The sequence below is a fragment of the Notolepis coatsorum genome (genome assembly GCF_963971535.1).
Source record: "Notolepis coatsorum genome assembly, chromosome: 4".
Taxonomy (NCBI): Eukaryota; Metazoa; Chordata; class Actinopteri; order Aulopiformes; family Paralepididae; genus Notolepis; species Notolepis coatsorum.
Window position 1 is genome coordinate 140,658,266 of NC_140168.1, and position 72,089 is coordinate 140,730,354.

Genomic DNA, 72,089 nt, shown 5'->3' on the forward strand with positions numbered 1-72,089 from the left:
TTTGGACTTTTTTTTTACTGTATGAAGCACATTCTCAGGGGGCTCATATACAGAACCAGGCATTTCACCGTAATGTACACGTACTTTATACGTGACAAACAAAAAACAACTAAAAACAGAAACGCCCCAAATATGCACAGATGTCTTGTAGACATGCAGGAGAAGTAGGGTAATAATGACTATAGATTATGGACGGGGTCTTCTGGGAGCAGGTCGTTACTCAGACCTCCAGTGTTAACCTGAGCAGTGGTCTCTCCCCAGCTCGTCCCTATTTGACTGTGCTGTAAACATGCACCAAGTTGTCAGCAAGTATTTTTCCAGCCCCGCAGCCCCAGCCAAGCATATAGCCATGCACTCTTGAAGATCACCCTCTGGGGCCGGCGTTGACCTCACCCAACCACTATTTGGTCGCATATGTTTTTATAAAAGATGAGCCAAAAAATTTAATGATACTTTTTCTTATTTTTTATTTACGATAAATCGTGTCTCAAAATAGGAAAGTGGCGATCGATAAGCTATATTTGTAGTTGATGTAAAATGTAAAAGATCTATGGGAAATATTCCCCATGCTCATTTATTTTAAGATAAGATATTCCTTTATTGATCCCCTACCCTTGGGGGAAATTCGGGCATCATGGGGGGGGGGGGGGGGGGAGGGGTGACGGGATGGTAAAGGTATGGGCAGGGTAATAGTAGAAAAACATAAATATGGGCAATAAAATTTGATCTGAATATAAAGAATATGAGAAAAGATAAACGGTGTAAAACAATATAATTAACTCTGAATATGAGAAATGTCAACTGTGTAATCAAAGGTGCAGTTATATTATACCTTACAATAAATATGGGCAAGGGCGGCTAAGTGGCGCAGTGGGCAAGGCGCTCGCCACTAACGCAGGAGATGCTGGGTTCGAGCCCGGCTCTCGGCGTTGCTTCTGGCTTGGCTGGTCGTTCATACTAGTAATACAATTGGCAGTATTAGGGGTGGGAAAGCCGGATCGGACGTTGTGGACGGCGACTCCTACAAGTCGGTTGGGTGATGTCGGTACGGCGGAAACAGGAAGTATCGGGGGCAGCGTGAGCCTCCCATGCGTTACTCCTCGCCACTGAGAGATCGTGCTGTGCAGGTGAAAAGATGCGACGGCTGCCTCATCGTGTACCGGAGGGGACACGTGATGCAAGGCTTGGTCCACATTGCAGCCGACCAGTGGGAGGCATGGCCTAACAACATTCGAGACAGAGGAGGGAAGAATTGGATAATACGAAATTGGGATAAAAAAAAAAAAAAAAAAAAAAACGAGGAGAAAAAGCAGATAAAAAAAAACAATAAATATGGGCAATAAAGAATAAAAGTTGATCGACAGAAACATAAAATAATCTATGTGAAATATCCCCATGCTATTTTACACAAATATCTCACCATGAGGCACATCGGCAGAGAATGCCACTCATCCTCCACGGCCTTCCGACATGCAAGCCGTGTGAATTTATGGAAAGCGCCAGAGAAAAACCGTTGAAACCGTATCCGGTGGGTTACTTCGCCGTCGCCAGACGGCCCGATCCGGTTTCGGGAGTGTGAGAGTCTGGATTTGGCCTAGCGGGGCACATTAAAGACCCCCCCCCCCCCCCCCCCCCGGGGCCCTCTCCGAAAAGCATCCATCTATCAAAGTGGCTTGTAACGGGACTATGTTTAATTAACCATGTAATGTGACTAAGACAAGTGCAAATGGGAATGTTAAACAACCCTTTCTCCTTCCACCCATCCATGAGTATTCCCACCACTCCAATCATCATGCCTCATCCACAAGTACTCTCGATCTGGCAACGCCACCGTCAACCTCCTTTGTTCGAGGTGTATGATCAAACCGCCGTGACTGTAGTTGTGAGATCTCAACATTCTAATTGAGATCCAAAAAAAGAATTCCAAAATGGAACGCTGAGGAGTAGGGTTGGGCACCGAACTCTGTACTTCATCGGTACAGAGTATTCCCGCTAGATCAATTGGTACCAACTGTCGGTACCTTTACATGTTTAGTATAAAGTACAAGAGTGTAATATACTAGACAAGAGGGAGCCTTTTCCACAAATATATATATTTTACTGTCTCATCTCTTGGGTCTTTAGAAAGACCAGACGAGGTCAGAGGAGTTGGGTTTGTGTCTTCAAACGCCTTTGGGTTATTGAAAAGCGCGATATAAATAAAAGGAATTATTATTATTATTAGGTATTTACTGAGGTTGGGCAGATAATGTTGATATTTAAACATTTAAAAACATAATACATGATCATGCGATTTATTTTGTGTGGTGTGTTGCAACAATGAATAACAAAATGTTCTAAATAAATAACAATGTTGAAATTGAGAAGTTTGGACTTTTTATTAAAAAAAATGTACAACTGAAATTAAATCTTTTGTTATTTCAGAGAGAGTATCAAGTACCGAAAAAAATGCACCGTTGGGTACCGATACCGAATTCCAGGAACTGGTACTGGTATCGGTTCTAACGTGAACGGTATACCAACCCTGCTGAGGAGACAATTAACAATGCCCCTCCCCCCCGTAAGCGCTTGCTATCGCACACACGCTCCAGGCAAGACACACAGCATGAAACCGCGACAACTAATTAATCAGCCGGTCAATTAATGACGCCGGTGGTTTTTTAGCGGTGCGTTCAGGTTCCCCTTGGGGCATGTCTCGACATGTCTGGAATGCCCCGGGGAGAGTCACACCGGACCCCTGGCATGTGGCACGGTGGTACAGACCGTCAACATCAGACCGCTCGTCACCTAGAGCGAGAGACGTGGCGTTTCCAATGACAACGCCCCCCATAACAGATTATTACCCGATTATCCAAGTTCGGTAGTTACGAGCTATAGGTTAGGCTGATCGACGTTTTGCGGGGGGGCCCCCCCTGTCCAGGATTTGGCATTAATGTCTGGAGGCTGGAGAGCGGGCGGTTGGTTCCCAACGGGGATAAGGGGATATCACGGCCTCCCCGTAAGCCTCTCGGAGTGCCGTAGTCCTGAGGGAAGCCTCGAGTTTCGGCCCACGCCGGTCTAATTGAGCAAGATGACGAGGCCAGGGAGGCTCTCGGGGGGGCAGAGGCCCCCTATCCTCTCCTACGGGGTTGGTTTATACAGTCCTGCTGACTGCGCTGTCAGTGTCAAACGCTTGTTAGGACATCATCAATCTAGCAGCAGTTAAGAATAATTCCCAGGACAGAGTGAATGGGGACAGGTGTTGGATAGGGTAAAGAGAGAGAGAGGGGGGGGGTAAGAGTGACGTAAAACTTGAGAAAGACAGGAGGAAGGCTACTGTGAATGAGAAAATTACATCTGTAGTCGAAAGAGGGAAGGGGAGGGGGGGGGGGTGAGTGAAGGGTACATGTCTAGAAGGAGAAGTAAGTACATTAGAAGCGTTGGACCCTAATAATGGGTTTCTCATTATTTCTCATTTCTCATTTCTCACCTTGTGTATACCGTTTACCTTTACTCTTACTCATCATAGTACATTATTCAGATACAAATTCTTTATTGCCTATATTTATTGTAACGTAACCGATGGGGCATACAGACCCTGCATCTGCACCTGTGTTTATACTGTACAGTTTATTTTTCTCATATTTCTATATTCAGAGTTAATTATAATGTTTTTACGCCGTTTGTTTTTCTCATATGTCTATATTCAGAGTTAATAATATTGTTTACGCGGTTTCTTTTTATATTCAGATCAAATTTTATTGCCTATATTTATGTGTTTCTACTATTACCCTGCCCATACCCGTTCCTCCCCTCCCCCCTCCCCACTCCCCCATGCTGTTAATGGCGCCCGAAAGGAATATCTTATCTTATCTGCTCGGTGGGAACTTCTGCTGGACATGGCGTGAGGTTAAAAAACTGAGTAGTCGTACATCATGTTGTTAGAGAGAGTAGACGTTGTTTACTGCGTCCGCGGGCGCAAATTAACTAATCCTCCGGCGTCGCATATTAACAGAGGGATAAATCACAGGCGCCACCAGACATATAAAGGGGGAAGGGGTTTGTACAGTTCACACCACCAAAAAAACACAAGTCAGTGTTTGTCGTTGCCACGGAAGTTTCCGGACAGGGGCTCAAGCCGAACACGCATTTCTTGAGTTCTTCTATAAATCTTCTTTCTATAAATCTTTTCCTCCATCTTCAACTCTAAATCTCCTGAATCTTCTCCTCTCCTTCCGCCCCCCTCTCTCCCTCTCTTCCTCCTCTCTCGGTCTCTCTCCCTCTATCTATCTATCTTTCTTTCTCTCTCTCTCGCTCTCGCTCTCTCTCTCCCTCTCCCTTTATCTGTCTCTGTCTTTCTCTCTCCCTCTCTCTCTCCCGCTCCCTCTCTATCTCTTTTTCTTTCTCTCTCTTTCTCTCTCGCTCTCTCTCCCTCTCCCTTTATCTGTCTCTCTATCTTTCTCTCTCCCTCTCGTTCTCTCTCCATCTCCTTTTATCTCTCTCTCTCTCTTTATCTCTCGCCCTCTCTCTCTCTCACTCTCTTTATCTCTCGCCCTCTCTCTCTTTCTCTCTCCCTCTCCCTTTATCTGTCTCTGTCTTTATCCCTCTCCCTTTCTCTCTCTCTCTCTCTCTCTCTCTCTCTCTCTCTCTGCTCCACACATCTCCGGGCCTCGTCTTGCCCTGCATGCGCTCTGACCAGCGGTAAAGTGATTTGAAAAGGAGGGCCATAAACGTGATGGATGTGCTCCAGCTCACGGTCTTAGGCTCCAGCTGTCGGCCATGTTTTCCATCATTCCAGACAGACCCGCTGGGTTCTGTCCACTCTGATCCACACTCATCCACTCTTTTATAGATTCAGGCGAGTGTTAAGATAAATATGTTCCTTAAACGCTGTCGGGAGTGACCGGGGAGAACCGTGAAGAGTTGTAAATTACTTCTTTTACGTTATGTGAACTCTTTTCCTGATACCAGTATTTACTTAAAGCAATCAAGCAACAGCTGAGGAGATGCACTCAGCTGGTGTTTTTAATAAAGGCGCAGGTGGTCTCTCATGGATTTCTCCTCCTTTCAAAGTCATATAAAACCATCAATATTTTTTTATGATCCCACGGTTTTCTCTTTTAAATCACTTTTTCTTTTTCTCCCTTTTCCTCCACAGGCTCGGTGACATGATGTTCCCGTCCCTCTCCCCTCCCCCCTCCCCCCTTCTCCTCCCCGTCCTCCTCCTTCTCTCCCTCCTACTCCCCCCGTCCCTCCTCCTCTCCCCGGCCTTCTCCCACTCGCCGCTGAGCTGGACCTCGCCGCACGACCCCTGCTACCACCTGGACGGTCGGCCGCGCCACTGCCTGTCGGAGTTCGTCAACGCCGCCTACGGGATCCCCGTGAACACCGGCCACCCCCCTCCCTCCGACCACCGCGACACCAGCAACACCACCGCCCTCACCGACCTGCACAACCCCCACAACCTGACGTGCTGGACGGCCCGCAGCGGCGGAGGAGGCGGCCCGGACGCCGGGGACTGGGTCCTCACGCTCCCCCTCGGCCGGCGCTTCGAGATCACGTACATCAGCATGCAGTTCTGCCACCAGGGGGAGCCCTCGGACCCCGTCGCCGTCTCCGTCCTCAAGTCCATGGACCACGGGCGCACCTGGCGGCCCATGCAGCACTACTCCGGCGACTGCCCCAGGAGGTTCGGCATGCCCGCCCGGACGGTGGCCCAGACGAGGCACCAGGAGACGGAGCCGCTGTGCTCGGACCCGCGGCCCCTGCAGAGGCACCGCGGCGGCACGGTGCTGGCCTTCTCCACGCTGGACGGGCGGCCCTCCTCCCCCGACTTCGACTACAGCCCCACCCTCCAGGACTGGGTGACGGCCACGGACATCCGCCTGGTCTTCCACCGGGCGCCCGGGCGGCCCGCCGTGGAGGAGGAGGAGGAGGAGGCGGGCCGGGGCGACGCTCTGGGAACGGGCGGTGGCGCCGGGGTTCTGAGGTGGAGAGCGGGCTCCAAGGGGACCGCCGGGGATCAGGTGGACCGGGCGAAGGCGGACAACGCGTTGGCGATCCTGGAGAGAGGCGGTGGCAGAGGAGACAAGGCGGAGAAGCCCGGGAGGAAGGGTCACCACAAAGGCTCGGGTCAGGAGGAGGAAGGACACAATGTCACCAGGAAGGAGAGCGTGGGCGACTTCGGCCGAGACACGCCCACCTCCTCCTCGAAGAGAGGCGGGAAGGGCAAGGGGCGCGGCCGCAAAAAGGAGAGTCCCCGTTGGGAGCCTTGCACGAACGGAGGCTGCGACTGGAGGGTTGAAGGGCAGAGCAGGGGCAACAAGGGGCGGGAGCTCAGGAGGAGAAGAAACAACAGGCAGAACTTGAGACACGAGGGCGGACGTATGCGGCCGGCACCGCCCTCTCCCCTCATCGCCGCACCCCCGGTCCGGCCTCCCCTGGCCCTTTCCGACCTGCAGGTGGGCGGCAGGTGTAAGTGCAACGGACACGCCTCCCGGTGTCGCCGCGACGACGCCGGACGGGCGGCCTGCATGTGCGAGCACCACACGGCGGGGCCCGACTGCGACGTGTGTGAGGACTTCTACTTCGACAGGCCCTGGCATCGAGCCACTCCCACGCAGCCCAACCCCTGTGCCGGTGAGTCCCGCCCCCCTTCACTTAGCCACTCCCACGCAGCCCAACCCCTGTGTCTGTGAGTCCCGCCCCCCTTCACTTAGCCACTCCCACGCAGCCCAACCCCTGTGTCGGTGAGTCCCGCCCCCCCTTCACTTAGCCACTCCCACGCAGCCCAACCCCTGTGTCTGTGAGTCCCGTCCCCCTTCACTTAGCCACTCCCACGCAGCCCAACCCCTGTGTCGGTGAGTCCCGCCCCCCTTCACTTAGCCACTCCCACGCAGCCCAACCCCTGTGTCTGTGAGTCCCGTCCCCCTTCACTTAGCCACTCCCACGCAGCCCAACCCCTGTGCCGGTGAGTCCCGTCCCCCTTCACTTAGCCACTCCCACGCAGCCCAACCCCTGTGTCTGTGAGTCCCGCCCCCCTTCACTTAGCCACTCCCACGCAGCCCAACCCCTGTGTCGGTGAGTCCCGCCCCCCTTCACTTAGCCACTCCCACGCAGCCCAACCCCTGTGTCGGTGAGTCCCGCCCCCCTTCACTTAGCCACTCCCACGCAGCCCAACCCCTGTGTCGGTGAGTCCCGCCCCCCTTCACTTAGCCACTCCCACGCAGCCCAACCCCTGTGCCGGTGAGTCCCGCCCCCCTTCACTTAGCCACTCCCACGCAGCCCAACCCCTGTGTCTGTGAGTCCCGCCCCCCTTCACTTAGCCACTCCCACGCAGCCCAACCCCTGTGTCGGTGAGTCCCGCCCCCCTTCACTTAGCCACTCCCACGCAGCCCAACCCCTGTGTCTGTGATTCCCGCACCCCCTTCACTTAGCCACTCCCACGCAGCCCAACCCCTGTGCCGGTGAGTCCCGCCCCCCTTCACTTAGCCACTCCCACGCAGCCCAACCCCTGTGCCGGTGAGTCCCGCCCCCCTTCACTTAGCCACTCCCACGCAGCCCAACCCCTGTGCCGGTGAGTCCCGCCCCCCTTCACTTAGCCACTCCCACGCAGCCCAACCCCTGTAACTATTGCCTTAATTCAAGGGCATGAAAAGCTTAAGATCAGTTTGGTGTCAATTCCAGTTCTTCAGCCTAATAAATTGTAACTTGTAAAAAGTTACATCCATTACATACATTACGACCATCCAAGGTTAAGTGTCTTGCTCAAGGACATCGAACCGGGAACCTTCTGATTACCAGACGACCGCTCTACCTCTTGAGCCACTGTGTAACATGTTGCACCCCCAACTATATTGCCTGACGGCATGACGCTGTGGTTTGGTAGGAAGAAGAAGCTGGTTGTTTATTGAAATCACTTCAAGAATTGTTATTATTGCAGCCTCAGATATAATGAGATTGTAGCTGCCGTTTTGATCATTGTGTCACTTGAAGTGATACTGTAACATTTTGTATGAAGTTCATAATGTTAAATTAGGGTAATTGGTTTGGATTGGATTACTTCCTGGTTTCTCCACCAAAGAGGAGAAGACACTGCTGTCATATCCTGTGAGACATTAGGGTATAACATCGAAACAGTGGACAAGTTTGCACTAGGCCTAGGGTTGGGCAATTAATAACTTCCAATGATTATGAAGATTAAGATAATCAACTTTGAGCCAGCTGATGTTTTTAACCAGTTAACATGCAACTGCCCGTATTGATTGCCGTCAATGAGGAAATGGAATAATGGAGAACTTTTTTGTTGTACACAGTTTACCAAAATCGCTCTTAATCACCCATTTCTGAATGGACTTTTATGAAATTTTGACCTGTACTACATAAGACTTCAGGCTATAGACCCACAGTGTTTCCCAGCTTATAAAATCTTTTTGGGATATAATTATTTTGGATATTGCAACTACTACAGAAAAACGTAAGTACACAAGTACAACAGATTTTTCTTTATTGTGTAAGAAACTTCAGAATGTTATCTTTCAAAAGAGACCAGGCTTATGCATGTGCTATAAGTAGGCCTATAAAGATAAGCTTTGCAAAAAAAGTATGCAGTCCTCAAGTTCAAGTTAAAAAAAATTGCCCGCTTTTATTTTTTCATTTTTATATTTTTTTATCCTCTTTTTCTCCCCATCCCAATTTAGTCGTTATGCCAATTCCCCCCCTCCCCTACCTGGTTGTTGTGCGCATTTTCCTCCTACTGGTCGGTACAAGGAAACCCTGAAGTCTACCACACGCTTCCTCCGACACATGTGGAGACAGCCAGTGGCTCTTTTTTCACCTGGCAGCGACGCTGCCTTCACCATTTCCTGCCTTTCGCTGAGCATGCACCCAGACCTGACCTGTAGGAGTCGCTGTCCACAACGCCAGATTACCACCCACGACTTCCCTCCCCCTAACTCAGCCAAACGAGTTAGTATGACGACCGGCCCAAGCCGCAGGGCAATGCTGACTCCGGGAGTCGAGACCGCAGCCTCTTGCATTGGTGACGAGCGCAATCTCCGCTACGCCACCCGACCGCCTATAGCCAGGTCGTATTTTTAAGGAAGGTCATGTTTTTAAGCTAGGTCATGTTTTAAGCCAGGTCATGTTTTAAGCCAGGTCATGTTTTAAGCCAGGTCATGTTTTTAACCCAGGTCAAGCCTTTGAGTCGGGTCAAGTTTTTGTTTTTCAGGTGAATTATATTAAATAGTTCAAGGAAATCCACTGTTAAAAGGTAAATAATAATAAATAATGAAAAATTCATAAAATCGTGATCTCAATATTGACCAAAATAATCGTGATGATGATTTTTGCCATAATCGAGCAGCCCTAACCACGACACTCAACCACCACAGTGACTGTACAGTTACTCAACCCTGCACTAGGCCTACCGCTTCCATCTGTTACCACAACACTTAACCACCACAGTGACTGTACAGTTACTCAACCCTGCACTAGGCCTACCGCTTCCATCTGTTACCACAACACTCAACCACCACAGTGACTGTACAGTTACTCAACGCTGCCTCCATTTTGATTTCAAGACGGCGTCCTGCTGAATGAATAATTCTATAATAAATGTGAGATCATCAAACGGGCAAGCTAGCTGGTTGCTGTCATTGCTAACAGCTGATGCTAGCAGACCAGGCTAGCATATTTCCGGGAACAAAAGCATTCATTCTGAACATTGCATCACCGATGCTCACACTGGTAACGTTGAACCGTCCCACTACATGCCAGCTGGACCAGATACCCTCCCCACTCCTCCAGACCATAGCACCAGACATTCTCCCATTCCTAACTGCAACCATCAACTTCTCCCTCAACTCGGGGGTGGTCCCCACCTCCCTAAAACAAGCCAGAGTCGCACCGCTCATAAAAACAACAATCTTGAACCCCACCGCCATAGACAACTATCGTCCTGTCTCTCTTCTCTCCTTCCTGTGTAAAACACTTGAACGTGCTGTATCCAACCAATTTACTGATTATCTCTTACAGAATTACCTCCTTGACCCTAATCCAGGGGTCAGCAACCTTTACTATCAAAAGAGACATTTTTTCCCCCTCCCACAAAATGAAATTCCTCTGGAGCCGCAAAACCAATTTACCCTTAAAATTAAGATAACACAGTGTATAACATTTTATATAAAGTTATCCTCAAGCATACCCCACATTTAGCATAAAACGCCTGACAATTACATACCCAAAGTAATTTGCGATTTATTATACTTTATACTTATAGCACACAGTTTGTTGCATTAGGAATTATAAAGCAACAAAAAGAAAATGTTTGACTTTTTATTGCTGTTTTTACCTGTTATAACAAAGGAAAACCTCAAACTCTTATGAAGAGGAGAAAAAAGACTGGCTGTGTAGACCTATTTTAAAATAAAACACAGAAGAGAAGACAAAACACTGGCATCTGTAGACCTACTTTGAAATAAAACCCTGAACTATGCAGCTCTATTTGGGTATTTCCCTTATTTGTGGAAAATCTATAAAATAAAAAGTACATTTTTAGTTGTTCGCAAATTTCTCACCACATATCAGGCATACAGGTAAGCCTGCCTCAGTGCCTCATTAGTCGTGAAAGCAAATTAATCTGTCCACGCTGAATTAAACCCTCTATTTTCCTCAGACTTTCCTTTTTTTGGATTTATCCATGGTTAGCTTACTGGGGGGTCGGAAACTCAAGATTAGCCACTTGCAGACGGCAGGGAGAAGCGCGGGGTGTGACGTACTGTATATTTTAGTTGACTAAATGTTTTAGTTGATGAAAAAAAAAATTCATTTCAGTGTCACAGTGACATCGATCTCCAAAAATAAAATAAAATAAAAAAGTTAAAATATTAATAATTGTTTTGGCTAGGGAGCCACAGCTGATTGGCTAAAGAGCCGCATGCGGCTCCGGAGCCGCAGGTTGCCGACCCCTGCCCTAATCAGTCAGGCTTCAGGACTGGTCACTCCACACTCAACACAGTCAACCATCAGATCCTCCTCGCGTCCCTCGCAGGAATGGGAGTGGTTGGCTCTGCGCTGTCATGGCTGACATCATACCTCAAGGACCGCTCCTACCAAGTGTCATAGAGAGGGGCCCTGTCGGCCTCCCGCCCCCCTGCGGACGGGTGTCCCCCAGGGCTCGGTCCTTGGACCCCTTCTCTTCTCCCTCTACACTAAATCTCTGGGTAACATTATCACGTCTCATGCCTTCTCGTATCATTGCTATGCCAATGATACTCAACTCTTCCTCTCCTTTCCTCCCTCAGATATCCACGTCTCTGAGCACGTCTGTCCGACATCTCCGCCTGGATGACGACCAACCCCCACAAACTGAACCTAAGCAAAACCGAATTGCTCCATCTGCCGGCCAAATCCTCCCCCCTGACCGACCTTTCCATCACAGTCGAGAATGCAGCTGTGACCACGTCCCCAACCGCCAAGAACCTTGGTGTTGTCCTCGACAACTAGTTGAACTTCTCTGTTCACATCGCAGCGACAACCAGAACCTGCATATTCCTTCCAACGTCAGAAGGATCCGCACCTTCCTGACAAAAGAAGCCACCCAACTCCTGTGTTGCGTTGCTGATTGGTTGGCTGGTTGCACGCATGCTAATGACGCCACGAGTCTAGTGTGTTCATTAGATGGGTGAAATCCTCTCTCAGTGCCTCTGTGCCTGTTTTCTTAGGCAGTTAGCCTCTGGTATGCGTACCATTAGCGTTAGCCATGCTTCTAGGCATCTTTTCTTTTGGAAAGAATGATAAAAAAAACAATGTAAATAAAGAAAATTATAATCTTCTTTTTTTTTGGTATTGGACTAAGAGGTTGGCAGTCGACTACGACTCCTTTCGATCGATTAGTCGACTATTCGACTAATAGGGGTCAGCCCTACTGCTCACAAAAGCATGGTTGCACATCGTGCAACCCCGTCCCATGAGCAACGCATCCCTGCCCAACTCCTTGTCCAATCAACAGTCATCTCCCGCCTCGACTACTGCAACGCACTGCTTGCTAGCCTTCCGACCACTGCCACACAGCCGCCTGCCTGATCTCAAACCTACCAAAGTCAGCCCATGTCACCCCACTTCTTAGGGACCTGCACTAGCTCCCCATTGCCGTACGAATCCGCTTCAAGGCCCTCGACCTGGCATATCGTGCGGTGAAGGGAACGGCTCCCGCCTACCTCCGGTCAATGGTCTCTAACTACACACCCTCAAGACCCCTATGCTCTGCATCTTCTGGCCGCCTCAGACCTACTCCTATCCGAGCTCCGGGAGGGTCATCAAAGAGAAGTCGCTTATTTTCAGTCCTTGCCCCACAATGGTGGAACGAACTTCCCACCACAGTTAGGACAGCCGAAACCCGTCCAATCTTTCGCCGTCGACTAAAGACACACTTCTTCAACCAATATCTGAAATGAAAAAAAATCTAAATTGAACAAATTCTAACCCTACCTAACCTTACTGTCATACACTTGTCCTAATAAACTAACCTACACTGTAGCACTCAACACTTTGATGAACATTGTTACTCAGCTGATAGAGTTGTGCCCTTCCTGATGACTTGTCGTACAGAACTTGTAAATCGCTTTGGATAAAAGCGTCAGCTAAATGACTAAATGTAAATGTAAAATTTTAAATGCTTGAAATGTGTGAGCTTAGTGAAATAACATGGCAAACGTACAAAACGTTGCTACCATGTAACATCTCCAGTCTCCAAGCTGTTCAGCTATAAAGTCCAGTTTATTGTAATCTTAATCTTAACAGACTATTCGATTTTTTATAATTTAACGACTATTCGAAAATATTTATGCCCAATGCCCATCCCTATTAAATAGGTCAATGCCATCAACATGAGAACTGATCCAAAATCTATTTTGTTTGTGATATCTCTCATATTGTAATTAGGGGAAAATACATGTGCTGATAATATGTCTGCTCACTCCATGCATTCCCGCTCTCTCTCCCTCTCTCTCATCTCTCTCTCTTTCCCTCTCTCTCATCTCTCTCGCTCTCCTTCTCCCTCTCCCCCCACCTCTATCATCTCTCTCTCCTTCACCCTCTCCCCCCTCTATCATCTCACTCTCTCTCTCTCCCCCCTCCTCTATCATCTCTCTCTCTCCCCTCCTCTATCATCTCTCTCGCCTTCTCTCATCTCTCTATTTCCCTCTTTCCCTCTCTTTCTCCTTATCTTTCTCCCTCTCCCCCCACCTCTATCATCTCTCTCCTTCTCCCTCTCCCCCCTCCTCTATCATCTCTCTCTCCCTCTCCCCCCTCCTCTATCATCTCTCTCTCCCTCTCCCCCCTCCTCTATCATCTCTCTTTCGCCCTCTCTTTCTCTCTCTCTCATCTCTCTCTCTTTCTCTCTCTTACCCTCTCTCTCTCTCGCCCCTCCTCTCTCTCTCTCTCTCCCTCTCTCCCTCTCTCTCTCTCTCTCTATCTCTCTCTCTCTCTCTCTCTCTCTCTCTCTCTCTCTCTCTCTCTCTCTCTCTCTCTCTCTCTCTCTCTCTCTCTCTCTCTCTCTCTCTCTCTCTCTCTCTCTCTCTCTCTCTCTCTCTCTCTCTCTCTCTCTCTCTCTCTCCTCAGTGTGTGAGTGTAACGGTCATTCAAACAAGTGCCGGTTCAACATGGAGGTGTTCCAGCAGTCTGGCCGTCACAGCGGAGGCGTCTGTCTGAAGTGTCGTCACCACACGGCCGGGCGACACTGCCAGTACTGCCAGAACGGATTCACCCGCGACCACGGCAAGCCCCTCAACCACCGCAAGGCCTGCCAACGTCAGTCTCCAACCGCGTGTGTGTGTGTGTGTGTGTGTGTGTGTGTGTGTGTGTGTGTGTGTGTGTGTGTGTGTGTGTGTGTGTGTGTGTGTGTGTGTGTGTGTGTGTGTGTGTGTGTGTGTGTGTGTGTGTGTGTGTGTGTGTGTGTGTGTGTGTGTGTGTGAGGGGGTGGGAGAGATTGTTGAAGGGTGTGTGCAGGTGTTTTTGTGTGTATGTGTGTTTGATCAGCCCTCACTTAAACTATGTTTGGCTTAGTCTTAGGGTTCCACAAGCGCGTTCGGATCTGGGCAAGACAGCATTTTTTATTGATGCCCCCAACACATGGAACACTCTTCAACAAACCCTAAAGTTAGAGGTCCTCCCATCTGCTTCTGCTTTTAAACATCTGGTGTTAAATCTCTGTTTGTCAAATTGCAATTGTTTTTAGTTTCTTCTATTCTTTTTTTTATATTTTCATTGTGTTGCTCATGTGTGTTTAAACTCGTCGTCATTGTAAATGAGGGACACCTCAATGTCCTTCGAGTTAAAATAAAGGTTACGAACAAATGTAAATAAAGTACTTAATGACCACAGGAAAAAGGTACATATTGTACATAATGTTATAGCCATAAGTAATATATTGACATATGAAATGTACAATGTGTACATATTACAAATAAGTAATGTATTTACAAATAAGTACATATATTACATATTCAAGAAACGTTTTCAGAAGACGTTTGAGTTCCCTTGCTGGGTAACGAACCCAGGACCTTTACCTCAAGACTACCAGGACACACTTTTCTGATAGCCTCACCCAAACCCTAACCCTAACCTTAATCACACTGTTACCTTAAACTAACCATAACCCTAACCTTAACCTTCTATCTTAAACATAAGCGTTAAAACAAACCATATTGTATCAGGGTGGGTGGGTGTCTTAGTCTAGTGGTGAGAGCTGTGTTTTTATCAGGGTCTTAGTCTAGTGGTGAGAGCTGTGTTTGTATCAGGGTGGGTGTCTCTTAGTCTAGTGGTGAGAGCTGTGTTTGTATTAGGGTGGATGTCTTAGTCTAGTGGTGAGAGCTGTGTTTGTATCAGGGTGGGTGTCTTAGTCTAGTAGTGAGAGCTGTGTTGTATCAGGGTGTGTGTCTTAGTCTAGTGGTGAGAGCTGTGTTTGTATCAGGGTGGGTGTCTTAGTCTAGTAGTGAGAGCTGTGTTTGTATCAGGGTGGGTGGGCGTCTTAGTCTAGTGAGAGCTGTGTTTGTATCAGGGTGGGTGTCTTAGTCTAGTGGTGAGAGCTGTGTTAGTATCAGGGTGGGTGTCTTAGTCTAGTAGTGAGAGCTGTGTTTGTATCAGGGTGGGTGGGCGTCTTAGTCTAGTGAGAGCTGTGTTTGTATCAGGGTGGGTGTCTTAGTCTAGTGGTGAGAGCTGTGTTAGTATCAGGGTGGGTGTCTTAGTCTAGTGGTGAGAGCTGTGTTAGTATCAGGGTGGGTGTCTTAGTCCAGGGGTTCCCAAAGTGGGGTCGCGACCGTCGCGAGCCGCCGTGGGGGGGGGGGGTCGCCAGATGATTTCCAAAAAATAAAAATAAAAAGATGTCCAAATAGTTTTTTTTTTATTTATCTAAAAAAAATGTATGCAGTCATATGTCATCACAAACACTGGCATTTAAAGGGTACAAATAAAACTATTTCTGCACCAGAATGCAGGAAATGAAGTCTTTGTAAGACAACATTTCCTGGTGGGGGACCTAAAGAGTCCTAAAGAGACCTAAAGAGTTAAAGAGTGGCCTGACTGGGACTATATTTCGCACTATATTTCCTGGCCTGAATGACTTCCCCAGTCTGGCCCTGGTTAAAAGCCTCCAATGCTTATTAGTGTGTGTGCGTTAGAACGTTTGCATGTTTCAACCATACATTTCCATTTATAATTTTGTATTTATTTAAAAAAATAAGAAAAATAAATAAAATCAAAATAATAATAATTTACATTTTTTTTATACCTCCTATAATAGTGCGGGTCGCGGCTCTCTGAAACTGTTATTTCGGGGGTCGCGGCCTGAACATTTTGGGACCCCCTGTCTTAGTCTAGTGGTGAGAGCTGTGTTTGTATCAGGGTGGGTGTCTTACAGTAGTCTAGTGGTCAGAGCTGTGTTAGTATCAGGGTGGGTGTCTTAGTCTAGTGGTGAGAGCTGTGTTTGTATCAGGGTGGGTGTCTTACAGTAGTCTAGTGGTCAGAGCTGTGTTAGTATCAGGGTGGGTGTCTTAGTCTAGTGGTGAGAGCTGTGTTTGTATCAGGGTGGGTGGGTGTCTTAGTCTAGTGGTGAGAGCACTCACCCGTGACCACAATTTTTTGTTTCAAGTTTCAAGTTTCTTTAATAGTTGTCATACAGAAGTACAGAATACTTTTATACAAAATGCTTCTTTCTGTTACGCTCCAGAGATTGTGCTAGACAAAAAGATAAGTATGAAATAAAATAAGTATAGCATGTAAAAAAAAAAAAAGTCACGTACGTAGACACAAGTGTTCAGTATGTACATATATACAATGTTCAATGCAGAATAGAAGTAACTGAGTTACCATACAATATACTATGCAATATACTAATATACAATATACTATATAATGCAAAGCAGAAATGGGATGAGGTACAATTTAGGTACAATTTACAGTAGGTGTACTGAGGTATGGGTTGTAGTGCAAATTCTTTGCCAATAAATATAAAGTGTGTCTAGGTGTTCTAAAGTGTGGAGAGTTGGTGCTGCAGTGTGTTGTTTGTTTAAAGTGAGTGTGTGCGGGTGGATGTGTGTGCTGTGAGTGCATTTGATGGTTGTTGCATAGTGTTATTGTTCGTTGAGCAACCTGATGGCCTGGGGATAGAAGCTTCTTCTGAGTCTTTCTGTGCTTGCCATGAGACTCCGGTATCGCTTGCCTGACCGCAGCAGTTCAAAGAGGCAGTTGTTTGGGTGGCTGGAGTCCTTGATAATTCTCTTAGCCTTACCCCTGCACCGCTTGTTGTAAATGTTCTGGAGAGTGGGAAGCCCCCCTCCAATTGTGCGCTCGGCTGAACGGGCCACTCTCTGTAGTCTGCTATGGTCTTGTGCGGTGCTATTCCCAAACCAGGCGGTGATATTGCCAGTCAGGATGCTCTCTATTGTACATGAGTAGAAGTTCTTAAGGATCTTCTGACTGACTTGGAACTTCCTTAGGCGCCTGAGGAAGTAGAGGCGTTGCCGTGCCTTCTTCACAACACTATCAATGTGTGTGGTCCATGTCAAGTCCTCAGATATGTGGACTCCCAGGTACTTAAAACTGTTCACTCTCTCAACTGGTGCCCCGTCGATGCTGAGGGGGCTGTAGTCCCTGACCCCCGACCTCCTAAAGTCCACAATCATCTCCTTTGTTTTGCTGGACTTTCGCCGATATGAAATGTAAATATATTACTTACACAATCAGTAAATGTATTACTTATGGCTGTAACAGCCTTTTTTCTGTGGTCGATGAGTTCTTTATTTATGTTTTCTGAGACCATGTTGGTGACAGACAGACAGACAGACAGACAGACAGACAGACAGACAGACAGACAGACAGACAGACAGACAGACAGACAGACAGACAGACAGACAGACAGACAGACAGACGGAGAGCTTGTTGACGTGTGTGTGCAGGTGTTTGTGTGTTTGATGGTGGGAGGACTACAAGAAAATATGGACTGGTTGAAGTGTGTGTGTGTTTGTGTTCGTTCTGAAAGCCTGTTGAACCTCTGCGTTATTTGAATCCAATGTGCAAATGCGCTTTGATCTGCAGATTCAATAAAGTATGTAAAATGTTTGTAGAGGATGAAACGGCTACAAAGAAAACTACACAAAGTGTGCGTTAAGTTACACACATCTGTGCACGTATTCCTCCGTGACTCACCGGCTCTCAATAAGTAGCGGTGCGTTCCTGAAACATAAAAGGCTGAGCCGGTGTGTGTGTGTGCGTGTGTGAGTGAAAGGCGGTGTTAATGTCAGTGCACGTCCGACTGTCTGTTTGAATGCATGTTCCTCTGTGTGAGGGCAGCTATGTTTCAGACGTGTTTATGGGGTGGTTACATTGTGAGAGAGGACAGCTATTCCTGTTGGGGTTACATATGCATGCACACGCACACGCACACACATACACACGTGCACGCTGCTGCGCTGTCACCTGTATCCCCTATCGTTACCACTGGCTGGCATCTGTCGTGACCCCTAACCTTCTTGACTGGTCACATGTCCTAAGTGACTGTGACACTCTGGCACGCTCAGGGAGTTGGACTACAGGCCCAATATAACTACTGCTAATGGGACATCTGCGGTGCACTGCCTCATAAAGGTGTGTGTGTGTGTGTGTGTGTGTGTGTGTGTGTGTGTGTGTGTGTGTGTGTGTGTGTGTGTGTGTGTGTGTGTGTGTGTGTGTGTGTGTGTGTGTGTGTGTGTGTGTGTGTGTGTGTGTGTGTGTGTGTGTGTGTGTGCATGCAACTGTTTCGTGGTGAATAATGTGTAGGGATTGATTGATTGATTGAAAACTTTATTAACAGATTGCAGAATGGGTACAATACAGTACAGCTCAATACACACAATTGTTAAGGGGATGCAGACCAGAGAAAGACTTTCGTCTTGTTTACATCAGGGTCCCCCATTTTCAATTCATCAGGACATATATGACATACATGACATACAGATAGTCAGTACTGCTACATCTATACATTTATGACATACCAGATTTGCAAATACAGTACTGTTTGTGATACAGAAGGAGTCAGGAAAAGGGAGTATATACATTTGATGTAGAAACTGTACATTGGAGGAGGTTGGGTGGGGGGGGGTTGGGTACACTGGGATATTGACAACCATACTGGGTAATCTACATTGGAGGTGGTTGGGGGGGGGGGGGGGGGCACACTGTATAAACAAGCAAAACTGTACATTGAGGGGGGGGGGGGAGACACTGTACAAACAAACAAAATTGTACATTGGACTATTGACAACCATACTAGGTAAATGACTGTACATTGGAGGGGGTTGGGTTAGGATATTTACAGGGGCCAGTGTTGAATTGCAGTCTCCCGTAGGTGTCCCTTGAGAGAGGTTTTGAAAGTGGGTAGTGATCCACATTCCTTTACAGCTTTGGGTAGGGCGTTCCACATTGATGTGGCATAATTGCGAAACGTGTTTAGTCCCTTATTTGAGCCGAATCTGGGTTTAACATGATTTGTGGAGCTCCCTCTGGTGTTGTGATCGTGGTATTCACTGACCTTTGGGAAGTATTTTGACATGTACAGTACATGGGTACCTTGGTCGTGTAGTGTATCTTGTAGACCACGACACGAGTAACTCACGATATGATACTGATAATCTATAACGATAATATCACGATACGCGATATCTGCGATAATCGATACATTGCGAGAAGTTTCGTCTATGATATCTGTGTGACTGAAGAAGAAAAAATTCCCATAAAAAGGGAAAAAAGCAGGAATTATGTGTTTATTCACATAATTGACATGAACGTTTATCAGATTATTTAGTGTGTGTCACAAACTGGCCAATTGTACATGAAACAATGTTCAACAAATTGCATAGTGCCTCTTTGTTACCATCTGCAATAAAAAAAATATATAGATAATCAATTTTATCTAATAAGATAACGTTGTCAGCTTGTTCACCTCATTCCAATCATTATTATTGCAGTACAATGGGACATACAGATCTATGCCCAGCCCATATGGGCTTACAAGACACATAAACAATAAGTATATAGTATACTTAACAATAAGTATATAGACCAAGATGGCCACAAAAAAGAAAACAAAATAAAACATAACAAGCTGTAAACAATGTACTTCAAAGAAACAAGAGGAATTCATATAAAATTATATAGGATATAATGTGTTTTGTCTCAAGTGCCATGCTTTCTCCAAAAATCATGCAAAACTGAAAATCTCCACAAGAAAACAACTACAACTCTCAGACTGCCAAAACAAATCCGGTTTTACAATTTGAATTGTAATAAAAACCCTCCTCAAATCAGTGTACAAAGGGCAATAAAAAACTAAATTATATTAATCCTCCACCACCCACAGATCACAGAGAGAACACACAACCGCTCCTCCTCAGGTGTACCTTGGAATCTACCCACTTCCACAGCCAATGGCAGGGTGCCAGACCTTAACTGGGCACACAGAGACCTCTGTCCTCTCTTTAAATGTAACATTACATAAGGTTCAGTAAAAAAAAATCATCTTTAATTGAAATGTATATATTTGGTATTTAAACAGCACTATTGTACATGTTATCATGCAGAGCTATATGGGTAGACTATAGTACTACGAGGTAGTGGTGCACTTGTAACGGTGCAGACAAATGCCCCCCTCCTCTCACAGCTTCCCACACACACTCATGTGTCACCATTTATTTAGTTGACGTCTCACTGATTTACAGAGCAGAGGCCAGCGGCGATGGGACTAATCGTTTGCAACAGTGGGGTGTTTGGACTAGCTGTGAGGGTTTGTTTAAACTATCACACTGGAGGTAGACCAGAGCGACTTAGAGAGTGTCTTCCCCTCTGTCTCTCCTCTCTCCCTTCGCCTTCAACCCGACCTCGACTCCTCAATCACATTGTCTCCTGTCCCTTCTATGTCTTTTTGGGGGTGCAGGAATGTGTGTGGGGGCTTTGTGAGGGGGCAGGGGCTCATGCAGCAAAAGGGGCACCTAAAGCTTTTAAACAGGAGGGGTGGGGTGGGGTGCCCCCTATCAATGGTTAGATAGATAGATAGATAGATAGATAGATAGATAGATAGATAGATAGTGAGATAGATAGTGAGATACTATAGATAGACAGACAGACAGACAGACAGACAGACAGACAGACAGACAGACAGACAGACAGACAGACAGACAGATAGATAGTGAGATAGATAGATAGATAGTGAGATACTATAGATAGTGAGATAGGGATTTAAATGTAACAAATGGGTACCTCCCACCACCAAAAATAAGATGTAAAAATGTAGACATGTTTTCATTCACTGGTTGATTTAACTGAGCTCTTGATACACAATGACAACTAGACAACAAGTAAACCGTACATATTATAATGTGACTGTAAAAGGTTTGTTGACATTGGTGATGTTTCTAAACACTGGCCTAAATTCTGACCTACAATGGGTTAATAACATTACAAATAAAGTTTATCGACAGATGAACTCAATTCAATAATGTACATGTGAATATATATATATATAAGAATCATGGATTTGGGCTGTAAATATCTCTTTTTCGATGACTATTCTGTCCCAATTCGCTTGTTAACTCTGACGCCACGCATGAGGTATATTCATATCGGGGCCAAGCTATCCGCTTCCGACAGCGAACGTTTTTTACGACTCAGATCTATTAAAACGAGGGACACTGAGTCTGAGCCAACGCAGGAAGCCTGGCCCCGGAAACTATTTATTGGAAGGTCGATACGTCACGACTGTACTTCATAGACAGCATGTTTGTGCTCATTATTGAGCCAGCTTGTTTTTTGGTTTGCACCAAAAGACTTTGGTCCCAAATAATCTCAATTAAGATTAGGATATTTTTTTTTATATCATTTAGAAAGGTGCGGAATAAAACCTACCCCCACAAAATTATTGATTATTGAATTTATCTTTTTTTTTTTTTATTGTTGGCGGGTCCAAGGTGATAAGGTAAAATAATTATAGGTCAATATTATTGTCACACAATACTGTGTTACAAAAAAGAAAAACATACCGTAAGACAACCATGTTACAGCAGAGACATTAGAGAGACAATGTAATTAACCCCTTCCTTCCCTCCCTCCCAACCAACCAATGTTATTAATTTCATGTGGCACAGTCGCATAAATCCAAGGTTATTTTGTATCGCACAGCCCTTTTATATTATTATAGTCGTGTAGGTTGGACCACAATTCGTAATTTTTTTTGGCATTTTTAAGTGCATTTTTATTGACAGGACAGTTTGGAAATTGGGAGAGAGAGAGAGAGAGATGGGGATTCGTACCCAGGACGTTGCGATTACGCTACAAGCGTATGTATCCGTGGTGCGCCACCGGGGGGCGCCCGAACCACATTTCTATTCTTGTTAATTAAGCAATAATACACTCGAACCAGTGGGATATTATGAATATTGCCACAGCTGTGATGCGCCCGCAGTAGGCATCACAGAGTGGCAATATTCATGATATCCCACTGGTTCGAGTGTATTATTGCTTTTATACAGTAAGTTGCACCGTCAGGAAAAATATAGGATGAATACAGACAATTATGGGGTCTTTTATATCGATTTCAGTGAACTTGGCATAGAACAATATTTCCTAAAGATGTCTTGTTGCTATGGAATTTAAAATGGAGTAGGCTATCAACAAGCTATCGAAAGTCGGAAAAAGTCATCGGCACCTCGGACAGTTCCGGGAGTTGGGCCAGTTCAATGCCCAGGCCGTCCACTTGGTGGTGTTGAAGGATTAATTGTGGCTTTTCTCCAGTGCGACCAGCTCGTCTTTCATTGGATTGGCATGTCTAATAATGCTGTTTTTCTGAATACCGGTAGATGTAGGCCGGTCCTCTTTATCTATCCACTCGTTTATGGTTAACAGATACGTTAAATCAAACGTAACTCTGCCCGGGTCCGCTTCCAATGGCAGTCGGGGAGTGATTCCGTACGCGCCGCTCCATCCAAAGAATAGTCTCCACACTTTGAGTTCCGTTATCAGATACCAAAGTGATATCCGATTTATTTAGACAAGATATAGTTACACGGGAGACGTGATCAAAGCGATCCTATTTCCTATAATCGTGGTTCTAATTGTTCAAAGCGTTTCTTAAGATAAGACTATTCTGAAGTGTTTCCAAAGCGATCCTAAAGCGATCCTAAAGCGGTCCGAAAATATTATGCTTTCCCCGTGGTGGCTACAGCCCACAGCTGATTCCCATTACCTATTTATGCCATCAGCTGTGCCGTGGCAGATTCACCTGTCACGTGAACCACCACAATACAACTGAGAACATTCAATTGCTATACAGATAAATCATAACATTCCCATAAATCGTAACCTTCTATTGGTAATAATAATAATGATAATAATAATATTAATAATAATAATAATAATAATAATCCATAACAAAAACACTCAAATGGCCCTTACAGTAACGTTGTCCGCGGAGTAGGTCATGTTGACACAGTTTCCGTTTGATGAATGACAGTTGAAACTTTCTACAACATTCTAAAGCCAGGGCGCCTGAGTGGCGCAGTGGGCAAGGCGCTCGCCACTAACGCAGGATATGCTGGTATCAAGCCCAGTTCTCTGCGTTGCTACCGGCTTGGCCGGCCGTCATACTAACACAATTGGCAGTGTTAGAGGGTGGGAAAGCCGGTGGGTGGAGATTGGACGTTGTGGACAGCGACTCCTACAGGTCGATTGGGTGACGCCGGTGCGGCGGAAACAGGAAGTATCGCGGGCAGCGTGAGCCTCCCACGCGTTACTCCTCGCCACTGAGAGTTCGAGCTGCTGCGGTGAAAAGATGCGACAGGCTGCCTCCTTGTGTATCGGAGGGGACACGTGATGCAAGGCTTCTATCCTCACTACAGCCGACCAATGGGAGGCATAGTCTAGCAACATTCAAGACAGGGGAGGGAAGAATTGGAAATACGAAATTGGGATGGGAGAAAAATGGAAAATGGGGAGAAAAAGTGGATCGAAAAAGAAAAAAATAATTCTAAAGCCAGCGCAGTGTTAATATATTCATGGTGATTTAACCGTGAGTGTATCATGAATATACCCACGGTTTAGAACGCTCTCGACCAATAACAATGCGTGATCAGACCTACCTGTTTAAGTAGGCTTATTGAATGAGTTTTAGAAGCTCCTATGTGAGGGTAGCAGCTGGTATTCTGTGTGTAATACATGTGATCTGAAGAGTATGTGAGGGTAGCAGCTGGTATTCTGTGTGTAATACATGTGATCTGAAGAGTCTATGTGAGGCTAGCAGCTCTGTGTGTAATACATGTGATCTGAAGAGTCTATGTGAGGGTAGCAGCTCTGTGTGTAATACATGTGATCTGAAGAGTCTATGTGAGGCTAGCAGCTCTGTGTGTAATACATGTGATCTGAAGAGTCTATGTGAGGCTAGCAGCTCTGTGTGTAATACATGTGATCTGAAGAGTCTATGTGAGGCTAGCAGCTCTGTGTGTAATACATGTGATCTGAAGAGTCTATGTGAGGCTAGCAGCTCTGTGTGTAATACATGTGATCTGAAGAGTCTATGTGAGGCTAGCAGCTCTGTGTGTAATACATGTGATCTGAAGAGTCTATGTGAGGCTAGCAGCTGGTATTCTGTGTGTAATACTTGCAGTGGTGTAAAGTACTTGAGTAATTGTACTTTGTTACTTAAGTACTGTTTTGGGGGATTTGTACTTTACTCGAGTATTAATAGGTTTGTATACTTGTACTTTTTACTCCTTACATTTAAAATGCAGACCTACAAAGTACAAATCTCACAGGTCCAACCATTTTAATTAGTATATTTGTTTCTCTGGCCGAACTAACGTTAATGTTATTAATCCTGCGGCCACACTTTATTTAAAAACAGCCAATCAAATCCCCATCAATGGAAAATGAACCCGCCCATACCCATGCTGATTGGTCCTTGTGCGAGACTAGAAAGTGGGGATCTTTGATTAAATACCTGCTATCAGAAGAATAGACAGTCAGAAAAAAAGTTTTTACTTTTACTTTTTAGTAACCTGTTCCACCCCCCAGGGTCGGTACCGACCCCTAAATGACATTATGATCATAGATCCATATTTTTCAGAGTGATGCAAAATATTTGCGATTTTAAAATCAAACGTTTTCAAGTATTAACATCACTAACATGTCATAAAAGCATGTAGAATGTATATTATCATCAATACGTTAGTTTAGCAATAGGTTCAATGTGTTAAAAGATAGTTTAAAGTTTTCGTTTTTCGATCGCCATTCCAAGCTTGAAAAAAATATATATATATTGTGAACCATGGGAATTGTAGTCTTTTTGCGGCCATTTCGTAGAGGACATGCACGACTGTCGACCAGCGTTGGAATTTCCCTTCAAGTTCTATGGGGGTTCAAAGTTCAGAGTTGAATTATGAATATGTCAATAACTGTTATTATTCGCGATAATAAGCCACAAAAGGTAATTTTTTTTTTTTTTTACTTCCGGTTTGACGACAGTATGTGACGGTCGCATTGGTCACAAGCTCCGCTCCAATTTTTGTTAATTTCGCTTAAAAACCTACTTTATACAACACGAATGTGTTTAAACCTCGACGTATATATTAACTAAGACCTTCAACTAACTATATCAACAGGAAAAATTAACATGCCAGCAAAGAAAGATAATACAAAGAGCCATGAAGCAGACACTCCAACGGTAGACGTTGCGGTGACGCGCTCTACTGTGAGGGAGAAAGCAGACGCTATTGACAATAAAAAGCTCGACAATCTTATGGATTCCAACATTCCTACGACCTCATCCGAGACAGACATGGAGAGTACTTCACCCGATTTCAAAACGCTGACAGCTCTGATAAAGATCTTAACCGACAAGGTTGATAAAGTTGATGCCAAGGCTGGTAATATAGCTAGAGCTGTTGAGAGAGCCGAAGCTAATGCTATCGCATTTAAGTTAGCTATAGAGGCTAAACTTGAAGACATCAATGCACAGGCTGTAGTACAATCCGATCGCATAACGGCGGTTGCAAATACTGGGATCGAATACTCACTGAAACAAGAGGAGAAGAATAAGGAACTATTTGAGAATATCGCCGAAGTATCGAAGGAGATGCAAGTGGGGGACAAACAGCTTTGGCAGATGATCCAGGACAACAAAGAGGGAAACACGGTCAGATTGCTCGAAATCGAACGTCACGCCCGCAGATTTAACCTCTGTATAGTGGGTTTGGATGAATCAGTCAAATGCACAGATGCCACGTTTGCTGCAGTGCTAGTCAAAATTCTAGGTCCTGAAATCCTACCTACAGAACCGATAGTGGACAAACGCTACAGAATAGGCACCGTAAACTACAACAACAACAAGGAAAGAGTGCTCATTGCTAGCCTACGGGAAACTGGAACAAGAGACACGATCATCAGGGAATCACGCAAGAAATGGGGAAAACTGATATACAAAGAAAGAGATTCGTGCTACGTTCGCTTGAGGCGGCAGAAGATTACACGAAGAATATAAAAAGTGGATGACAAGATTCATCTTTTCTGGATAACTTTACAATCGCATGGACATCAAAAACGGCATCATACAAGCTTTTGACAACATTGAGGGATAAGTAATTTAATATAAAACGCTAAACACCATATATATATAGATTCATGGTAATATGCAGGTCATGATTTGATACCGACTATTTTGGAACATTCTAGAATTTTCTATTCTTTTTTTTACTTGAAGGCTATTAATGGAATATACTGGAATACACTGGATTGTTATTGTTCTATGACACGAGGAATGTACTGGAACATTACAACAACAATCTGCATTCTGCAAGTCATGAGCGGCTGACAGCATTCTGGAATACAATGCCTTTTTCAATGATGGCCCCGGAAAATAACAACGATATGAGACTTGGTCATGAAATAGATGTGAAGAACAACGACCACCATAACAGATTAATGTTGAATGCCTTCGGCAGGTTTTTTTTTTTTTTTTTGAGCCATTTTAATCTAGATTAATCTAGATTAAATCCAGGATTGCAGATAGATTAATCTAGATTAAAAAAATTAATCTATGCCCACCTCTAGTATATATATATGTATTTTTTTTATCAACATTTTAAAAAAAATTTTTAGTATTTATAAGCTCCGACGTCATCAGTACTGCTATCGGTACTCGAGAAATTATGGAGTTTTTTTTTAGGTTATCTAACTATCCCGCCACCGCAACCAGAAACACTGGCCTGGCCTGGCCTGCTTCTAAGTTCAGTGGCCATAAAAAAAAAAAAAAAAAAAAAAAAGCTTTTTTGTAAATGTTTTCAAGTACCACCAGCAGTACCACCAAGTACCACTAGTGGTACACGTACCACAGTTTGAGAACCACTGCGTTAAAGGATTGGTCGAATAATACAGGTGTAAATGATCTATGGCGATCACTCAACCCCACAACCCGGAAGTACTCTTGTCGATCTGCAAGACATAACACACTTTCCAGAATAGATTATGTTTTTGCAACCCCGAGACTATTTGATAACTATGATGTGGAAATGGTACCCAATACATTATCAGATCACTGTTATTTACTCCTAAAAGGATAATTTGGTATACTGTCATCCCGAGCCCCAAGATGGCGATTTAACACGATACTGCTGAATAACAAGGAATTCATTACACAACTCAAAAAAGCTCTTTCAGTATTCCTACTAGAGAATGCGAAATCGGTGCCGGACCCCAGAATATTATGGATGTCGGTAAAGGGATTGATCAAGGATTTTACCGGGTGCTTTTCCTCCAAAATACGCAAAAATCGTAGCTCAAAACTGGCAGGGCTTACAATACAACTACTCTGTTCGACTGGAAAATCAAATTTAATGTGGTAAAAAAAAAGATTAATGCTATTTATAAACAACAATCTGAAGTACAAATACGTAGCACAAGACAACAGAATTATTCTCAAGGTTCTAAACCAAGTCACCTACTAGCTATGCGATTAAGAGTCAACGCAAAATTTGCAGATATAACTACAATTAAAGCACAACAAGGACTTGTTACAGACCCTAAAAAAATCAACAAGACATTCAAAGAGTTCTACTCCAACTTGTATAAATCAGAAACGACCTTCGATCAAAACAAAATGGACATATATCTTAATCAAATTAAACTCCCTAAACCTAAACTATCAGAGGATGATGCTAAACAGTTAGAAACACCCATCACACTAGATGAACTCAGGGAGGCCATATCTGAAATGAAAAGTGGTAGGGCTCCAGGAAGAGACGGTATCCCACCAGAAATGTACCTCTCATGTTGGGACGTAATTGGACCCCTATTACTTAATATGATTTTATACTCAATCAAGGAGGGGAACTTCCATAAGAACGACAATATTGCAATCATAACAGTCCTCCTTAAAAAAGACAAAGACCCCACCGAGTGAGGTAGTTATAGACCCTTAAGCCTCCTCGGAACCGATATCAAACTGTACTAGCCATCAGACTTCAAAAGCATATGACGTCATTGGTTCATCCGGATCAGACTGGCTTCATAAGAGGCCGCTTGATCACGGATAACATAAGACGATTACTACACGTACTAGATGCCAGCAAGGACGACACCACACCTAAGGCGATGCTGTCCCTGGATGCGATGAAAGCTTTTGATAGGTTGGAATGGTCGTATCTATGGGCAGTATTAGAAAGGATGGGGTTAGGAAAAGGATTCATTGATATGATTAAAGTATTATACAAAGACCCATCGGCCATGATTACAACAGGCACCTCCGAAATCTTTCCGGTATCACGCTCTTCTAGACAGGGTTGCCCTCTTAGTCCCGGACTATTCGATTTATTTATCATTAGAGCCTTTAGCACAATATATAAGACAATCCCAATTCATAGAACCAATCGTAATCAAGGGCACACAACACAAAATTAGTTTATATGCGGACGACGTAATACTGTTCATGCAAAACCCTAACACCGCAATGCCTCATCTTCTCAAGTTGATTGAAGACTTTGGCGATCTATCTGGATTTAAGATAAATTGGCCAAAGTCGGCTTTACTTCCACTTAACGCCCCTGCAAAAAATATACTCCTTCCAGAAGAAATACCAATGGTTAAACACTTTAGATGTTTGGGAGTTGAAGTATTCCCTACCATAAGCCAAACGGTGAAGCACAATTACATAGAAATCCAAAATAAAATCAAATACGACTTTGACAGGTGGTCAAAACTTAAAAACTCTGTACAGGCACGGGTCTCAATAGTTAAGATGGATGTCTTACCTAGAATCAACTTCATCAGCTCAATGCTACCATTACCCCCTCCAGATGGTTACTGGAAAAAATTACACTCTTCCGCATACAAATTTATTTGGAATAACAAACCACCACGTATAAAAAGATCCACCGCACAGAGAAACAAAGCCGACGGAGGTATGGCATTTCCAGATTTTTCCACTATTTTAAGGCGTACACTTTAAGACCACTGACAACCTGGTTTGATCCCCAAGCATCAGTATCCTGGAGAAATTTAGAAGTAAATATAGTAGCACCACATAGGCTGCAGGACATAGTATACACCAAATTATCAATTAAGCAATGCGAACTGGAATTTGGCCCCATTATTACTCATGCGATCCGGATATGGCGTGAAACACAAAAAAAAAATTCTAACCCACATAAATGGCATAATCATACTCCCTTATTCAATAACAATGCACTCCTGATTGGAAAACGACCTATAAGATACCCTAGATGGGAAAAGCAGTGCATACACACATTAGGAGATGTTTTCAACAAACAGGGTTTTTGTAGTTATGCGGAAATACACAAACATTTTAATCTCACCAGTTCCACATATTATTTTTACGCACAGTTATTGTTATGTTTGAAGGCTCATGGTGTCCCATTAAGGATACCAATTGAACACCACAGATACCACAAATTATTCTATGAAAGAGAGACATCGAGAGGTTTTGTATCAGATTTTTATCATCAATTACTAACGTCCTCGTATGTAATCCTCCACCTAGACTCAGTCTGGAGGAGGGATATACCAGACCGGGAAATACATTTTGATTGGCAAGAAGCCTGGGCAAATGTTCGACTTGCGTCACATAACCCGGACCATCAACAAATCAATCTTAACTATATTCATAGGACATACCTGACTCCTATAAGACTGAACAGAATGGGTCTTAAACAAGACTCCAGATGCTCCTTATGTACAAATGGGGACGAGGGTACATTTATGCACATGTACTGGGATTGCCCACCAGTTAAGATATTCTGGAAAGAACTGACCCACCAATTATCAAATCTCTTAACTCTGAATATACCTGTACACCCCTCTGTATTACTGTTGAATGATGTTTTCGAGTTTGCAGTTCCTATACAGCTAAAGAGATTGGTTTTATCTGGTATCACAGCGGCTAAAAAGCTGATAGCATCACGATGGTTTCAACCCGGAAGAAATTGCCGGATTCTTACATATCTCGAAGTGATTTATCTAGAAATATCTACAGCAAGAATTTTGGGTCTCAGTGAATCCAAAATTACAAGGTGGTTAGAAGTGGTGGAGAGAATAAAAACTAGCATTTGAATGGTAGTGCCTGGTTAGGAGCGAATGATAATATGGATGGATTATCCAAGGGGGGGGCCCGGGGGGGGGGGGAGCGAGAGCATATGTGTATAGGGTATTAGATAGCAAGTATTAGGTGTATACCTTGTATATTACATTTATTTAAATGGTAATTTCATTGGATGTGCACTGTTAATTAATGCTTGTATATCTAATTTTTTGTTGTCATGTTTATGTTTATGTGTTTGTTTAAAAAATTATAAAAAAAAATATATATAAAAAAATAAAAAGTAACGTTTTTGACAAATATTGAAACGCAGTTAGTTTCTCCTCCCTATTGTTAGCATGTAGGAACAATTAGATCTGAAATTTGTTTCAAAACGGTTGCACTGTGGGGAAAATAAAAAAACTACAGTAAATTACAGTAGATATCATTATCTGTTCTTATGCACGCCTGGTGATACTAAATCCAAATTGAACTCGGGCATTTGAAAGATAATATATGTATATATATATAAATGTGCGAATTGGCTATAATAAGGTAATGTATAAGCATCTATTCTATATTCTATAATAATATTTCAAATTGCATTGGTCCGGATGGGAGAATTCAGTACTGTATCTACAGAACCTTCAGTTTTATCATATTCCTATTAATTTCCTTAGATTTTTTTTGTACACATGATCTAAAGAGGGTACTGAACGAGGTCAGTGGCAGTTTTCTTAAGTTTGGTCATTATTATCATGGTGTTATTCACTGTCAAAGATGCAAAGAAAAATCATAATTCATATTCTCCTTTGTTTCATCACAATTTAAGCAAGCCTAGTAATAGACACAATATTTCTGACACTGTGAATACATTCCCTGAGGTCCATAGATGTACCTAGATACCAAGAATATGCAAATAGCCCTTGTAGAAGTGGAGCAATATTCCATTTACCAAGGTATATATTTTATGCGGATTTTCACATCGTGTGGAACAACATTTAAAAGTAGAAACGTTTTTTACTTTTACTCAAGTGTGTTTTTAGCCAGATACTTTGACTTTTACTTGAGTGCGATTTTGAGACGGTACCCATACTTTCACTTAAGTATAATTTCAGGGTACTTTTTACACCCCTGAATACTTGTGATCTGAAGCTCCTATGTGAGGGGAGCAGCTCGTACTCTGTGTGTAATACATGTGAGGGATCTTACTGAGGGGGGCAGGGGCTATGAGCTTCTATAAGCTTAGCCATTCTCAACATAATTTTGTTGGGTAACTTTCCAGAAATGTCTGTTTGATGGATTTGCCGATTATCTTTCCCTGTAATCTGTTTCACGAAAGTAATTTACACTCCCCCCCCCCCCCTCCCTCTTTCTCAGCGTGTCAGTGCCATCCATTAGGAGCGGTGGGTCGCTGGTGCAACCAGACGTCGGCTCAGTGCCTGTGTCGGGACGGGGTGATGGGACTCCGGTGTAACCGCTGTTCCCCGGGCTACAAACAGGGCAGATCCCCCCTGCGGCCCTGCATACGTACGTCTGCCTGCCTGCCTTACAGTTTCACAGTGAATGTAGGTATTTTGAGTTGGAATCCTTTTGAAACCGGCCTGCCATGTTGGATCGAAGGCTTTTGCCTCCTCCACCTGCCCCCCCCCCCACCCCCACCCCCCCCCCCCCACCCCCCACACCAAAATGGCTTGTCTTGATTACCGGATAAGAATCAGACCAGATGTACAGCTTCCTGTATACTGATCAAGCTTAATTCTTAAATTTCATGTTGCCAAAAAGATGCATCCAATCGGGTGCATTCCACGTGGGGAAATGGGGAAGTAGGGAGGGGATACGTGCACACAACATGAAAACAACAACATTCGTTTTGGACCCGCCAACATTTTTTACATGATAAAATCATTCATCAATAATATTTTGGGGGGTAAAAGCAATATTTTCCTTTCTAAAAGCTCTGTGGATTTTTAATTTTAAATTTTTTTAATGATTACTTTACATAAAAATTAGATTATTTGGGACCAAAGTCTTTTGGTGCAAACCGAAAAACGAACAATGATGAGCACAAAGCATATACCGTCTATGAAGTGCAGTTACACTAGACACTCAAATACCGTTTTAGATGTTTCCAATTGCAAATTAATCTTACTTAGTGAAACACCCCCCCCCCCCACCCCCCCCACTCCCCTTCAGCCTCATTTGCTCTTGATCTGAATGGATTACCTATTGAGCGTACCAAGCCTCTATCAAATATCTAGATCTATGTCAATATAAAAGGTCCATACTAATTAGGGCCCAATCTCCCGGGGTGTCCCCTTCCCGTAGTCCCTAGAGACCGTCTCCACAGCAGGTCTAGCGTGAGCCCCCGTTTGATGTCCTCTATTGGCCCACGCCATCTCCAACTGATCTAGGATCAGTCAGTCAGATCAAACGGATTTGTCTCACTCGTGTCCCTCGACCAGTCGGCCTGTCTGGCGAGGAGCAGCCGAACCCGCGAGCGCGGTCGGCTCGCGAGGAGCTAATCCACGCGTGTTTCTGCAGCTAATCGCGGAAGGGGCTCGAGTGCGCGGATACGCGGGCACTGTTGTGCATCGGCGACACCGCCGTAAGCGCTCCAATCAGGTGACAGCAGGAGCCCAGGGAGGGTTGCTCACACCTGTTGCCCAGCTCCCAGCGCCCCGTCAGAAGGCCCAGACTCATAACTCTCCCAGTGAAAAGAGCGGGTTTGTTTTTATTACCGGACCACGGCTATGTTTAGCATCTCTTCCTTCTCCAGTCCTCTCCTCTCTGCTCCTCTCTGCTCCTCTCCTCTCTGCTCCTCTCCTCTCTGCTCCTCTCCTCTCTGCTCCTCTCCTTTCTGCTCCTCTCTGCTCCTCTCCTCTCTGCTCCTCCTCTCCTCTCCTCTCTGCTCCACTCCTCTCCTCTTCTCTCTGCTCCTCCTCTCTGCTCCGCTCCTCTCCTCTTCTCTCTGCTCCTCCTCTCTGCTCCTCTCCTCTCTGCTCCTCTCCTCTCCACTCTGCTCCTCTCCTCTCTGCTCCTCCTCTCCTCTCCTCTCTGCTCCTCTCTGCTCCGCTCCTCTCTGCTCCTCTCATCTGCTCTCCTCTCCTCTCTGCTCCTCTTCTCTCTGCTCCTCTCATCTGCTCTCCTCTCTGCTCCTCTCCTCTCTGCTCCTCTCCTCTCTCCTCCTCTCTGTTCCTCTCTGCTCCTCTCCTCTCTGCTCCTCTCCTCTCTGCTCCTCTCCACTCCTCCTCTCCTCTCTGCTCCTCTCTGCTCCTCTCCTCCTCTCATCTGCTCTCCTCTCCTCTCCTCTCCTCTTCTCTCTGCTCCTCTTCTCTCTGCTCCTCTCATCTGCTCTCCTCTCCTCTCTGCTCCTCTCCTGTTCCTCTCATCTCTGCTCTCATTTCCTCTCTGCTCCTTCTCTTCTATCCTCTCTGCTCTTCTCCGCTCCGCTCCTCCTCTTCTCTCCTCTCTGCTCCTCTCTGCTCCTATCCTCTCCTCTCCGCTTTTCTCTGCTCCTCTCCGCTCCTCTCTGCTTCTATCCTCTCCTCTCTGCTCCTCCTCTTTTCTGCTCTCCGCTCCTCTCATCTCTGCTGCTCCTCTCCTCTCCTCTCTGCTCCTCTCTGCTCCTCTCCGCTCCTCTCCTCTCTGCTCCTCCTCTCCGCTCCTCTCTGCTGCTCCTCTCTGCTCCTCTCCGCTCCTCTCCTCTCCTCTCTGCTCCTCCTCCACACTCCTCTCCGCTCCTCTCTGCTCCGCTCCTCTCCTCTCTGCTCCTCCTCCACACTCCTCTCCTCTCTGCTCCTCTCTTCTCTGCTCCTCTCCTCTCTGCTCCTCCTCTTTTCTGCTCTCTGCTCCTCTCTGCTCCTCTCTTCTCTGCTCCTCTCCTCTCCTCTCTGCTCCTCCTCTTTTCTGCTCTCTGCTCCTCTCTGCTCCTCTCCGCTCATCTCCTCTCCTCTCTGCTCCTCCTCTTTTCTCCTCTCCGCTCCTCTCCGCTCCTCTCCTCTCTGCTCCTCTCTTCTCTGCTCCTCTCCTCTCCTCCTCTTCTCTCCTCTCTGCTCCTCTCCTCCCCTCTCTGCTCCTCTCCTCTCGTCGGACCAGCCAAAAGGCAAGTAGCAGCCTGGCTAAACTTAAACAAAGTTAGCACCACTGAACCCCCCCCCCCCCCCCCCCCCCCCCCTTCCCCCCTCATCCACTCCTTCGGTGACACAGGAAGTTGAACTGAATCCGACACCCCCGCACCCCCGCACGCACACACACACACACACACACACACACACACACACACACACACACACACACACACACACACATGCATGCATACATTATTACATTCATCGTCGGGAAAGCTTGTATAATTAGCGAGCTGTGGGGAGCTTTAAGGTGACCCCTACCAAGTGTCCACTTTGTTCAGTACATCCCCAACATGTGCTGTGTGTTGCACACACACACACACACACACACACACACACACACACACATGCATGCATACATTCATCGTCGGGAAAGCTTGTATAATTAGCGAGCTGTGGGGAGCTTTAAGGTGACCCCTACCAAGTGTCCACTTTGTTCAGTACATCCCCAACATGTGCTGTGTGTTGCACACACACACACACACACACACACACACACACACACACACACACACACACACACCAGAGATCCACCAAGCTGAAGCCTGACTAACCCTGTATAGGCTACACATACACAAACTCACTGTCATGCACACAGTTTTCCTGACGTTGAGGCCTGGGGATGGGGGGTTGTGGCTGTCAGCTGGAGGGGGGTGTAGAGGGGTGTAGGGTGACACCAAAGATTTCTTGGGTGTCACTGGCCCAGTTGTGTCAGGAAGTACAGGAGAGGGCTGAGATGGGTGATATACTGTGGGCCTGTCCGCCACACACACACAGTCACTCACACACACGCACCCACACTGGTGGGCCCAGATAATATACGACTATAGGCCAGCGAGTCGTCCGCAGTCCACATACGAGCACACCCACCGACACCGACACACACACACACACACACACACACACCGACACCGACACACACCGACACACACACCGACACCGACACACACACACACACACACACACACACACACACACACACACACACACACACACACACACACACACACACACACACACACACACACACACACACACACACACACACATGCTCTGGCTCCCACACTCCTATTCAGGCCCAAGATAATATATATGGATACATTCAAGTCAAATAAAATAAGTCGCTGTCTGGCTTAATGTTTGAGAGAAAGTCATACTAACATTTGGTGGATCCACCTTGTTAACTTACTGAAAATAAAGTGTGTCTATGTGTGTGTCTGTGTGTCTGTGTGTGTCTGTGTGTGTGTGTGTCTGTGTGTGTCGGACAGTGATTTCGACCTTTTAGGAGGGACCACACACAAACACACACGTTCGTTTTGACACATGCTCATCATCTGCCTGGGAATTCCTCACGCACCAGGAGGCATTCATGCATAGCACTGTTCACAGTCTTGCTCATTCCACACACACACACACACACGCACACGCACACACACACACCCGCAGCAATGACCTGTCACTTAGTACACAAAGACAGCCCGTGAAGGCACTGCCAAGCTCAAAGGCACAGTCTGTAGCTTCCTCTCACCTGTCCGTGTGTTTGTGTTTGTAGGAATCCAAGAGGTCGCCCCGACCCCTATCTACCAGCCGCAATACAGCATAGGTAAGTGCATATATACGTAATAGTCAATGCAATGAAAATGTAACCCTTTTCTCCTCGAGGAACCCCCAAATTGATGCACGTTAGGCCATGGAGCCCCCTAGTTGGTAAGATTTTGTCCGAGGGAGATTGAGAAGATCCGACAACAAGAATATTTTAGGATAGGATTATCATCAGAATAGTCACTCATTCTCTCACTGGGCTAACTTCTAGTGAATGAAATAGTGAAATTACTATTACTAGTCCCCAATCTTCTGGGGACCCCCTGGAACTCCCTCAATGATCCCTGCCGGTGCCCAGACCCTACTGCCTTAATAGAACCCTATAACTATAAAATATCAAATAAAAAAAATTTGGACACCCCATGTATTTGCAGTTGTAAAGTCCAATCCAATCCAATCCACTTTATTTATATAGCACATTTAAAACAACAAAGTTGACCAAAGTGCTGTACAAGTCCACAAAGTCGATCCAAATCACTCTACAGTATTTAATTTCAAACCTTTATTTCAACTCATAAGACACTGAGGTTACCCTCATTTACAGCGACGACAAGCTTACAAAACACGACACAGTTTATCAGCAATTTCATACATATAGGCACAATAAATGAGAATAAACAATAAAAAGTCCGCTAAGGCGGTTACAAGTCGACACACAGTGGTCAGAGATCGTACTTTTAAATGTAGCAAGAGAAGGAAGAACCTTCAGCTTCAGAGTCAGTCGGAGGACGTTCCAGGTGTTGGAAGCATCAAAGGAAAAAGCAGTTTTTCTAGTTCAGAGCAAACTGGAGGAACCCTAAGAACCAACCAGCCATTTGAACGTGTAGAATAGTGTAGGTTCCAAGATTCCATTCCAACAGTGTTGTGATGTAAGAGGGAATTTAACCAATAAGGGCTTTGAAAATAAACAATTACCAATGATAGTTAAGCCTTTCAACCAGAGTATGAATGTGATATCACCAGAAAGTACTCGACAACATCTATCTGAACGTTTTAACTGTCTATAACATAGAATCTTTATATAATAAAGTTTGAATAAACGGAGTTATACAGCCCTTCGTTCCGAGGTGATCAATTATTAGTCTTTCATGTTGAACCTTCCAAATAAATAAATTCTATTCAGCGATTTGAGTCTAAGTGTGGTGAATAAAGGCGACTCCAGATAATTCTAATGGATATTTAAGGAAGGTAACACCCCACAAAACAACATCCACCCACTTTCCTCCAGCCGGTCACTGCGGTCATCCGACCAGGAGCTCCTGGTGGTGCCCAGACTCAAGACAAAAGGGGACCGAGCTTTCGTGTTGACAGGCTCTGGAACGCCCTCCCCCTGAACATGAAAACCGCTCCCTCTGAAGTCATTTTTAAAAGGCAGCTAAAAACTTACCTCTACAGGCAGGCTTTTAAACACCTATAGCCATTTTTCTGTTCATGTCTTTTTGTGTTTTGTTTTCTGTTGTTTTAGCTCATTTTATATTTTATTCTTTTGTTCAAATGTTTCCCCTTACTGTATTTTATTGATGTTATTACTGTTGTAAAGCCCCTCTGTGCACTCGTGCTGAGAAGGGCGCTATATAAATAAAGTTTTACTTCTAATTTAGTTAATTGAGGTATAAATGTCATTATTACAGATTGGAATCGCTAACGTGACATGAATATTCCTGGATGTTTTTCAGAATCTCTGGAGTTCAGGATTCACTGTGTCTAAACCTATAGGGTGGCGATATTTTGGAAAAGTGAAAACAGAGACTGGGGGGAGCTGGCAGAAAACCAACCCTCCTGTTTCCAGTTTTCAAAAATATTGCCCTCGGATGATGTCATTTTGACATTCCTGTGAGTCCTGGAATCCAGACTTCGGGGAAACCGGAAATATCTCTGTGGAGTTGCTATTTCCAATTTGTAGACCTGACTCGTTTCTGCTCTGCTCCCCAAAGGCGCCACTACTGATTGAATTGACTTTCCTCACAAAAAAAATTGTATATGGCAGTTTGATGGTATTTTCAGATGATGATCCATGATACCATTGTGTAAATGATTTACTATGGTACTCCACACATCATGGATCGCCATGTACCACTTTTGTACTTAAGATAAGATATTCCTTTATGGATCCCCTTGGGGAAATTTGAGCGTCATAGCAGCATGAAGGAGGGGGTACAGGTACGGGTAGGGTAATGGTAGAAAGAAATTACAGGCAAAGAAACATTTATCTGAATATAAAAAATATTTTCAAAATAAACGGTGTAAACAATATAATTAACAATAAATAACATGGTAATACCATGGTATAATAACATTTAAAGTAAACCATGATTAAAGACAAAAATCTGCTGTTATGATGGTATCCAAAAGATTATGGAAATCCCACAATACTTTTTAATTCCCTGGTGTTCAATCATAATAATTCCCTAACATGGTACACCCATGATGGCTCCCGTAAAAGTTGACTTAAAATTTAAAAAAATTATATCGGTTTGTTGACTTTTCACTTGGCACATGTCATAAGCTACCTCCATTTCTGACTTTGACTTGCAAGGCTGTCTGTCTTGTCCTCCACTCTCGCTAGTTAGACCTCCTCTTCTTCTGAGTAGGTAGCTGTGTGTTTAGACCTTTTTCAGTGGAATAGCGTTGCTAGGGAACCACTGGGGCCCAAGTTTATCTCCAGTCAGCTATTGCTATTATATTAGCAAACTCTGCAACACAGGAAATAAACTTGGTCCCATTCAGAATGTTTATGTTTAGAAGTCTAATATGCCGTGGCAGATTGCCCCCCTCTAGTGGCGGGTTGTAGAACGTCCCACCTGTTGCACAGGGAGTCATCTGTTAGACACTGGATACTGTGATGACAAATAGAAGCAGCCATATTGTAATTAGGGGAAAAGACATGTGCTGATATGTCTGCTATGAAATGATCCCCTCTCACTCCATGCATTCTCTCTCTCCCTCTCTTTCTCTACCATCTCTCTCGCTCTCTCTCCTCTCTCTTTCCCTCTCTCCATCATCTCTCTCTCTCTCTCTCTCTCTCTCTCTCTCTCTCTCTCTCTCTCTCTCTCTCTCTCTCTCTCTCTCTTCTCTCTCTCTCATCTCATCTCTCTCTTCTCTCTCTTTTCTCTATCATCTCTCTCTCCCCTTCTCTCTTTCCCTCTCTCCATCATCTCTCTCCCTCTTTCTCCATCATCTCTCTCTCCCTCTATCATCTATCTCCCTCTATCATCTCTCTCCCTCTCTCTCTTTTTCTATCATCTCTCTTTCTCTATCATCTCTCTCCCTCTCTCTCCTCTCTCTCTTCCCTCTCTCTATCATCTCCCTCCCTATCTCTCTCCCTTTCTCTCTATCCCTCTATCTCTCACCCTGTGACTCTCTCTGTCTATTATCTCTTCTTTCTCCCCCCCCCTCTCTCTCTTTCTATCATCTCTATCTCTCTCCCTCTCTCTTTTTTCTCTATCATCTCTCTCCCTCTATCTCTCCCTCTCTCTTTCTTTATAATCTCTCTCCCCTCTCTCTCCCCCTCTCTATCATCTCTCTCCCTCTCTTTCTCTGTCATCTCTATCCTCTCTCTTATCTCTATCATCTCTTTCTATCTCTCTCCTTCTCTCTATCACCTCTCTCTTCTCTAATCATCTCCCTCCCTATCTCTCTCCCTTTCTCTCTCTCCCTCTCTCTCTCTCACCCTCTGACTCTCTCTCTCTCTTTCTCTATTATCTCTCTTTCTCCCTCTCTCCTTCTCACTCTTTTTCTTTCCCTATCCCCCCTCTTTCTCTCTCTCTTCTCTCACTCTCTCTCTCTCCTCTCTCTCTCACTCTCTCTCTCTCACTCTCTCACTCTCTCTCTCTCTCTCTCTCTCAGCGAGGAGTGTGTTTCGTATTGTCAGCCCTCTCAGGTTAAAGTCAGGATGAACTTGGAGACATATTGTCTGAAGGACTATGGTTAGTATTGTTGTTTGTCTCTTGCTCTGTCAGTCATTGCTACTGTATACCTGCACCAATCATGTTAAGACTTTACTTTAGGGGGCAATGATTAAGTACCCATAGGAACTAATGGGGAACTGCTACAGTACTGTATATGTTAGCTAAGTGTAAGAACAAATATGATTTAACAGTACAGTTTGGGGTGTATAGCTGTGTATCCTTTTGTTTGTTTATTTTTTTCTGTTATGTTTTTCTGTTTCCATGAATATTAATATACATTTATTTATTATATAATTAGAATTGTATGTTAGCAGGTAGAAAATGGGTATTTGAAAGTCAACTGGATACGTTTGTCAAAAGGATTTCGCTGCACTAGACAAGACATCTGAGACGGGAGAAACCGGTGGTTAAAGATTCCCAGATGTGTTTTAAAACTTTTCTGTATTGAATAGCAATTTTATATAATATGGTTTTTACCAACAAAACGTTCAATAAACGACGGAAAATAGCTCGGCAGCATCTCTACACCCTTTACCCTCGCCGCGGACGCAAGGATCTATGAAGCAAATCGGCAACAGGCACCCATTGATATTTACCAGGAATTCCAAGTCGGCAGCTTGTGTTCTTTCAAGACGCGTCAACACCTACTCAGCCCTCTGTGCTGAAGTTAGAGGTGTCAGGTGACCACATATTGGCCCACGAGGGGTTTGACCTATTAGTGACATCACACATGCAACTCGGATTTCAGACGAGTACAGTGGAGCCTTCCCTCTCCAGTGGAAGAATGTGAAAAAGGTGCTCTTGTGAGTTCTGCACGAATAGCGATCTGTATAGTCATGCCTTCAAGAGGAATTGACTATAAAAAAAAACATGTTTTTGAGTGGAGGGGGATCTTTAATCAATGGTTAGTCAACATCACTTAAACATTTAAATATGGGGTATAAATTATTATTTGGTTACGATGTCAATGCAATTTTTTTTTATCCATTCCAAGTGAAGGAGGTAGAATATATGAAGTCTAAGATTTTGTTTCCTAGTTATGGTTTAGGGGGTTCCCCGATGTTCCTGGCCAAATTCCCAAATCAGGTCTCTGACATCAAGGCCACCTAATCATCCCTTCCCCTTAATTGGCTGATATCAATCCCTGCCTCCTGAGGCGTTCAGCCATTGTGTGTAGTGTGATGTGTGCCGGGTGCCAGTGTATGGCAGCCATTGAGCCTGCGTAGCCCAAGGTTGGGTGCTACCAGTGGTGGTAAAGGAGGCAATTTCCACCCTACATTGTGGGGGAGCGCTTTGAGTGTCTAGATAAGCACTATATAAATGTAATGAATTATTATTATTATTATTATTATATGGAACTTAGCTCCTCCCCTTGCCTTCTATAGTATCTCTACACTTTCTCCTCATTAAAGCCACATTTAGGTCAAATGCACTGGTATTTACAGCAAGTATCAGTCCACCAGAGGTAATACTCTAGTCTAAAGGATGGATTAACAGGGGAACAGAGAATATCATATTCCATCTAAACCTGCAATAAAAAAAAAAGTCTTAATCTGGGTCACGTAAAATGATTATGAGAAAATTGATGCGTCTTCCTCTGTCTATCTATCTATCTATCTATCTATCTATCTATCTATCTATCTATCTATCTATCTATCTATCTATCTATCTATCTATCTATCTATCTATCTATCTATCTATCTATCTATCTATCTATCTATCTATCTATCTATCATTCATGAATATTTCTCTCTGCATCTCTATCTCACCCACTCTTCCTTTCTCTGTCTCCTCTCTCTTTCTCTCTCCCCCTCTCTTTCTCTCTCTCTCCCTCTCTCTCCCCCCCTCTCTCTCGCTCTCCCGCTCCCCTCCCTCCCTCCATCTCTCTTTCTCTCCCCCCCCCTCTTTCTCCCCCTCCCTCTGCCCCCTCTCTCTCCCTCCCTCCCCCCTCTCCCCCCCCCCTCTCTCTCGCTCTCCCCGCTCCCTCCCTCCCTCCATCTCTCTTTCTCTCCCCCCCCCTCTTTCTCCCCCTCCCTCTGCCCCCTCTCTCTCCCTCCCTCCCCCCTCTCTCCCCCCCCCTCTCTCTCCCTCCCTCTCTCGATCCCTCCATCCCCCTCCTCTCCCTCCCCCCTCTCTCTCCCTCCCCTCTCTCTCCCTCCCCTCTCTCTCCCTCACTCTCTCTCTCCCTCCCTCCCCCCCTCTCTCCCTCCCTCCCCCCCTCTCCCCCCCCCCCTCTCTCTCCCTCCCTCTCTCGATCCCTCCATCCCCCCTCTCTCCCTCCCCCCTCTCTCTCCCTCACTCTCTCTCTCCCTCTCTCCCCCCCTCTTTCTCCCCCTCCCTCTGCCCCCTCTCTCTCCCTCCCTCCCCCCTCTCTCCCCCCCCCTCTCTCTCCCTCCCTCTCTCGATCCCTCCATCCCCCCCTCTCTCCCTCCCCCCTCTCTCTCCCTCCCCTCTCTCTCCCTCACTCTCTCTCTCCCTCTCTCCCCCCCCTCTTTCTCCCCCTCCCTCTGCCCCCTCTCTCTCCCTCCCTCCCCCCTCTCTCCCCCCCCCTCTCTCTCCCTCCCTCTCTCGATCCCTCCATCCCCCCCTCTCTCCCTCCCCCCTCTCTCTCCCTCCCCTCTCTCTCCCTCACTCTCTCCCTCCCCTCCCCTCCCTCTCCCCCCCCCCTCTCTCTCTCTCCCTCCCCTCTCTCTCCCTCACTCTCTCTCTCCCTCCCTCCCCCCTCTCTCCACCCCCCCCCCTCTCTCTCCCTCACTCTCTCTCGATCCCTCCCTCTCCCCCCCCCCCCTCTCTCTCTCTCCCTCCCTCTCTCGATCCCTCCCTCCCCCCTCAGTGCTGAAGATCCAGGTGAAGGGGAAGGAGCGCTCGGGGCCCCTGGTGGCAGTTCTCCGTTTGGGTGCAGACCGTCTTCCGCGCGCACCCCCCCACGTCCCGCGTCCGCCGCGGCCTGCAGGCCCTCTGGGTGCCCGACCGCGACCTGGGCTGCGGCTGCCCCGCCCTGCAGGTGGGTCGGACCTTTCTCCTGATCGGCGCCGAGGAGGGCGGGCGGGGCTGGGGCCCCGAGGAGAGCCGCCTGGTGGCCGACCGCTCCACCCTGGCCCTCCAGTGGCGGGAACACTGGAGTCCCAAACTGAGGGGCTTCCGGGGGCAGGACAAGAGGGGCCGCTGCCCCCCGAAGTCCCACAACCAACACCACCACCCCCACCACGGGGGGCCCTCGCAGCCGGAGTCGGAGTACATCCCCCCGCATCTACTGGCGGAGAAAGACACGGAGCCTAGCGGCCCCCACTCGCACGCCGGGGAAGCGCTCGCCGCCAAGGGCACCGAAGACTCAGGGGGGGTGGAGATGCACACACTCGCAAACAGCGAGGCGGAGTTCGAGTCCTCGGCTTCCTCCTCCTCCGCCTCCGCCGCACCCACTCTGGTGTGCTCCACCCCGAGTCCTGTCTGAAAGACACAGGAGCCGGAGAGAGAGAGGACCTGTGGGGGGGGGGGGGGGGTGAGGGAGGGATGAACAGACAGTTTAGTTTGAGTCCAAATGTTGGCCTCAATCTGCCATTTCACAGAATTGAAGAATTGAAGAGATTGTTCATCTTTCTGTCAAATTGAGGTGGAATTGGCTAGACACACACACACACACACACACACACACACACACACACACACACACACACACACACACACACACACACACACACTTACACACACATTAACATACATACACACATATACATCACACACACACACACATATACATACATACATACATACACACACACACACACACACACACACACACATATAAACACACACACATATACATACACACACACACATACATACATACACACACACATATACATACACACACACATACATACATACACACACACATATACATACACACACACATACATACATACACACACACATATACATACACACACACATACATACATACACACACACATATACATACACACACATATACATACATACACACATATATACACACATACATACATACACACACACATACATACACACACATATACATACATACACGCGCACGTTTTAAAAGCTTTATTTGAATCCACAGATCTAATCACACGTGAATAGGATTAAAATATTACAGAGGTTCAATATGTTTATCTCCCTCTTTCTCTCTCTCTCTCTCACACACACTCGCGCAGAAGGGGCGAGAGAGAGATAAACGTGCCTTGATGGGCGACGTACGGATGCTGAACCGACGGTAACGTGAAGGAACATTAGCCTTGTTACCGGGCGAGCGACGTCGTCAGTGACTGGTTTCCGTCACTTCGTTTGTGAATGTTCTTGATTTGAACAGATCACTGGGGGGCTCATTTATAGAAGAGACTCTCTGGTGAGACGAACTGAACTGCCCACTGGTTTGAGTAATAAAGACCGATAGAAAGGCTATAGCAAGTACCGTGTTGTCGTCGTTAAAGGATAACTCCACTATTTTGGGAAATTAGCTTATTTAACATCTTCCCTGGAGTTAGACAAGAAGATGCATACCTTTTTTGTCTCTGTGCGTGCATTTTAGCTTTGGGAATAGATGCTCCGTTAGCATAGCTTAGCTTCATCACTGGAAGTGAGGCAGGACAGTAGCCTTACAGTGCCTTACAGTGTATTGCAAGGTCTGACATTGACCAAACTTGATATGCATGACCTTGGTGGGCTCTAGGTCAACTCCTGAAAAGGGGGTCAATGTCAGACTTTGCAATCAAAAGTTAGGGGGCTAATAACCCTTGCCATAATTTCAGTGCGCCCCCTAACTTTTGATTGCAAAGTCTGACATTGACCCCCTTTGCAGGAGTTGACCTAGAGCCCACCAAGGTCATGCATATCAAGTTTGGTCAATGTCAGACCTTGCAATACACTGTAAGGCACTGTAAGGCTACTGTCCTGCCTCACTTCCAGTGATGAAGCTAAGCTATGCTAACGGAGCATCTATTCCCAAAGCTAAAATGCACGCACAGAGACAAAAAAGGTATGTATCTTCTTGTCTAACTCCAGGGAAGATGTTAAATAAGCTAATTTCCCAAAATAGTGGAGTTATCCTTTAAAGGCCCAATCCGTAATCCTAATGTAAACAAAATAATGTGCAGCCCCACCACTCTGACTCTTGATCCAAGGACTAATGATAACAGGTACATATGAGTTTTTGTTTTTGTTTGTATATTGTGGCTGTCAAATGTTTGTTTACATTGGCAATGTTTGTAAAACCTGGAGTGAACCAGACCAATATTCTGATTTACGATGGGTTGAGAAGGGACCGACGACAGTGGCTCAGGAGGTAGAGAGCAGTCGTCTGGTAATCCCGAGGTTCCCCGTTCGATTCCCGTACTCCTCCCGGGCAGCGTGTCGAAGTGTCCTTGAGCAAGACACTTAACCCCTAATTGCTCCCGATGTGCAGGTTGGCACCTTGCATGGTTGCCTCCACCATCGGTGTGAGTGAGTGAATGGGTAAAATGTGAGGAACAATTTTTTAAAGCGCTATATAAATGCAGCCATTTACCATTTGAGAATTTCGGCCGACCCTACAGTAACATGGTCAAGGACATTTGGATTTAACTGCTGCTTTAACCGCCAAGTAAACCTTTTAAAGGAACACGTCAATATTATGGGAAATGCGTTTGCCGTCTTCTCCAGAGTCAGAAAAGAAGATGGATACCAATTTCCTCTCTGTGCGTTCAGTAGAAAGCTGCAAGCTAGCCTAGCTTAGCACACAATAATGGAATCGGATAAGGACCGTTAGCCTATCTCCGGTAGAGGTTTTTGGCCAACCGCTAAGCTAGTTAGTCCGTATCTGATCCCTTTGTGCTAAGCTAGGCTAGCTTGCAGCAGGATAGCTCACTACTGTGTTGTTTTTTTCCGTAGCCGCATTTTGCGGAGACGCTCTCTGATTGGCCACTGACTGACGCTCTCTGATTGGCCACCGACATGTGCGCCCAATCGCGTGACGAGCTGTGTCTTTTCCCATTTCCGGGTCTAACAGCCTGCAAACTACCTAACGCCTAGTTTATCACTGGTTAAGCTTAGGCGACTCTTTCGAAGTTGGTTAAGGTTAGAGTTTGGAATCAGGGCTGGTGTTCTATCGCCCTGCTCTAAAGACAAACTCTAACCTTAACCAACTTCGAAAGAGTGCCTAAGCTTAACCGGTGTAGAAACAGGCGTCACACGATTGGGCGCACATGTCACATGAAGTGGCCAATCAGAGAGCGTCTCCGCAAAATGCGGCTACGGAAAAAAAAGTATGCCTCACTACTGAACAAGAAAGGAGGAAACTGGTATCCATCTTCATGTCTGACTCTGTAGAAGACGGTAAGCACATTTCCCATAATGTTAGCGTGCCCCTTTGAGGTGGGTGGACCGTACCCTCTGTAGGTGGTACATAACACTGTCACTATTGGCTCTATTGCAGACCATCTTGTACGGTCTTCTTCAACAGTGACCCGCACTGAACGCACACAGAGGGAATCGGTATCCATCTTCTTGTCCGACTCTGGAGAAGATGGTAAGCGCACTTCCCATAACGTTGGCGTGTTCCTTTTAACATATTTATTATTATTATTATCATTATTATTATTTAATCTTTATTTAACCGGGTTGGTCCCATTGAGATTAACATGTCTTTTTCAAGACAGACCTGGCCAACATTAAAATTGTAATTGTCAAGGTGTCCCTTTCAGATCAAGGTGAAGATCAAACCCATTCTAATAAACAAGGCTCTTGGATTCACTGAATGCAACGTCCGTGACGATCGATATAACATCCACACTTCATCAGGACTGATTGTGACGTCTGAAATATACTGTACGGAAGCGTATTGCAACCGCACCAGAAACAGAAAAAAAAGATCAGTAGGCCTATCACGTTATAACGTGAAACGTTTATTGTTATAACGAGATGTTTTTCACGTTATAACAATATATTTTCACGGTATTACGACACAAACTTATCACCTTATAATAATATGATAACTTAAATGTTTATTGTTATAACATAAATGTTTCGCGTTATAACATGATAAGTTTGTATGTCGTAATAACGTGAAAATATATCGTTATAACAATAAACGCTTCACGTTATAAACGTGATACTGATAATTTTTTTTCAGTTTCTGGTGTGGCAGCAATACGCTTCCTTAATTATGAGCTGTTCTCTTCTACAGAGGAATACTACACCAATTATAGAGAAATCGTCAAGTGATTGTGAATTGTGTTAATTATGCAATATCGTTTTTTTATGTCTTATAAAAGATTTTCTTTGAATGATTATTTGAATCATATTTATGCTTTAGTAGAGTATTTTTTTATCGAGGATGCTTCGTTATTAAATTACTTTTACAAAAAGAAAAGACTAAAGTAAATGTTGATAAAATGTACAAATAATATCATAGCCAGTAAGAAACCTTCTACCTCACATTTGCAGTAGGCTACACACACACATACACACACACACACATTGTAACCAAAGAGTGTTTTGAAGAGGCAGGGGTCTTATGAGAAGGGGGTGTTATTATGTGAAGGAGGTAATGATCCAGCCAATGTCATAGCAACCACCAGGAATGATGTTTATCTTAAAGGAACACGCCAACTTTCTGGGAAATTAGCTTATTTGCCATCTACCCTGGAGTTAGACAAGCATACCCTTTTCTTCTCTGTGCATGCATTATTAGGCTTAGGGAACAGCCGCACCGTTAGCCTAGCTTAGCGTCATTCACTGGAAGTAGGTGTGCCAGTGTAGCCTAGTTCCCAACAGTCACGAAATACACTCCAAATACAACTCGAAAACCTTCCTGTAAACATGTTGTGGACCTGTGTATTTACCATGTGGAGAAATAAAAAATATAAAAATTTGACATTTTCGTTTTCTAAGCAGATACAGTATAATACTCGGAATTTTTTTTGCCAAACCACTGCTGCCTGGGTGCAGTGATTTCATCACCTCAAAAGCCTTTGGGGGTGACTGTTGGGAACTAGGCTACACTGGCACACCTACTTCCAGTGAATGACGCTAAGCTAGGCTAACGGTGCGGCTGTTCCCTAAGCCTAATGCATGCACAGAGAAGAAAAGGGTATCTGTTTGTCTAACTCCAGGGTAGATGGCAAATAAGCTAAGTTCCCAAAAAGTTGGCGTGTTCCTTTAATGTGGAAGCAAAGGCGTACATTTGGTTTCAACATTAGGGTGGTACACTTTAAGCAGGGGGTGTTGGGATCCTCCCCCAGGACATTTAGAGTGTCAAACACTTCACTTCCTGCATTTTGGTGTACTTTTCTGCACCAATTTGTGCCCTTTCTGCATCAATCTATGGTGGAAATGTCTTTATTTATGTAAAGGAAAAGACAACATTCAGATATAATGCAGTAAGGCTCTCAGGCATTATGTATTGCTTTCAAATATGTATTCTCCTGTATTGTTGCTGCACATTCAAAACACATCGCACGTGCACAGTAAATTTCGCAGAGTACATTTTACTCAAACTGAGTAAAAATGTGAGTAAAATGAGTAAAATGTACTCAGTTTCAGTAAAATTTGCTCTGCTAAATTGACTGTGTGTTTTTTCTTTGTTTGTTTTTTCAGAATCACCATCAAAATCACAAGAAATCACATATTCTGAGCTTTATCCTTTGAGGGGGACAAATGTACCCCTTCTCCTACACAGACACACACACGGTATACACATAATGTGTAGAGTGTTCTCAGACGTGCCGTACTGTATTCAGGGAAAATGACCCTAATATCTTACCATCTCCGTCCGCGTTGGACAGCTGACCCCCGCTGCCGGAGGCCGAACCCAAAACGCCGGGTTCCCAAAACATGGGAGCAATAACGGCACGTCAACCTAAACGTGTGGAGCAGCCCAGATACAGATCTAAAAAACATCGGGTCCGACTCCTATAATGTCATAACGTCCGCTCCCATATGGAGGGGATGTAGCCCCCCCCCCCCACGGCCCGGGGGTAAAGGGCGGGGGGAGTACGGGCGGGAGACAGATGGGGGAGGTCTGGGTTGTTTTGGTCGCCTGCGATTGGCTGTTTCCCCCCTCCCGGTGTTGTAGCCACTGAAAAAAAAAAAAAAAGGGAAGAAATAGAGCTGCTGACAGACAACCCCCTCTAAGGGATCTGACACACATGGTGAGGGAGGGTGGGTGTGTGTGTGTGTGTGTGTGTTTTCATGTGTGTCTATGTGTATGGGTACATGCACAAGCATGTGGTGGGAGTAGAATATCTGTGCGTGTGCGTTCTCATATGTATGTGTGTGTGCGTGCGTGTGTGTTTTCTTGTGTGTCCATACCAGTACATGCACAAGCATGTAGTGGGGGCAGAATATCTGTCCATGTGTGTGCGTTCTCGTGTGTGTGTCCCCATGTGTGTGCGTTCTCGTGTGTGTGTGTCCGTGCGTGTGTGTGCATGCGTGTGCGTTCTTGTGTGTGTGCATGTGCGTTCTCATGTGTGCGTGTGCGTTCCCGGTGTGTGTGTGTGTGTGTGTGTGTGTGTGTGTGTGTGTGTGTGTGTGTGTGTGTGTGTGTGTGTGTGTGTTAAAGCGAGGCACCTGCTCCAGGAAGCACCTGTCGCCAGCTGTCTCCTCTGTGTTGCCTCTGACGACAGTGGGTTTGATCAAAACGCTCCCCGAACACAGACTTACACACACACTAACAGACAGCTTAAGCTCGACGTGCCGAGCAGGAAGGAACATTCTGGGAGCTTTACATCCCCGTTAAACAGAGGACAGACTGTGTACTGTGTGCTCTGCTGTGTATGGCAGGGTTTTCCCTCTGTGTGTGTGTGTGTGTGTGTGTGTGTGTGTGTGTGTGTGCGCGTGTGTGTGTGTGTGTGTGTGTGTGTGTGTGTGTGTGTGTGTGTGTGTGTGTGTGTGTGTGTGTGTGTGTGTGTGTGTGTGTGTGTGTGTGTGTGTGTGTGTGTGTGTGTGTGTGTGTGTGTGTGTGTGTGTGTGTGTGTGTGTGTGTGTGTGTGTGTGTGTGTGTGTGTGTGTGTGTGTGTGTGTGTGTGTGTGTGTGTGTGTGTGTGTGTGTGTGTGTGTGTTTGGATGTTTACAGGCAGCAGGAGGGGGTTTTACGAGCAGTGACTCCACCACAGTCCAGCCAAAGTTTAATTAGACCTCCTGCAAACACTCTCTCTCCTTTATGCTCTCTCTCTCTTATCCTCTCTCTCTCTCTTCCCTTCATCTCTCTCCTTTATGCTCTCTCTCTCTTATCCTCTCTCTCTCTTCCCTTACTCTCTCCTTTATGCTCTCTCTTATCATCTCTCTCTTCCCTTAGTATCTCTCCCTTATGCTCTCTCCTTTCCCCATCTATCTCCCTTATGCTCTCTCTCTCTCTCCTTTATGCTCTCTCTTCCCTTAGTCTCTCTCCCTTATGCTCTCTCCTTTCCCCATCTATCTCCCTTATGCTCTCTCTCTCCTTTATGCTCTATCTCCCCTCTTTTCTCCCTCTCCCTTATGCTTTCCCTCCCCTCTCTTTTCCCTCTGCCTTTCTCTCTCCCCCTCTTGCTCTCTCCTTTCTCTCTGCCTCTCTCCCCTTCTCAACTTGCACTCAATTCTCTCCTTATACTGTCTGTCTGCTCATCTCTCTCTCCTTATACTGTCTGTCTGCTCATCTCTCTCCTTATACTGTCTGTCTGCTCATCTCTCTCTCCTTATACTGTCTGTCTGCTCATCTCTCTCCTTATACTGTCTGTCTGCTCATCTCTCTCCTTATACTGTCTGTCTGCTCATCTCTCTCCTTATACTGTCTGTCTGCTCACCTGTCTCCTTATACTGTCTGTCTGCTCATCTCTCTCTCCTTATACTGTCTGTCTGCTCACCTGTCTCTCCTTATACTGTCTGTCTGCTCACCTGTCTCCTTATACTGTCTGTCTGCTCACCTGTCTCTCCTTATACTGTCTGTCTGCTCATCTGTCTCTCCTTATACTGTCTGTCTGCTCACCTGTCTCCTTATACTGTCTGTCTGCTCATCTGTCTCTCCTTATACTGTCTGTCTGCTCACCTGTCTCCTTATACTGTGTATTTTTGAATTAGGGGTAGGTTGCTCTATAAGCCTTCGGCTTCAAACCTATCCTTTTCGTTTGTTTATTTGTGAAAATTTCCGAAAAATTATTTGTTTGTTTATTTATTTGTAAACATTCGAAATAAAATAATTCATTCATTCATTCATTCATACTGTCTGTCTGCTCATCTGTCTCTCCTTATACTGTCTGTCTGCTCATCTCTCTCCTTATACTGTCTGTCTGCTCACCTGTCTCCTTATACTGTCTGTCTGCTCATCTGTCTCTCCTTATACTGTCTGTCTGCTCACCTGTCTCTCCTTATACTGTCTGTCTGCTCATCTGTCTCCTTATACTGTCTGTCTGCTCATCTCTCTCTCCTTATACTGTCTGTCTGCTCATCTCTCTCCTTATACTGTCTGTCTGCTCATCTCTCTCCTTATACTGTCTGTCTGCTCATCTCTCTCCTTATACTGTCTGTCTGCTCATCTGTCTCTCCTTATACTGTCTGTCTGCTCATCTCTCTCCTTATACTGTGTCTGCTCATCTCTCTCTCCTTATACTGTCTGTCTGCTCATCTCTCTCTCCTTATACTGTCTGTCTGCTCATCTCTCTCCTTATACTGTCTGTCTGCTCATCTCTCTCCTTATACTGTATGTCTGCTCATCTCTCTCCTTATACTGTCTGTCTGCTCATCTCTCTCCTTATACTGTCTGTCTGCTCATCTCTCTCCTTATACTGTATGTCTGCTCACCTGTCTCCTTATACTGTATGTCTGCTCATCTCTCTCCTTATACTGTCTGTCTGCTCATCTCTCTCTTTATACTGTATGTCTGCTCATCTCTCTCCTTATACTGTCTGTCTGCTCATCTCTCTCCTTATACTGTCTGTCTGCTCATCTCTCTCCTTATACTGTATGTCTGCTCATCTCTCTCCTTATACTGTCTGTCTGCTCATCTCTCTCCTTATACTGTCTGTCTGCTCATCTGTCTCTCCGTATACTGTCTGTCTGCTCATCTGTCTCTCCTTATACTGTCTGTCTGCTCATCTCTCTCTCCTTATACTGTCTGTCTGCTCATCTGTCTCCTTATACTGTCTGTCTGCTCATCTGTCTCTCCTTATACTGTCTGTCTGCTCACCTGTCTCCTTATACTGTGTATTTTTGAATTAGGGGTAGGTTGCTCTATAAGCCTTCGGCTTCAAACCTATCCTTTTCGTTTGTTTATTTGTGAAAATTTCAGATTTTCTTTTTTTTTGTTTATTTATTTGTAAACATTCGAAATAAAATAATTAATTCATTCATTCATACTGTCTGTCTGCTCATCTGTCTCTCCTTATACTGTCTGTCTGCTCATCTCTCTCCTTATACTGTCTGTCTGCTCACCTGTCTCCTTATACTGTCTGTCTGCTCACCTGTCTCTCCTTATACTGTCTGGCTTCTCACCTGTCTCCTTATACTGTCTGTCTGCTCACCTGTCTCCTTATACTGTCTGTCTGCTCACCTGTCTCTCCTTATACTGTCTGTCTGCTCATCTGTCTCTCCTTATACTGTCTGTCTGCTCACCTCTCTCCTTATACTGTCTGTCTGCTCACCTGTCTCCTTATACTGTCTGTCTGCCCATCTGTCTCTCCTTATACTGTCTGTCTGCTCACCTGTCTCCTTATACTGTCTGTCTGCTCACCTGTCTCCTTATACTGTCTGTCTGCTCATCTGTCTCTCCTTATACTGTGTCTGCTCACCTCTCTCCTTATACTGTCTGTCTGCTCACCTGTCTCCTTATACTGTCTGTCTGCCCATCTGTCTCTCCTTATACTGTCTGTCTGCTCACCTGTCTCCTTATACTGTCTGTCTGCTCACCTGTCTCCTTATACTGTGTATTTTTGAATTAGGGGTAGGTTGCTCTATAAGCCTTCGGCTTCAAACCTATCCTTTTCGTTTGTTTATTTGTGAAAATTTAAGATTTTTTTTGTTTTGTTTGTTTATTTATTTGTAAACATTCGAAATAAAATAATTAATTCATTCATTCATACTGTCTGTCTGCTCATCTGTCTCTCCTTATACTGTCTGCTCATCTCTCTCCTTATACTGTCTGTCTGCTCACCTGTCTCCTTATACTGTATGTCTGCTCATCTCTCTCTCCTTATACTGTCTGTCTGCTCATCTGTCTCTCCTTATACTGTCTGTCTGCTCACCTGTCTCTCCTTATACTGTCTGTCTGCTCATCTGTCTCTCCTTATACTGTCTGTCTGCTCATCTCTCTCCTTATACTGTCTGTCTGCTCACCTGTCTCCGTATACTGTCTGTCTGCTCACCTGTCTCCTTATACTGTCTGTCTGCTCATCTCTCTCTCCTTATACTGTCTGTCTGCTCATCTCTCTCCTTATACTGTCTGTCTGCTCATCTCTCTCCTTATACTGTCTGTCTGCTCACCTGTCTCTCCTTATACTGTCTGTCTGCTCATCTCTCTCCTTATACTGTCTGTCTGCTCATCTCTCTCCTTATACTGTCTGTCTGCTCATCTGTCTCTCCTTATACTGTCTGTCTGCTCACCTGTCTCTCCTTATACTGTCTGTCTGCTCATCTGTCTCTCCTTATACTGTCTGTCTGCTCATTTGTCTCTCCTTATACTGTCTGTCTGCTCATCTGTCTCCTTATACTGTCTGTCTGCTCATCTCTCTCCTTATACTGTCTGTCTGCTCACCTGTCTCCTTATACTGTCTGTCTGCCCATCTGTCTCTCCTTATACTGTCTGTCTGCTCACCTGTATTTCCTTATACTGTCTGTCTGTCTGTTCGTCTGTCTGTCTTTCTCTCTTTCAGACATAGGCGCGTGCGCGCGCACACACACACACACACACTTCCATTCTGAGAATCCAAGTTCAACAAGCTGCTTCACACCCACACTGTTCTACACACACACACACACACACACACACACACACACACACACACACACGTGCACACACTCACGCACACTCACGCACACTCACATGCAGGGCTTCTGTTAACCTGAGAAGGAGGGGGTCAATCCCTGTGTTGTGCAGCCTGCATGCCTTCCATACAGACATGCCGCCGACACCCGACTCCCAGCCAGATTACAGCTAATCAGGCATAGCAGCCCCACTACACACACACACACACACACACACACACACACACACACACACACACACACACACACACACACACACACACACACACACACACACACACACACACACACACACACACACACACACACACACACATACATACATACATACATACATACATACATACATACATACATACATACATACATACATACATACATACATACATACATACATACATACATACATACATACATACATACATACATACATACATACATACATACATACATACATGCACACATACATACATACACACGCACGCACGCACACACACATACATATTATGCATACACACACACATACATACATACATACATACATACATACATACATACATACATACATACATACATACATACATACATACATACATACATGCACACATACTTACATACATACACACGCACGCACGCACACGCACACACACATACATATTATGCACACACACACACACACACATACATATGCACACACATACATACACACACACACAAACATACATGCACACATACATACTTACATACATACACACACACACGCACGCACATGCACACACACACATACATATTATGCACACACACACATACACACACACACACACACGCACACATACATACATACACACACGCACACACACACACACACACATACATACACACACGCACACACACACACACACACACACATACATACACACGCAGACACACACACACAGAGATCTATATTATCTATATGTGACAAGACCTATAATTCTTAGGGACGTATAAATGTATATAGGTGATTCAAGATTCAAGAGGTTTATTCATCACATACATACACAAGACATAATAGTGAAATGAAGGTGGCCATGCCCGCTTCGATTGTGCAAAAAATACAAATAATAATAGAATAAAATAGAATAGAAATAAAATAGACATGATTGGTGGTGATGCTTTGTCAAATGGTTGATTTTTTATATTTTCAACGTATTCTCGTGCAAACACTTTCATATTGGGTATGTCTTATTGATACATTCAATGTAAGACAAAAAAAACATAGCTGGTTACACTTTACAATGGATTCACTCTCTAGGAGATGAACCTATAGGCTACAGGTTCATACAGTATGTATGTCTGAAGGCAAATTAAAACATGTTTTTAATAACAGAATAGTTATCTTGATATTATCAATAAATCATACAGGAATTGTTAAGTTAGCTGTCATTATAACAGTGTATACAACTCACAATGTGACTGAAAGTGATGCAGCAAGCCATGTATATTGTACACACACACACACACACACACACACACACACACACACATACACACACACGTACACACTCCTGTACTGTGTACAAATAACCCAGTAAAAACTGTGCCTCACTACCCAGCTGATCTGAACTGAACTGATCTGTAGTTATGGTACAAGCTCTTTCTCTCAGGGGCATCAACCACATTTTTGGTCATGCACAGGCTAATACAGGCTAATACAAACAATTGTAACCATTATTTTGTATAATGGTGGTGTTTGTCAAGGACTGATGAAGCAATAAGCACAGTCTCTGGAGCGTAACAGTAAGAAGCATTTTGTATGAAAGTATTCTGTACTTCTGTATGACAACTATTAAAGAAACTTGAAACTTGAAACTTGAATAACAAAAACACATTGGACGTTATTGTGTCCTCTGGAGTTGAATTGTTAATTGAACAAGGCAATATATTAAAAGGCTTTTTAACTTGAGTGCATTTGACCACTTTTTTCTTCTTTTTAGCTAAAGTATTTTCCCGGAACTTTTTAATCAACAGGTTTTTCAATAGAATTTCCACACTTTGTAAAATCATCCCCCACCAACCATATTATTTGACAAAAAACCTTCTTAAAAAATACCATGAAAATTTTTGAGAAAGCTTTCTGCAATGATCTTCATTTCTATATTCAGAAAGATTCAAACTTTTATTTATAGGGATTTTATTTAAAATTCTTTGGTGTGCATGTCGCCTATCGGCTTGAAAGGAACTTGACACCAATTTTGTCTGAGGCTGGCGAGTTTGTCGACTAGATACTTGCCGGTGAACTAAAATTGTATTTGGCCACTGTGACTTTTTCTGACCTGCCAGTGCCAATAATAGCTAGCTTGATTCTGAGTTTCACGTTACTTATACATTTCACCGTCATATTTGCAACAGTGGTTATGTTTCTGTAACGGTTTGAGAGCATTGTACCTTCTTGAAGAGGGTATCTACAAAGCTACTGTTAGTATTAAAACAGGTTAATTATGATAAACTGTTAACCACTGCTGTAAATCCATAAGTGTCTGTGAAGCTGCAGCTTTTCAATCAATATACTTGTTGTTTTTTGTCTTCATAATGTGTATAACCTCTGTCACGTATATATACTTTATCTATATCTACCCTAACCCTAATCTATTCTCTATCCTCAGCTCATATACAGCTACTGTATATACTATATATCTACCCTAACCCTAATCTATTCTCTATCCTCAGCTCATATACAGCTACTGTATATACTATATATCTACCCTAACTCTCTGATCTATTCTATATCCTCAGCTCGTATACAGATATATACTATATCTATATTATCTACCCTAACTCTCTGATCTATTCTATATCCTCAGCTCGTATACAGATATATACTATATCTATATTATCTACCCTAACTCTCTGATCTATTCTATATCCTCAGCTCGTATACAGATATATACTATATCTATATTATCTACCCTAACCCTCTGATCTATTCTATATCCTCAGCTCGTATACAGATATATACTATATCTATATTATCTACCCTAACCCTCTGATCTATTCTATATCCTCAGCTCGTATACAGATATATACTATATCTATATTATCTACCCTAAACCTCTGATCTATTCTCTGTCCTCCGCTCGTATACAGATATATACTATATCTATATTATCTACCCTAACCCTCTGATCTATTCTCTGTCCTCAGCTCGTATACAGATATATACTATATCTATATTATCTACCCTAAACCTCTGATCTATTCTCTGTCCTCCGCTCGTATACAGATATATACTATATCTATATTATCTACCCTAACCCTCTGATCTATTCTCTGTCCTCCGCTCCTCTTGCAGTTGCCCAAAGCCCTAATTCCCCTGTAAAAAAGGTTCCCACCAGCTCCAGGTGCCCAGCAGTTGTCCCCGCGTCCAGTCTTTGGTCACGTATGTCTGCTCCATGTCTCTGCAGATGGGCCCTTCCCTCTCTTTGTAGTCTGCAATGGGAACCTCATTTTGTCTTTGTAGTCCGCAAGCGGAACCTTATTTTGGCAGTCGCCGTGGAAGTGGGGACGGATGATTTACGACACTGGGGTGAGAGGGTGATTCCGCTGTTCTTTTTTATTTTTTTGATGTTTTTTTTAACCAGGTCTGGTCTGGACGTTGTTATAGAATATATACACACACACACACACACACACACGCACGCACGCACGCACGCACGCACGCACGCACGCACGCACGCACACGCACAATCTATAGGGATTGTGGGACTGGGAGTACACTGGGGGTCCAGGATTAGTGATCAAAAGACCACGGGTTGGGTTAAGGGATGTGGGGGGGGGGGGGGGGGGGGGGGGGGGGGGGGGTAACACTAGCCCACCCTGCCCAGGTGCTGTGGTGGTGGTGGGGACAGAAAGGAGACCTCCATCTGTGGGTCCAACATGTGTGTGTGTGTTGCTTTGTAAACGGGTGTACTAGCCACTGGTGTGTGTGTGTTTGTATGTATGTATGTATGTATGTGTGTGTGCAAGTGTGTGTGTGCGTGCACATGCACCCATGCTTGTATGACGTTTATGAGCTGCTATGCGTTGTGGTGAACTCCGTCTAGTTGGATTTGAACCATAACCGATTGGATTTCAGGCTAGGGAGGGTGACCCCTGACCTCTTTTACAACATCTGTGCCCCTGACTATCCCCCACCCCCCCACCCCCAATTTCAACCTCACATTGTTCTCCGCGCCTCCAAGTCCAAGTCCAGCCCGACATCCACGTCCTCATTCACCCGGGTGAATCGCTTTTAAATATCAAACATACGTAGACCATTCGAGTGATTTAACTACAATTCTTGTCCAAATGGTTGATGGTTGACACACACACACACACACACACACACACGAAAAGAAAATACACAAACACACACACACAAAAAGAAAACACACAAACACACACAAGGAAAACACACAAACACACGCACACACAAATAAAACACAAACACACCACACACACAAAGACAACACATTAACACACACACACACACACACACACAAAAAGAAAACACAAGCACACACACACCCACACACACATAATACTGTATTAAATATATAATATCAAACATACGTAGACCATTTGAGTGATTTAACTACGATTCTTGTCCAAATAAGTTCCTTTTGGAGCGGATCCTGTATTATATGGGACTTGTCGCCCTGCATCAAAAGCTCATTAGGAGCGGCAGCTGGCTGGGAGTCGAGAGGTTGTGCGGTTCGGCCGCATTTCGGGGGTCAGCTTTGTGTTTTGAATTCAGCGAAGAGAGGAAATTGCGATGCCCTCGGAGTAGCGGGGCGACGTCCGGGACTCGTCCAGAGGTCTCTGGGTTACCGCGCACGTCCTGTCCCAGAGGTTTATAACGTCTCACACAAAAAGGTCAGATCGGTGACACGCACATCAGAAGCTCAACACGATCAGGAAGTTGGTAGAAGTCCAGAGGTTGAGTTAAGCCACATATAGCTGAAACGTTTTAATCATTTCAATTGATTTAAATTGCCATTTATATTGTTTACACCGTTTACTTTTCTCGTATTTTTATATTCAGAGTTAATTATATTGTTTACACTGTTTATTTCTTTCCTCATATTTGTATATACAGATCAAATTTGATTGCCTTTCTACTATTAGCCTGCCCATACCCGTACCTCTGTACGGTGCTATGACGCCCGGGATCAATAAAGGAATATCTTATCTCATCTTAAGGCAAAGGCAAAGTCCATTCCTGTACAAAGGAGAACAGGTGAGAGTCCAGTACTTTATAAATACATCTTTATTGTCCAAATATCCTCATTTACATTATCATTTACATTTTAGTCATTTAGCTGACGCTTTTATCCAAAGCGACTTACAAGTTATAATAATAATAATGCAGGACCTCTTTAGGGGGTCTTTAATCAGCATGCAACAAACTGGACATGCAATTGGAGCGGCACACACACACCGGGATACACACACACACACATGCATTGTCTTTTTCTCAGTCGCCGATGCGATAGAGTCTCTGCGCCTAACCCACGCCCATGGGCAGCCTGGAGCAGATAGGGCGTCAACGTGAGCCGCGCCCCGGGGGCGTGTAGCTTATTGCCAGCGGAAGAGTGCAAGAATGCTTCCACATTCGTCCCCGCACGCCAGTACGGTAATGCGCCTTTCCTTTCGCCCCGCTCAGACAAATGCATGTAGTACATTGCAACACAACGCAGCATTTCCGCATACATTGCAACGAATCACTTGGAGTTTGAAAGTGATATCAGAAGAAACTACTCAACCTCGGCTGTCTTTAACTAGCAGGACGCTAGTGGGCTAGTCGCTAAAATATATATCGTTTTATATATAATTGTACCAACACAGATATTAGGCAGTACACACATTGTCCTGCAATACATGTACAGTGAATGCACAGCTACATTCGCCATATATTTCTATCGCTGCTGCGGTCTACAGTGAAATGCAATATTATTATTATTATTGTAAAGATTATCATTACAATCGCAGCCTGGAGAGGCAATGTTACAAGTGTACGAGGGTTGTGTGCAAAGAGCACAGCCTCTCAATTTGCACAACGTGCACAAAATAATAATTGTAATGATCTTTACAATAATAATAATATTGCATTTCACTGTAGACCGCAGCAGCGATAGAAATATATGGCGAATGTAGCTGTGCATTCACTGTACATGTATTGCAGGACAATGTGTGTACTGCCTAATATCTGTGTTGGTACAATTATATATAAAACGATATATATTTGAGCGACTAGCCCACTAGCGTGAAGGGGCTCCTTTCCTCAGAGCAGCCCGCTTGTATCACCACGCTCGGCGCTGCTGCGATGGTGCAGGAGGTTGCCTCGCTAGTGGGATAGTCGCTCAAATATATATATATATATAAGCATTCTTGCACTCTTCCGCTGGCAATAAGCTACACGCGCCCCGGGGACCAATCCAAGTGCTCCTGTCCGTCTTCGTCAAGGACGCCACAGCGTTAGCGATCTGTTGTTGTGCATGTTTTTCTATTGGGTTTATCTTATTGGGGTGGGAACCCTTGCGAGCACGGGGAGAACATGCAAACTCCACACAGAAAGGCCTGGGAGATACCCCACCTGGGTACCTGGCATCATGGAAACCTGGTCCCCAAGCGGGAATCGAACCCTGGACCTTCTTGCTGTGATGCGACAGTGTTACCACTACACCACCGTGTTTTGTACACCAAGACGGCAGGAAGGTGGTCTCACATGGTGGTGGTCTCACATGGTGGTGGTCTCACATGGTGGTGGTCTCACATGGTGGTGGTCTCACATGGTGATGGTGGTGGTCTCACATGTCTGTGTTCTCCTCCGCAGGATCTGAATCGTCGTGTGACAGAGAGGTCTGGGCAGCGGGCAGGTCCTCACACTGTAGGTAGAAAAACACCACTTGGACCTACACACACACACACACACACACACACACACACAGATTTATATTATCTATATGTGACGAGACCTATAATTTTTAGGAAGTATAAATGTATAGATGATTCCTTTCGTCAAATGGTTGTTGGTTGACACAAACACACACAACAAAGAGAACACACAAACACACACAACAAAGAGAACACACAAACACACATAAACACAAAGAAAACACACAAACACACACACACGCACAGAAAGAAAACACACAAACATACACACACGCACACACACAAAAAGAAAACACACAAACACAAAAAGAAAACACACAAACATACACACACGCACACACACACACACAAAAAGAAAACACACAAACACACACAAAAGAAAACACACAAACACACACGCACAGACACAAAAAGAAAACACACACTTACACAAACAAACAAACAAACAAACAAACAAACACACACACACACATATAGTATATATATAGAAGTAGAGGACATTTAAAGGACCACTTTACAAATTTAAAACTATATTTGAATGTATCTGATGACACAGTGTTGACTCTACTGTGTTACATTTCCTGGTTTCAAATCACCTCAGAGGTAAAACACAAACGCCACGTTAGTCTCTGATGCTGCTGCCCGTTCACCATATTATTCACACAGCAGACGTTTTCTCTTGTGTCCTGCTCAGATTGGGTTCCTTAACCCTTTCACTGCCACACGACAGAAGGTTAACCCTTTACTATCACACAACCGACGGTCGCCGTCGTCGGTTGTGTGATAGTAAAGGGTTAACCTTCTGTCGTGTGGCAGTGAAAGGGTTAACCGGCTGTCGTGTGGCAGTGAAAGGGTTAACCTTCTGTGTATCATCGCAGTGAAAGGGTTAACCGTTTTGGTAGTGCGGCAGTGAAAGGGTTAATATATAAATATATATATATAGGCGCAGTGGTCAGAGATCATACTTTTAAATACAGCAAAAGAAGGAAGAACCTTCAGCTTCACAGTCAGCTTGAGGACGTTCCAGGTTCCAGAGCATCAAAGGAGAAAGCAGTTTTTCTAGTTCAGAGCAAACTGGAGGAACCCTAAGAACCCACCAGTCATTTGAACGTGTAGAATAGGTTCCAAGAGTCCATTCCAAGAGTCTTGTGATGTAAGAGGGAAGTTTACCAATAAGGGCTTTAAAAATAAACAAATACCAAAGATAGTTACACCTTTCAACCAGAGAAGGCCATCCAACATTTTCATAAAGGACACAGTGGTGGGTATCATATCTGTTACCAGTAATACATCTGAGGGCAGAATGATGGACCGAGTCCAGCGGTCTAAGAGTTGAAGCTGCAGCATGCCTATAAATCACATCACCATAGTCCATAATTGATAAGAAAACAGATTCAACAAGCCTCTATATTAATTATATTAATCACAGGAAAGCTGGATCTATTTCTGTACAGGAAGGAAGCCAATTTTCTGTCACAGCTTGGAAGCAAGAATATCCACATGGAACTTAAATGAAAATTTGACATTGATATATGGTGGATATAATTATTGTTGTGAAGGGCCAGATTAAACTGAATATATATATGTATCGTTTGATATACCTTGTATATTATTTATATATATACACGGAATATCCCTTTACCTGCGTACAGACCAGAGTAATATTCGCTCTCCTATTGGACAGCGCCCCAGGCGCCAACGACCAAGCCCCCAACGGCAAGTTCAAAGGCTACTCCGGGCATGTCAGAACATGCCCAGAGTTTGCGTAGTAATACGAGACAAGAACTGAGGTTGGGACTAGATATTCACTTAGGTATAAATACGGCGCAGGTGTAAACAGCAGCAATTCGTTCATTACTAGTAATACCTTCACCACGAGTCAACATGCAGTGAAGTGAGCAACCTTGCATCTAAATAGAGCATTGAGAACCGCGTGCGAATAGAATGTTAAAGTGTCAGAGTTTAACGCAGTAACGTTGAGTTCGACTTAATCTAATGTGAAGTAATAGTCGATCATTTATTGTATATCGTGCGGCCACAGTTCTTCCGTATGTAGCATTACCCATCGGTTCGTCGTGTCTTTAGCTAGTGCACTTATCCAGGCGGTGCGGCCTAAATACGTGCCCACACCCGAGGAGTCCTAGGCGAGAACCGTTGGACATGTACACAGGAGAATTGGCACCGGCGATTGCAGAACCATTTCTGGTTGGATTATATTGCTTTGGGACCGTGACCACCGGAGAAGAGCACCGTTGATTCCACTGTCGTTTGGGATTTAACCTCGTGAGGATTACCATTCGGGCCCGCCTCGTGGAAGGGGCTGGCTAGCTGTCGTCAATGCTGTCGAGCATATTGGATTACAACTATTGCTTTTGTCTGCTGATCAAGGGAGTACAAGCACCGGCTCCTGTACCTGGAGCCTCTTTATTCCTCGTTGACTCAGACTGGGTACCCGAACATTCCTCTACCCCTCCCGGCTTTACACCCCGGAGGGAACTCAGTGTCTCCAGTTGGTACCGGTGTTGCCCTATATAATTGTTATACAACAGGTGGCGTCAGCTTAGACCCATCATAGTATTCCTACTATTCTCATTGACTTATGCTCTTGACTGACTTTACGTATATTCTTCGCCATACAAGCGCGACTCTAATTCTCAATCTGTAACCTAACGTTGCCTAATAATAATAAATAACCCTCCAATAGAATTTCTGTGTCAATGCCGTGTTCTTGTGTGGGTGTTCACCATCAATATTTGATGTACTGTTTGGCCAGTAATTAAAGTACATAACTAGTAGTGGTTTAATATATCACAATCTTTAATACAGTCAGGGTTTTGTAACCCCTCAGTTACAATTGGTCCTTCGAGCCGGAGGGTATCAGTGTAATATTTAATATAATATTAATATTAACCATGGCCAGCGGTGAACACTCCCCAAGCGGCTCTCCCAAGCTAGAACGCCCGCAGCGCAAACGTCAGCCACCTCCCTATCTGGAGGAATTCGCTGTCGTTCTACCACCTAGCTTATCTAAACAGACGTTAAATACGTATAAAGCGGATAGTCAAAGCATGTCAAATCCTATCGACTTGGTGACCCTGCCAGTAGAGACCCCAGTGGGTTCTAACGAAACTGACTCAGCTCACGGGGGGGGACCAGGTGGGACATGACATGACTATACCTCCGGACAGCGTCACCGGGATAGTCCCCGGAGCGCTCCAGGATAAAGAAAGCGCTCCAGGGACAGAACCCGACAAACAACCAAGAGAAGAGAAGCGCGCCCAGGAGATGGACCTCGGGGCGCGCCAGGAGAACAGATCTCCAACGAGCTCTGTCAGAAGCCGATCACCTCCGTCAGTGTCATCCCCCAGCGAGGCGGACCAGATACTGGCGCAAGCCTTGATCGCCACCCTGACAGCCTCCACCGAACGCGATCGACTTCAAGCAAAGACGCTTAGTGAGCGCGAACACTCCGCCATGGAAAGAGAGCGCCTCCACGCGCAACTCCAAGCGCAAGCCCTTAGTGAGCGCGAACACTCTGCCGTGGAACGAGAGCGCCTCCGGGCGCAACAATTAAGTGAGCGCGAACACTCTGCCATGGAACGAGAGCGCCTTCAGGCTCAACAGACGAGCGAGCGCGAACAACGAGAGCGCCTCCAGGCGCAACAAGCAAGCGAGCGTGAACACTCTGCAGCGGAAAGAGAGCGCCTCCAGGCGCAACAATTAAGCGAGCGCGAACACTCTGCGGCGGAACGAGAGCGCCTTCACACGCAACTCCAAGCGCAAGCCCTTAGTGAACGCGAACACTCTGCAACCGAACGAGAGCGCTTCCAGGCGCAACAAAGGAGTGAAGACGACCGCATAAGACTGGAGGAGAGACGCCTTCAGACGGAAGAGAACATTGAAAGAGACCGCGCCAATGCACAGCGCGAAGCCGCCAATGCCCAGCGCGAAGCAGAGCGCGACCGGCTGCAGGCGCAGATGATAGAACAATTGATTGCCAGGGCGACAGCCCCTCTCTCCGCACGGAGCTCCCGGAGATCATCACGACAAGGGTCTAGGGCACCTTCCCCTACCCGACAAAGCGACCCGGGACCCGGCCAACAGGAGGATCCTGTCTACGTCTCCGACCCCCCTCCCCGACCGCTCCATACGAGACCCAGCCACCGGGAAGAACCGGCCCACGTCGCCGAGAGACTGACTAGAAGACTCCAAGACCTAGAAGAGGAAGAGGAAGAGGAGGAATGTCAAGCCCATCAGCAGCAACGTACTCTGGACCAGGAGGCCCAGTACAGCCCCGACTTCAGCCCCGAGTCACTGCACTACAAACCCCCGACCCAACTCACGGGTGAGTTTGACGTACAGTCAACACCGAGGAACAGCACCTGGGTACCCGGCCTCTGGTACCCACCAAGTACCAACCCACGACAACACGTACGGGGAGACTCGCCCAGGAGGCCTCTTCCCCTACGCTCACCAATGTGCCAGCCATCCATGGCATCGTACCTTGGCACACCGACGTTCCCAGACTTTACGCGCGAGGACAGAGCACAGTACACGGAATTACGCATGTGCTTGGAGACTATGATGTCCGACGTCCCCGACGAGTCGTACAAATATGCCATCCTCCTCAAGCATCTCAAGGTGCCCAGAGCGCATAACATAGCGCTGGCATATTCCAACTCAAGTACCCCATACTCCGCGGCTCTAGTGGCCCTCGACCAGCGTTATGGACGCATATGGGACTACGTGATACAAGAAATAAGAGATATCGACCGCCTCCCCCCAGCCAAAGACAATAGAGCATTGGATGACCTCTCTATCAAGGTACAATCCCTAGTAGGGATGCTGGGGTCTCAAAAGGAGAAAGGGAGATATGAACTATATGCAAACTCTAATGTGGAGCGAATACTAGAGAAGCTCCCTCCAGCCCGCCAAGAGCGCTTTCGGCGGCAGAGAGACCACCGTGATCCCGACGGTCCCGAGCCATCCCTCCTAGACCTGGCCGCCTTCCTCGCAAGGGAAGTCAGCAGCCTACGACTGGACACGTTCGTGTGGAGTGGATCTAGCCCAAGAGATGGACCTCGGAGATCTAACGATAACCGCCGGTCAGTGACCGTTATGCACCAGGCCGAGTCAGTGCCGCAGCACAAGAACCACAGCACCCCCCCGACGAAGGGGAAGTGGAAGATTGTATGCCAGTACTGTGAAAAGGAACATTGGCTGTCTCAATGTGACACTTTCAAGAAGATGACCGCTGACGAGGTGAGTCAGTGGATCAAAGCCAACCGCCGCTGCTTCCGCTGCGCGCGCAGCCATATGGCAGCTGAGTGCCGTTTAAAGAAGAAATGCAGCAAGTGCGACGGCGCCCACTTGGAGGTCCTACACGACAGCAACAAGAAGAAACCCGTACCCCCAAGCAGCTCGAGAGTGAACGTCATGTACATAGACCCTGCGAAGAGTGGGAGCTCCCGAGTGCTCTTGAAGGTGGTCCGAGTGATATTAAGCTACGAGGACATGGTCATGGACACTTACGCCGTCCTAGACGATGGGTCAGAAAAGACTCTCCTCCTCGCATCCGCCGCAGCCCGGCTGGGTCTGCGGGGGAGCGAAGAAACAATGACAATCCGTACCATTAGAAGAGACCTGAAGACCATAAAGGGTGAAAATGTCTCCTTCACGATAGCAGCGGTCGGGCAGCCCGAGAAGCAGTATAGAATTACTAACGCCTTCACCAGCCAAGACATAGGCCTGTCACAGTACACCTACCCCATCCCAAAGCTGATGGAAAAATACGTGCACCTACGTCAACTACCTATACCGCTCATCGACGGCGCCACCCCGACCCTGCTCATAGGATCCGACCACGCACACCTCATCGTCCCAACGGACCGGGTCCACATCGGGCCCAGAGGCTGTCCAGCAGCGGTCGAGACCCGCCTAGGTTGGACACTACAAGGCCCCCTCTCCGGGTCTTCCAACCGACCAACAGCCACTCGCTGCCTCCACTCAAGGATAAATGATGAAGACACCACCCTCTTACAGCACGTCAAGAGGCTATGGACATTAGACGCGATGCCCTTTAAGAATGAAAAGAAACTCGTTCGCTCAAAGGAAGACACTTATGCCCTCCTCGAGCAGAGGACAAAGAGAGTCGAGGTCAATGGAGTGATGAGATACGCAACTCCACTCTTGAGGCGAGAGGGTATGCCCACCCTCCATGCCTCAAAAGAAGCGACAGAGCGATATCTACTGAACACCAAGCGGCGTCTAGCCAAAGACCCCACTCAAGCCACTGTGTACCGCGCTGAGATTGACAAGCTGATCACAGCGGGACACATAAAGAACTGCAGCTACCAGATCGGACTACAGAATCTGAATAAAGAACTCTTGCCCGGCCCAACACTCTGCCCCTCTCTACTCGGCGTACTACTACGTTTCCGCCAAGACAAGGTGGCCATTAGCGGCGACATCAAAGGGATGTTCCTGCAGGTGCGACTAGTGGAAGAGGACAAGCCCTTGCTGCGGTTCCTATGGAGAGAGAGGATCGGGGATGAGCAACCATCCATCTACCAATGGGAGGTCCTCCCCTTCGGAACCACATGCAGCCCATGCTGTGCTACGTTCGCACTGCAAAAACATGTGACAGAAGACCCTGAAGCTGACGAGGAGGTCAGACAAAGTGTAGAGAGGAGTTTCTACGTGGACAGTTTCTCGACGCCAGAAGAAGCCGAAGCCCTCCTACTCAAGCTCCGCGCCTCACTGATCAAAGGCGGCTTTGATCTCCGGCAGTGGGCCAGCAGTGACCCTCAAGTACTTCGCAGCCTCTCCCCAGAGACAAAGGCAGCAAGCAGCGAGACCTGGATGGCGACCATCCCAGGTGAAGCACAAGAAATGACATTAGGCCTAGTCTGGCGCTTCAAAACAGACTCGCTCCATTACAGATACACACCCCTGACCACGGAGCAGGGAAGGTCGACCCCTCTACCGACCACCAGATGGAGCGTATACAGAACACTCGCAAGGCAATACGACCCGCTGGGGTGTATCCTACCTTACACCACCCGGGCGAAAATGATTGTACGAGAGCTGTGGGACAAGGAACAGGGCTGGGACGACCCCATACCCGACCACCTCGCTTCCACCTGGAGAGAGTGGGAGAGAGAACTCAACTCGCTCCAAAATGTGAACATACGCCGAAGCTACTTCCCACCCACAGTGCGGCTGGAGACGTGCCAGATGGACCTGCACGTCTTCAGCGACGCCTCAGAAGTGGCCTACGGCTCGGTGGCTTACTTGCGGGCCCGAGAGGAGGGAGGAGAAATACACACAGCCTTCATCCTGGCTCGCTCAAGGATAGCCCCCCGCAAGCAACAATCGATCCCGCGTCTAGAGCTCTGCGCAGCTCTGGTAGGCGCGCAACTCGCCACGTTAATCCAATGTGAACTCACCATCCCGGTGCAAAGAACAATCTTGTGGTCAGACTCCATGACCGTACTCACATGGATCCAATCCGATTCATGTAGATACAAGGTCTTTGTGGGAGTCAGAATCACAGAGATCCAAGACTTGACAGGATCAGCGTGCTGGAGGTACGTGGACACGAAACAGAACCCAGCAGATGTCATCACACAGGGGATGTCCCTAGATGACCTCACACGTCACAATATCTACAGTGACGGTCCTGAGTTCCTCAAGCTCCCGGAAGAAGAGTGGCCTAAACCCACCCCTCGGGAGGCTAGTCAAGAGGAGGCAGAGATCAATAAATCTATGTTCTGTGGGTTGACGCACACACCAGTCCCCACTGACCCTAACATAGACGACTGCCCCACCTTTGAGAGTGCGCAGTTAAAGACATTCCTGTGGCACCACCCTGAGGTTCCCCCCACTACCGACCTTAACGCAGCTAACTATGAAGAAGCAGAACTCCTTCTGCTACAGCGAGCCCAAAGAGACTCGTTCCCCGACGAGCTAGACTGCCTGCAGGGAACAAAGCCAGTCCCGTCAGACAGCAGACTGCTCCACTTGGCCCCCGAGCAAGACACCCATGGCCTCATCAGGGTGGGTGGTCGTCTGAGACGGGCCCCGGACTTAACGGATGACGTCAAGTTTCCTATAGTCCTCAACAGCCGACACAAGGTCACCGAGCTCATCATAAAGAAATACGACGAGGATGTGCACCACGCTGGGGCAGAGAGAGTCTTCGCTGAGATCCGACGTCGCTATTGGATACTGAATGGAAGAGAAGCAGTACGTCGCTTCCAGCGGACTCGTCTAGACTGTCGCAAGTGGCGAGCACAACGCCCTCGAGTACGTCTCAAGTGATGTAGCACAGGGGTTCTCAACCTTTCTGCTGCCAAGGCACCCCTGTGTTCAATAAAATATTCCAGGGCACCCCTACATACGATAAAGACTTTTTCGGTCCTGTCTTTTTTGCTACAATGATGATACAATGATTCTTTATTTGCCGTGCTGTCGTTGAGATGTTTTGTTGTTTGTTTGTCTTTGTCAAATATGAATTGCCCCACGCGGGATCAATAAAGTTGTCTGAATCTGATGACAAAAGTGCTTGCTTTCAAAATAATGTTTATTTAAGAAAAAACTGAAAATCATGTATTTTTTTTTAATACAGAAAAGGATCACTAAAGTGCTATCTGTTGCAGCTGCACTGTTCTCCATAAAAATAGCATATTTGGATAAGTTTGACAATTTCTCAAAAACAGAAAATCATGTATTTTTTAAATACAGAAAAGGATCACCAAGTTACCATTTCTCAAAAAATATAAATAAATACAGAAAATAAGCACTCGTTCACTCAGTGGACATTTCTAGCTCAATGCGAGGTCCGCTGCTGCTGGCTAATAATACGGTCAATACGTGGGGAGATCTTTGACAAGGCAACACGCATGTCATCATCATGGCTCAACTTGGCCCTATATTTTGTTTTCAGAGCTGCCATGGATGAAAAGCCAGCTTCACACAGATATGTGGGGCTGAATGGTATCAACACCTTAACTGCAGCATCATGAGATACTTGGTACTCAGCACCACACTCTGAAACTAGCTCTCCAGGTGGTATCAGATGAGATTTCAATGAGTTCTTCCAAGAGTTTGGATGGAGATGTGTCAGGAAGCTTTGTCTCAATGTTGTCTGTAAAGTATTTTTTTATCCAGAGTGACTTAATGATTTTCAGATTTTTAGAAATGGTCAAACTTATCCAAATATGGTATTTTCATGGAAAACAGTGCAGCTGCATCAGATAGCACTTTAGGGATAATTTTCTGTAATCCAAAAAATAATTTGGATTCACTGTAAAGTGCCTGTTCACTATAAAGTGCCACGTTTTGATATATTGAGCTTTAAACTTTAAGTACATTTTTTGGAACACGCAACCTAAAACACCTTCCTCTCCCAAACCGTTCCTGCAATTGTTTTATGTTGCATGATGATCATGGATACATTTATTATGTATTGTATTTTTTATGTTTAAATATCAACATAATCTGTCTGTCCACCCTGTACATTTACTATCAATATAATATAGTAGTCTGACTTCATCATATCTTTTCAAACGCACACACATAGAGGGAGAATGCCCCCCCCTCCTTCCCAGTCCTCCTTCCAAGTCCCCACCCTGCTGTTCTCTGTCGCTCTGAACAGGGCTTGTTGTTAGCTTATGCTAAAGGGACATTAATTCCGGTCTTAAACACAACGTGGCCACAAAGGAATGGCAAGGATTGCAAAGCATGTTATATGCATTTGACCCGTTGCGGAATAAAACAGCAGGGATTTGTTTTGGGTCGCAAAAACACTATCCTTGCTGTGTTTCAATGTCCGCGTTCCAGATCCAGAGTACGCTACTACTGCTGAGCTGAGAGACGCTAAGCTCACTGCTCAGCCTGCTGCTGTGTTGAGATGCATCCTTATTGGCTGTGTGCTGTAGAGCGGATATGAGTCACGACACCACGGAGTTTCAAAATAAGAGTATCATAATGACCTAAATGTTGCTAGCTTTCGGAGCCTAGTTATTTAGCTGGAGCTGCGCGTGGGCAGAAATGAGACCCGCTATAGGATTTTCAAAATAAGACTGTTGTCATTCTATATTTTTAAAGAACATTGCCAGGCATCTCGCGGAACCCCTGGCAGCTCTCCGCGGAACCCCTGTGTGCCGGGGAACCCCTGTTGAGAACCGCTGATGTAGCAGATGTCGACCCAGTCACCCCCCAACACTCTCTTGATGGGGCGGCTGTACCCCGCGCTCCCACAGACGGTGTACAGACCCGAAGAAGCGAACGGCCGAAGAATGTGGAGGTACAGTCAAGTATTGGCTGACAAGTTTTGGAACAGTTTCCTCCTCCACTACCTACCGTCTCTCCAAACCCGCCAGAAATGGGTAAAAGATAGAGACAACTTACAAGTGGGCACAGTCGTTATGATCATAGACCAGTCACTACCCCGAGCTATGTGGCCGGCCGGCCGCGTAAGCAAAGTGATCACTGGTGCCGACGGAAAGGTCAGAGCGGCAGAAGTTCTTGTCCAGGGACGGACCTACACCCGACCCGTGGCGAGGCTGATAGAATTGCCAAGGCTCCCTGACTCCCTTGATGACGATCATGACCCACTGACTTTGTAGATTGCCCTACTCCCCACAACAGACATTGAGTAGTTGACAGGACTATTAATCTGTCTTCCCTTTAACTAATTAGGTGCGGACTAATTAGGAGGCGGCTGTTGTGAAGGGTCAGATTAAACTGAATATATATGTATCGTTTGATATACCTTATATATTATTTATATATATACACGGAATATCCCTTTACCTGCGTACAGACCAGAGTAATATTCGCTCTCCTATTGGACAGCGCCCCAGGCGCCAACGACCAAGCCCCCAACGGCAAGTTCAAAGGCAACTCCGGGCATGTCAGAACATGCCCAGAGTTTGCGTAGTAATACGAGACAAGAACTGAGGTTGGGACTAGATATTCACTTAGGTATAAATACGGCGCAGGTGTAAACAGCAGCAATTCGTTCATTACTAGTAATACCTTCACCACGAGTCAACGTGCAGTGAAGTGAGCAACCTTGCATCTAAATAGAGCATTGAGAACCGCGTGCGAATAGAATGTTAAAGTGTCAGAGTTTAACGCAGTAACGTTGAGTTCGACTTAATCTAATGTGAAGTAATAGTCGATCATTTATTGTATATCGTGCTGCCACAGTTCTTCCGTATGTAGCATTACCCATCGGTTCGTCGTGTCTTTAGCTAGTGCACTTATCCAGGCGGTGCGGCCTAAATACGTGCCCACACCCGAGGAGTCCTAGGCGAGAACCGTTGGACATGTACACAGGAGAATTGGCACCGGCGATTGCAGAACCATTTCTGGTTGGATTATATTGCTTTGGGACCGTGACCACCGGAAAAGAGCACCGTTGATTCCACTGTCGTTTGGGATTTAACCTCGTGAGGATTACCATTCGGGCCCGCCGCG

General features: G+C 45.7%; 2 protein-coding genes across 2 annotated transcripts in view; one reads left to right on the forward strand and one right to left on the reverse strand.

Annotated features, from left to right (window-relative positions):
- Positions 1–5,147: 5,147 nt before the first annotated feature.
- On the forward strand, positions 5,148–43,173 carry ntn5 (netrin 5; the record flags this gene model as incomplete). Its single annotated transcript, XM_084312120.1, is given in 7 exon segments — positions 5,148–6,618; positions 13,600–13,788; positions 31,463–31,612; positions 35,765–35,819; positions 39,661–39,740; positions 42,556–42,590; positions 42,592–43,173. Coding segments are annotated over 7 exon segments (2,562 nt in total).
- Positions 43,174–59,967: 16,794 nt separating this feature from the next.
- The window catches only part of LOC311227364 (active breakpoint cluster region-related protein), a 133,536-nt gene continuing 121,414 nt past the window's right edge, over positions 59,968–72,089 (reverse strand). The window contains exon 21 of the mRNA XM_084312982.1: positions 59,968–60,619. Within this exon, the coding sequence (XP_084169108.1) occupies positions 60,515–60,619 (105 nt within the window). The 3' untranslated portion in view covers positions 59,968–60,514. The remainder of the gene's footprint in view (positions 60,620–72,089) is intronic.